Source organism: Carya illinoinensis, chromosome 5 (assembly GCF_018687715.1).
Source record: "Carya illinoinensis cultivar Pawnee chromosome 5, C.illinoinensisPawnee_v1, whole genome shotgun sequence".
NCBI lineage: Eukaryota > Viridiplantae > Streptophyta > Magnoliopsida > Fagales > Juglandaceae > Carya > Carya illinoinensis.
The window spans coordinates 27,649,799-27,721,887 of record NC_056756.1 but is presented as its reverse complement, the minus strand read 5'-3'; the positions used below and the strand labels follow the sequence as shown (position 1 = coordinate 27,721,887).

Below are 72,089 nucleotides of genomic sequence, written 5' to 3'. Positions count from 1 at the left end.
CATGATCTAGTACATGTCAAACCACTTAGGCGGAACCCAAGAACTATTGAGCCACCACCCTTGGTGGCAGGTCATTAAGTCTTTTACAAGCTACATGAACTCATCCTAAAGCTAACTATGTATTGGCCTTCCTTGGAAACATCCATTCAATTGATTTGACGCTGGTGCCAATGATATAAAATAAAAGTTTTTGCCCTTCGCAGATCCAACAATTTCTAATTAGCAACGTTTTCATCTATTTTCTGCTCCTCAACAATCTTTCTTTGTTGTTAATAGCATGAGGGAGCAAAGATTTTGTTTATTTTCACAAGTAGAGTTTATGTTATAACATAATGAATGAAGGCATGGAATCTATAGTCCATCCACACACTTACCTTCTTGGTGGTAAGATAATCAGCTCATTTGTGGCAAAGGACACACCTACAAAATCAAAGACAAGTACTATACGCAAAATGAATGATCGGTGCGTGCTACTTAAGTGAAAATATTACCTCCATTAGCCTCTACTATCTATTAGAAATCCTCTCGGAATAATAAAATGTTTATAATATATTTATATAAGAAGCTAACCCGAAATGGCGAGCGAATGCAATGACAGCTTTCTTATATTTCCACAAATCAGAAATTGGGATCACGTTTCCATTCAAATCGAACACTTTCACCATGTCCAGCACACTTGTGGTATCTTCACCCATCACTGAAGTTTTGGTACCTATTGACATCCGCACATGTCATAATTGATCCGCTCCAAAATACTGTACAAAATATTTATATCATGAGGAAATATAAATATCATGATACTCAAGATTTTCAGCCTAAAATGATGGAAATGAATAAAAGGACACATATTATCCTTTACTTTTTTTTCGCTTTTTTCTGTTTATAGAAACCAAAGATATATGATTAGTGCTAGAAATTTAAACATACCTACTAGGAGAACCTGATATTGTAGAAGTCATGACCCTGTTGTGGTGAGAAACTGATTGTATACTTTAGGAGTTTGGGAATTGTATAAAGTCTGAGAGTGCAATTGGGTGATAGGCCAAGATGCAGATGTGTAGAAGTAGGCTTGGTGATCCTGTTGGTGTAGAGATAATTGGTCGAAAGTGTGGTAGACAGAGAAGTCGCCATGGATGGATGCTCGAAGGATAAGCAAAAACTCTGCCCAAGAACTCTAGTTGGAGTAGAGATCACTGGGCAGCTTCGTGACTATTGGTTGTAATTGTGGGAATTGGAGTTACACATGGCAACACTCTGGTTGGTCAAAATGCTTCAATATTAGAAATTCGCATGGTTATTGTTGCGCCTAAACTTGGACTCAAACTAGTGAACCAAAAATTTAGTGCAGTTTTACTTGTAAGTATACAGGTGTTGTAGTACCTAACAAGGTTGAATCCACAGGGATTGATTTATGTGATGAAGAAAATAAAATCAAACAAAAAAAAATAAATTACTAAAATAAACGTGCAATCAAGTAGACAAGAAAATTACTGAGATGAAGATTTTTAACGTAACAAAATAAATTTAAAATGATAAAATAAATTGATATGGAGAATGACTAAAGTTTCGAAGATCCGTCTAATAATTTAGAATATTTTTTTCGATCGATTTACTTCAATTAAACTAGAATAATAATTCCACCCATGGCTTTAGCCACCACCACTCAGTCAACCCATGACCTCTGCCGCCACCTGACACAGCCTAGATCTACCCACCAAAGCCTAGATCTAGTCAAGAAATCCTAGATTCGACCTTCCAAAGTAGCCTCGTTCCAAGGTCTTGGCAGTGACCACGACAGAGCGGTTACCGCCCAAGGTAGTGACTTTTGACACCATTGGCTATGCCGAACAGCAAGCAATGCATGGGTTATCTCGATGATGGTATAACTCTCTTTCCCTTTCCCTCGTTAGCTTTATTGTGAAGTAGATTGTGGACTTTGCTATTGATAATTGTGGAGTTTGCTGTGTAATGAAGTGATGGGCGTAGTTATGAAGTGTGTTGTGTCATGTTGTAGATTGTGCAGTGAGAAGTGTAGTGTGAAGTGAAAGGAGTACACGTGGAGTGTATTCCATGTGGTGAAGTAAAGGGATGCCATGTGTCGTGACAAAGTCATGGTGTAGCTTGGATGTAGTTTTGAGCTATGTGATGTGATAGGAGGTATAGTTGTGAATAGTGACATATTGTGTTAAGTGTTGAGATGAAGTGTGGGCTAGGATGTGGGAAGGAAGTGACGTGTGTATGGACTAGGATTGGGATGCATGACTTGGTCCGTTCAAGTTATGCATTAGGATATGGTTGATAGGAGGAGTAAGATGAAAGTACTAGTGTCTTAACCTTAAGGTAAATCATGAAGGTTCACTTTAAAGGATAAGACCTCAAAGTAGAATGCTGAGTTTGGAAAATGCGACCCAAGTGGATCCCAGAAAGAGGAAATGTGATAAGGAAGATATAAAAGATCGGGATAGAAGGAGAGTGTGTCTAAGTGAAATGTAGTCTATGTTTTCTAGTTTAGTTGATTATGCACTAGATAGAAAATGACCCTAAGGTTGTGTATGCATGTAGGTTGTCATTTGACACGTACATGAATGGACTGCATAAAATGAGTATAACATGGAGTCCAGGTAAGTATTATGTTTATACTCTTATAGAGTTTTCTAAAATGATATGAAATGAAAATGAAATATTTTTCCTTTACGATGCTTTATGAAATGACATGAACAATGCTTTACAAAAGTATGCTAAGTATAACGTTTAAAGGTATATGTATGTAATGGCATTTCTTGGCAACCCCTATTTATGCACCCTAAGTAATAATTGCATGCATGTGAATGGATGTTATACGTTGTATGTATTGTATGTATTTTCATGAAATGAAATGTGAGGCTTATGCTTTATGCTTTATGCTTTAAATGATGCGAAGAAAGTGTTTTAAATATCCCTATGAACCGATGCTTTAAGGATGCCATGAACTGATGTTTTAAATGATGCCTTGAAAGATGATGTTTAAACCCATGCTTTTAACTAACGTTTATGAATTAATGGACTGAAAGAACAAAAAATAAAGGAATGAAAGAAAGGACTGAATGAATGAATGCTTAATGTATGACATAACGACCATATGAATGAAAGACGGTACCAAATGGATGGGCTGATTGCAATACTAAATAAGTAGTACTGGTAGTACATCCAGTGTTGCCCCTAACTGAAAGGGCTTTCCAACCTGTGGCCACGGGTAGAGTCCAGGTCCAAAAGAAGACCGCAAATCCTCACACACGGGGCATAACAGTGTGTAACGGCCAAAGGAAAATGATAAAAAAATGTATATGTGCTCTAACTCTTTAAGAAATGAAGGTACGAGATATGGGGAAATGTTTTACAAAAGAAAACCCCTTTTAAGAAAAACCCCACCTCGTAATGTTTTAAATGAATTTTGTCTTATGTATAGTATGTATGGAGTGATGAATGCATGAATGAAAACCTGTGTTAGTATATTTTTACTATATAAAGTAATGCTTACTAAGTCATCCACTAATTTTAGTTTTTATGCATGTCCCTCCCCCATCAAGAACAAAACAAGTAGAAGACTTTAGGACAAACATGGCCCAAGGGGAAGAGCATGAAAGCCTGGGCATGCAGTTTAAGGATGAGAGCCCTTTTATTTAACTTTATCTTTTTCCACTGTAACTCTCTTTAATTTAAAAAGCGTGTTTTATTTTAAACTTGAAGTCTTTTGTATCATGAGTAGGAAAGGAAAAAGATTTAAAATGAACGGTAATTCACGTCTCTTTCTTAAAATCATTTTCTAAAAGTCCCACCACAAGGACACGGGCTTTACAAAAATAAATGAAGCATTTCATAATATTTCTTTTATTTTCTCATTCCATTCCTCCCCTCAAAAAAAAAAAAAAAATAAATAAATAAATAAAGCTGTAAAGATATTACCTCTTCTACTTTTAGTATATGGCGTTCAAGGCGAGACAATCAGTGAATGGCCGAAAGCATTTTTTTGAAAAGTTCTTTTGAGAACATTACAAACTTTGCTTCTCTCTCTCTCTCTCTCTCTCTCTCTCTCTCTCTCTAAGCTTCATTGTTGTTAGGTGCAGTTATCACAGATGTAAACCAAGGTAAAATGGTACTGCGAGATGAACTTATCGTAAGCTTATTCTCGGAGGGACTGCTTGTTGGTTAGGGAAGCTAAAGCTGAATCATGATCTATTCTTGATGGTTTTCCTCAAACAATAAATCAAGCTGTGAGCATTAAGTTTTATTCTTGATGGTTTTCCTTGTGCTCGAGAGAGATTGTTATGCCTTGCAATCTATTAAATATTAAGTTTTATTCAATGAAGTAAAAAGGAATGGATTTTTTAAACTGGGAAGATGATGACCCTCATTATCTTCTTGTATTTCAATAGAAAGAGAAGAAAAAGGAGTTGTGGTAGTATGGGATAAAGGACTTTTGCTTGCTACTACGAAGCCTAGATGTTCTCTATTTTTGCTGTAACTCATCTAATACCAATCAAGGAACATCCCCATGTCAGAGATACCCTTCCAAAACCCAAAGGTTAGCGTAGCCCTGGGTCTCAATTATTATTATTATTATTTTCCTTCTAACAATGTTTATTTCTCAATTTTTCTAGATAATAGTACTCTTAATCTAACTTTCCAGTCATTAAATACACCATCACCAACTACTTTTGTTCTCTTTGATTCTATTTTGGACAGGTAGTATCTTTCTATTATGTTTGTCTCCAACCCAAATTAGGTGACCAACCAGTATTACATTAATGTCACTTTCTCTCTCTGTCTAGTAGTAAGAAAATTTCATATTCTCTCTAGTACTCGTGCCCTTTATGATATGTGCTCAGATTTGGCTTGATTGTTTGTGTTCTCAAGAAATATTGGAACGGGCTAGTGGCATTGACTTGGTTGTCAATCTGAAGCTCCAAGAATATGTATTGCCTAATTAGAAATGTCCTCAAAGAAGAATTTCCAGTGAGTGTGGGAAATTTCAATATGGCCTCCACTAACATCAAGGACGTGTAAATGGGAATTCTGGTGTGACTGTCACACACGAGTCCTAATATGCACACAAAGTCTGGACCTTAGCCAGCTTAATGCTTATGTGAGTTTCATAAGAACATTATCAAAGATATTTGTTAAACATGGACTAATAATCGCCAACTAGACGAAGAGCTAGAGGAATACCGCCTCAAAATAAGTCAAAACTTGTGAAGGTGACAAATCCAATTGTCTTGTCAACAAAGTTATCATTTTATAAAATTTTCTGGAAAATTTCATTTTTTTGATAAGTAAAGCGGTCAAACGTCAACATAACAATAACATTTCATGTATCTTTACAATGTGAATTGCTGGCAATGAAACTAAAAATTAGTTCAAAATTACCCCATAAATAGTTGCGCAATGGGCTTGTTTTTAATGTTTTCCATATATAGGCCATTATTTGATAACAAAGATGACCCAAAAGGATCATACGATTTGGAGAATCAAAATACTGATAAATGATCAGCTATTTATGTACTTCATTCTTGAGGTATGATCTTAAAATTTCATACGATTTGCAGCACTCAAATCTCTAGCAGTCCAGAAATGGTATATATGTGCCCCGATTCATTGTGTGCAGTCAACGAGGTTGGTCAGCTACAAAGGAAGCACGGATTTGATATCCAATTAGCCTACACCACACTAATACATACTGGAAACTCATTCTTCGATCACTTCTTACATGATTGACTTGGAAGAAATATAAAAAAGCCCAAGAAAAAACTATGGCAAACGACTTTGAGATAGCAAGACAACCTATAAAAGAAAAAGAATGATCATGAATCACTACATAAAAAATTTATAAAAAAAAAAAAAAAAAAGCAGATTGGGCTATTTTATTTCCGACGACACTAATATTACCGAAAATACTCATATTTTTATTTTAGTCGGAATCTTGTGGTTATATTGAAATGTAGCTTGAATTAAAGACTTTTTCCCTTTAATTTTGGTCGCCCGAAATAGTCTGGCTAAAAATACCTCTGTTTCCTATTTCTAAGTCATTTTAATGATCTATTACAGCTACAAAAGTTTGCTACAATTTCGCTCGTCGTTAAACTTGACTTATTACTGAGACTTCTAATGATCACTTTAATAAGTCTTTTAAATCCCTTCTTCAGCACCTAATTTTTCATCACTTTCCCAACTTTCCCTCCCTCTCTCTCTCTCTCTCTCTCTCTGTCTATTTAACATTCTCACGGGGATTTTCAATCGTAGCCACCGACGCCGTCTTCTCACCACCGTCTTCTCTCTCTCTCTCTCTCTCTCTCTCTGGGATTCAAGAGCAACATTTCTCTGTCATGAAGTCCACCATTTCTCTCCCATTTCTCTTTTATTTTCTTTCTATTGGCTACCAAAAAATCTGAGAGCAACATTTCCTTTGCACGAAACGAAGCCACTCTAAACATTACCCATCGACGCAGCACCACTCAAGCCATCTGGTAAGTATGTGATTTGAGATTTTGTGATTGTACCATGTTTGTGACGATTTTGCCAATGGATTTTCAGAATATGTGACTGATTTGTTTTATTGTGATTGTAATCATTGGATTTTCGATTTTAGGGTTTGTAATCAAGGGATTTTCGAATATAGCTCAAGTCTAACAAAAAATTTTTCATGTTGGTTTTGAAAGGATTTTATTAGCTTTTAGTTTGAATATATAGAGCTAAAAGATTTCTTGAATTGAAGTAAAAACTCTGAATTTCTGTTTCCAACTCTGTTGTTGTTTATTGTGGCTGTTAGTGTTGTTTATTTGAAGTATTGTGGCTGCTGTTGTTGTTTATTTGAAGTATTGTGGCTGCTGCTGTTGTTTATTTGAAGTATATGTACAATTAGAGACACACGAAACAACCTTAAAGATATAATGTGATGGGCTTTAGACAGCAGAAAGCTTTTAAAGGTTCATTTGCCTTTTTATTCAAGAAATCTCAGAACCCACACTCTCATTAGCCTTTTTAAAACTAGATGTGCTGAAATGTGATGGGCTGAAATTTTTGTGATGGTATTGTGATGGGCTGAAATGCATGGCTTTGAGTATAACTTTTCCTTTATCCAAATGACTGCTTCCTTTAAGTTAACCTTGGGGTGAAGAAAAGCCAAGTGTAGTACTTAAACACGCAATTAATTAGCTAGCTAGGCTGTATCATGCATGAAAATGTGCTAAAACTGCATGCTTTACATATATTATTGATATTAGTGCATGCAGGATGTGTAAAACATGCATACAGCCGTAAGTAGTTGACAGAAATTTTATGTTCTGCCTTCTTGGCATACTCCAGAAACTTAACAAAGATGGACTGAAGCTGGACTGCAATTCAGCTAGGATAATTATACTAAATAAACTGCCAACAATCAATTTTACACGGAAATAGAAACAGACTACTTTTGTCTAAAACCTCAGCTGCTGTCCCACTCATTAAGAGCAAAATTATTGGACTGCCCTTTTTATGTTGGGGGTTGTTGAAACCCAAATTCCAAGTCTTTTGGATGAATCCTCCATTTTTAATCTTAATTTCTGTGTTTCTTTTATGGATCTTTTCATATACTTTGTATTTGGTCAAATGTTGTTGCAATTAAAGTGAAACAGCTTCATGACGCGCATTTTTTTTATTAAACTTGATGATATGGTTCGTGAAGATAGCAAAAGTGACTTTCCTTCTGTCCTATTACACAAAGGAATCTATATATATATATAGGTGCTGATCAGGAACACTTGGATCAGATACTGTGCTCTTTTCGAATCTGGAAGTCGAGTCGGAGATAATGTTAATCATGCATCCGAGTCATATCTACCGACCGTTATGGAACAAAATATTACTTCTGGATGATGACCACTAAAAGATGGTTGGATTTATCTTTCATCAAGTGGTATAAGTTAGTGTAAAAAACACCTGGCTAGGTAGCTTTGACCTAATCAACTGAATCATGTGTTTTTTCGTTCATTCGGTTTACATCATGTGCAGGCCGTATATATATACAAACCTAAGATTCGAATACTAATGAATTTGTATTTTATATATATATATGTATTCTCTTTTTAAAACCGTTAATTGTTGCTTTATTTTCTTTTATATTAACCTTCTTTAATTGGTTAATTCCATTCTTCTTTCGGTTTCAGTATGATATAATATATCAAAACAGACCATGATCATACATTTATCCATCTTATATAAATGTTTGCAAACCTGTACATTGAATTCCAGGAAAGTACTGTTCATCTTTTTCCATCTATTTAACTTTTTCACGCAGGTCTCATCATATTTTATAATATTTTTTTCAAGAAAAGTGTACGATGCTTGCAGTATTAATTACAAATATCATTTTTCTTTGCAATTGGTACTCAATTCTCTCTCTCTCTCTCTCTAGGATCTGATGTGTCTCCACTTGACTGCATGATATTGATGGCTTATATTATTGTTTATGTTAAAAAGATCATATATAGCTAGCGCAAGCATGGTACTGATTAATTGATAACCTATTTACTAATACGGAGAGGAGAACCCACTCCATCAGAAAGGTATTCCATAGTAAATGCAAAATGAAGAATCCTAAAGCAAATCGCCACATAGTATGCAAAACATTCATACCTTGACACATGCTAGCGCTGCAGCCTCTGTCAAAGCGTCAGTGCTAACAATGGGAACAGCTTCCACTTCACATTCTAAATCGCTAGCTATCATCATCCTGCAATCCAAATTTAAGGTCAGTGCACTATAATGTGAAAAATATAATGTGTGTATGTATATCTTAAGTACTTCAAGCCAAATTACAAAGCTATAGCTTCCAAGATAGTGTTGGGAAAGTTCTATGATAATCATACATCTATGAATAGTACAAAACATTCCATTATTTCAAGATAGGACTACATGATTACCACTCAAAGATATGGATATGCAAAAGGATAGTAAAATCCAAAGTCAGGTAAGCATCACAAATTGGTTATATCTTTAATGTATTTATGATTAATACATAAAAGAAAATTTTAAAGAGTAAATCTTTTGTAATGCTTTTTCATGGTCAGAGCACTAGATATAATATAGAGAAGCAGAGGAAGTGTTTTTGTAAAACTAACTCAGCCTCTTTTCATTTACAATGCAGGTATATATACAAGTTGAGAGGCTTGAGTTAAGCCCGAAATAAGGTTGTCCTATAAGTGCCTAATAAGTAAACATTAACACCTATGAGCTGTACAGATTACACATCAAGAATTTGAAATTATAGAATCAAATTTCAGGCTTGATCTGCTGTGCTTGATTGCTTTATTTTTAGAGAAGTAACAGCTTTCCTTATATACCCCCACAAGATGGAGGTTCCATCAATAACTCCAATCTTGGAACGTAAATTTTGAAATTTTTGTCGTGACAGAGGCATTGTGAGTAGATCCGCCAGTTGGTCTAATGTGTGAACATGATTAACAGTTATACGTCCCTTCTTCACAAGAGCACGAACAAATAAGAGATCAATTTCAATATGCTTCATTCATTTATGCTGAACTGGATTTAGGTTGAACTGAGTGGATCCAATATTGTCACAAAAGACTTGTGGTGTTTGCATGAGTTTTATTCCAAGTTCATTGAGGAGGGAATGAAGGCAAATTGTTTTAGAGCTTGTTGCAAATAAGGCACAAAATTCAGCTTCTGTGGAGGACCCTAAGACATCTTTTTGTTTGCGAGCAGACCATGAAATTGGGTTTGATCCAAGGAATGTGATGAATGTCGTTGTTGAGACTCTTGTATCAGTATTGGCAACCCAGTCTGCATTGACATAGGTGACTAGTTTTAGTGGACTACTCTTTTGGATGAGTATGTTGTGAAACATTGTGTTCTTGAGATATCTTAAGAGTCTTTTGACTACAGTCCAATGAGAAGATTTCAGTTTGTGGAAGAACTAAGAGAACCTATTAACTGTGAAGGCAATGTCAGGTCTTGTGAGCCATAGATATTGCATGGCTCCAATGACTCTTCAATATTTAGTGTTGTCTATAGGTTCGGATCCATCATTCAGAGTGAGAGGCTTGCTTGTCAACATGGGTGTTTGTATTTCTTTTGCTCCATCCATTGAAGTTTTATTGAGCATGTCCTGAATGTCTTTGTGTTGCGAGATGAAGACACCTTTGGGTGTACGGACAACTTCAATACCCAGGAAAAAAATGTAGATCTCCCATGCATGTCTTTTATAGAGAATTTTTTTACTGATTTGTTTGTGATTCATGTAACAAAACTTGATTTATTCCCTGTTATAATTATGTCATTGACATACACAATACAATAGCATAGGACATTGTTAGATGAATAAATGAAGAGGGATGTATCCATAGCTGAGTGCACAAAACCAAGGCTGAGTAGTGCATCTTGAAGTGCCTTGTACCATTGTTGTGGGGCTTATTTCAACCCATATATGCTTTTCTTCAATTTGCAAACAAAATGTGGCTTGGATTTGTCTTCAAAGCCTGGAGGTTGATGCATAAACACAGTTTCATCCAGGCTACCATGAAGAAAAGTATTATTGATGTCGAGTTGCCTCAGTGACCACCCATTCATGATAGCAATGGAGTTAATTAGCCTTATTGTTGCTGGTTTTACAAACAGACTAAATGTCTGGGAGTAATTGATTTCTGGTCTTTGGTGGCCCTTTAGCAACTAGGTATGCTTTGTGCCTATTGATGGTTCCATCAGGATTTATTTTAATTCTAAAAAAAAAACTTGCAGCCAGCAAGGTTCTATCTGGAAGCAGGTGGAACAAGGTCCCAAGTTTCATGATTAATCAAGGCTGTAATTTCCTTAGACATTGCTTTTCACCACAAGGGATCTGTTAGTGCTTGACTAACATAGGTGGGTTCAACCAATTCAGGTAGAGGGTGTATGGTGGTTATATGAAATTGCTTTGGGCAAAAAATGTTGTTATTGCATCTGGTAGTCATACTATGAGTCCTCTAAGAAACAACTGGAGGTGGAGAGTTTACTTGAGTGGTTGAGGTGAGTGATGTGTTGTCTCGATCTAGTGGATGAAGAGGACTCTCTTCTTGTGCTTGTGTAATGCATGGTGCAGGTGGAAGCTGTTTGTCTACAGGTGGAATTTGCAGTAGAGTTCCAGAGAAGCAGGGAGGTGTCTCAGGTGCTTTAGGCTTTTGAGTTGGTTGTGTATGAGTTTCATGATATATGGTCTCATCAAATGTGACAAGTTGAGACTGAGTAGGTATCTGATAGCAAAGGTAGGCACTTTGTGTTGTTGAGTAGCCTAAAAACACATAGCAGATAGACTTAGGTTGAAGCTTCTTTTTGTTGTAAGGCTTAAGCCAAGGAAAACATAAGCAACCAAAGGATCTAAGTTTAAGGTAAGAGAAAACCTGGGGAGTGGTCCAGCTACTCCCCCTCATTAAGCGCCCTCCAATGGTTGTGCGCCACATAAGCAATTTATAGTGTTTAGTATGCACTTGTATACACTTGATCAGAGACTCATACAGACCCTTCTCTTACTTCTTCGTCTTCCATACCATCCCAATCCAAATGAAATCCCACCCCACACATTCTTTTTCCTTTTGGTGCTTTCTCGTCCTTATTCTACTCCTTGTTTCACGTTGTTTTTGTTTTCTTTCTGCAACCCTCAAACTCCTCCATGTTTCCCTCACCAATTCTTTCTCGCTCTCTCTCTCTCATTCTTTTATCTTATTCGTTATCATGTAGCTATTGAGACTTTCACCTCAGGCCCACGCCATTCTATCACCTAGCTGCGAACCATTAAACACCAAGGTTCACTGTCCAGCTTGACCACAAGGTAGCAACTCAAGTGTTGGATGTTTTTCCCAACGTCCAAGAGATAACAAGTGAACCCAGACCAGCCACTTTGTCCTTGCTCGTTACTACCTTTCTCCACCAACTATAGACCCACACCACCCCAACGATTATTCTTTGTTTTTCTACTCCTAAAACAGAGCAACTCCAGAAAAGCTGGTTATCCACATCTCCTCACAACATGGCCAAAGGAAGCAAACGATAGCATCGTCACCTCACACTGCCGACCCTTTCTCTCAACTTCGCGACCACTGCCCTTAAGCCTCTAGCCCCGTGTTCCTCAGCTGTCCAACTCTATAAAGTTGCCTCACCACCACCGAGAGCCATGTTTATAGCAACTGAAACAAAGCACCACCTCATGGAACTTCTTGGCAAGCTGTTCAGCCATTTGCCACCCGTTCGCCACAACCCAACCATTGACGTTGAAGCCAACCTCCAGCTGTAACACCAAGGTCACATTTCTCAACCATGAAAAACCGTTAATTGCCTACTGGAATGGTACGACAGTGGTTTGAAATATGTGTGGGTAAGATGGTGCTCAATTCGTGTGGGTCAGGTGGTCTGCACAGCCAAGCTAGGCAATGGATGGTCGACGTCAGGCTGGGATGGCGGCAGTGGAACTGAGGTTTGTCTTAGGTGGCGGGCTTGGTGGCGGCGCAAAGAGACGAGCTTGATTATGGAGAACACATTTTCTTTGTTTGCTTTGGAAATAAAACTGATAGAAATTAGAATGGAGAAGATGATTTATGTGATGGAGAAGAAGTGATTCTGTGTGATGAGGTCTAATTGTTTTGTTGTGTTTTTACCTATGTGTTGCCTTGTGAGTGGAGGGTTGCTATTCTAGGTTTAATAGTCAAACCGCTCTGCAGCAGAACTATTAAGGTAATTTGGTGCTTCATTAAATAGGCTTTGAAAAGGGGATCTATGGTCAAGAACTAGTGATGGCATCCTGTTTATTAGATATGTTGCAGTAGCAAATGCATAGGACCATAATTTTGAAGGAAGACCTACTTGAGTAAGGAGTGTTTTTCCTATTTCGACAATGTGTCTATGGCGGAGCTCTGATTGAAGGGCAATGAATTCTCTTCCATTATCAGAGTATAAACTCTTGATTTTGGTATTGAATTGGGTTTCAATCATTTTATGAAATTGTGAGAAAATGATTTTGACATCATGTTTATTTTTTAAGGGGAAAAACCAACCATATTTGGTGAAGTGATCAATGAGGATCACATAGAATTTGTGACCTTGTATGCTTGTTTATGGGGATGCACCCCAAACTTTCATGTATATTAAATCAAAAGGAGATGAGCTTGTGAGTCCATGTTTATGAAAAGGTAATCTATGATATTTATACATTGAACAGGAAATACAAGCATGAGAAGTAGAAGAATTTCTGTCAATAGGAGGTGAAAAAGACTTGATTAGTCTTGTAACTGCGTTGGAGGGATGGCGGAGACATTGGTGCCAACTATTTATTGAGGTACGTTCATGGACCACATCAATTGGTTTGAAAGCACTGGTTTGGGGTAGGGGGTAGACGCCATTTTCACATTTGCCTTGAAGAAGAGTCTCCTTCATCCTCTGGTCCTTGACAAAAAAAAAAAAAAAAAACAGTAGGATGAAACTCAAGAAACACGTTAATGAGTTGAGTAAAATGATGAATTGAGAGTAAATTTTTGTTAATACTCGAAACAGAAAGTGTGTCTTGAACATGAAATTTTCATTTGGGAAAAGGCAAAGTGAGAGAACCTGAATGAATGATTTTCAAACTTGAACCATCTCCGATAAGCACCTCATATGTTCCATCATACTCCAAGTGTAACTGCAAATTGGAGACTTGAGAGATGATGTTATGAGAGGTTATGGAGTCGATTAGCCACCTCTGTTATGAGGTTGCAATTGTGGACAATATTTTGCAACATGGCCTAGTTGCTCACAATATTGGCACTTTGGTGTGTATCTCTCTTGTTTAGAGTTGCAGGTCTTTGACTTGGGATCATTTTTCTGGTTTGAAGAGGAGGATAACTACTTTTTTTTAGGACCTAAAATCCTTTCGTTGAGTGTTGCTAGCAGTAATCACCATGGATTGATTGTTGCTATCAAGCCTCTTGATATAGGACTCATGTTCTATGAGAAGATCGTGGAATTCTTCAAAGGATAACAATGATTCTCGGGCACGTATTGGTGCTACAATTTCTTTGTACTCGTGGCCTAGACCATTGAGAATGTATAATGTGAAATCATCGATATAGAGAGGGGCATCAATGAGAGCCAACAGAATGTAGAAATTCTGTAATATTGCATGAACCACGCTGAATGAGGATGAGATCCTCCTTGAGTTGCATGTCTCACATTTTGGATAGGCTGGCATATAGCTTGGTCAGTTTGCTCCAGGCTTGAGAGGATGTTTTTGAGGCTGCTATGAAGGGTATCACAGCATCTGTCAACGAAGTGAGAATATCATTCAGTATAGGTTTATACTGTCTAAACCACCGATTATACGCGACAATGATTGCTGCATCATGGGTCATGATTGAGGGTTGTGGTGGGCATGGGATTGTTCCATCAACATAGCCATATAGATTATAGCTAAGAAGAAGGGACTCAAATTGCGCATGCCAAGAGGGATAATTTGTTAGGGTGAGTCTAGTTGTAATCTTCTGAGTGGCGTTGATGGGCACGAGAAAGGGAGTAGAGTTTTTCATGTGTGGAAGGTGGAGGAAAAAGGATTAGAATTTTACTCGTTGGAGAGAGGGCAGTCTGATACCATATAGAGAAGCAAAGGAAGTGTTCTTGTAAAAATAGCTCACCCTCATTCCATTTACAATGCAGGTATATATACAAGTTAAAAGGCTTGAGTTAAGCTCGAAATAAGGTTGTCCTATAATTGCCTAATAAGTAAACATTAACACCTATGAGCTGTACAAATTACACATCAAGAATTTGAAATTATAGAATCAGATTTCAGGCTTGATTTGTTGTGCTTGATTGCTTTATTTTTGGAGAAGTAACAGCTTTCCTTATCTATATTACCTCCAAAATGTCCAAAATCTTCAACATCAAACCAAAATATAAGTTGGAAGTTAGAATAAAGCACAAACTCAGGACAGGATAGTTTTTGTTAACACCTCCCCCATATGCATGCACATGCTGCAAGGAATTAAACATATATATTAAAGCAAATATTAATTGGCTAGGCATGAGTTTAATTAATTTAATTACTCATATACGATCAGGAGTAATTAATTAATTCAATGCTTTGTCCAATGAGCAGGCTCAAAGGAGATTTTTTTCTAATAGGATAAATTTTGCAGTCTATGTAACTGATTGTTTGTTGGAATAGGGTAATCATGTGGGTCAAGCGCTTGGGATTGTTGAGAGATGCTTGTAGTATTCACTACAACAAATAAGTTTATTTCCCATGAAAAGAAGTCGCTAGAAATAGTCATGTTTTCTAAAAATAGTTTACCGAAACTCACCACAAATTTTGAGCCAAAAAAGTCTTTCACGGCTATCCTAAGAAGTGACAGAAATATTTACTATTTCCAGCGACTAAATGTCGTCGAAAAAAGTATATAAATTCACCACAAATACATCTGGCCACCGCTATTCATAATTTTGTTTTTGCATTTTTTTTAGTTATATTGGTTTTTATTCACTCATATCAAATGAGTTTCTTTTCCTTCTTAATATCAAATAAAATGTGTCTTTTTTCTCATAAGCATTCAAGAATTAATTGAAATTTTATGTATTTCATTTCTATCAAGTAAATCCAGTAGCTCCACGACCATGACCATGACCAAAAACTATAAATAAGAAACATCAATCAAATAAAAGCTAGTAGAGATCCCTTTAAAATATTGCTAGACCATGCAATAATCAAATCATGCTTAAAATATTTTTAAAAATATCTAAATAAAACCAGAACAGTATCAACCTAGAAGAAACAAGTATACAATAGAACACTGCAGCAACAAATTATTGTTTACATCTCAAGTAGCAACATTGAATTTACTCACACCTAAAGAAGCCCTTCACTTCATTCGGAACATTCAGGGATAAAAAATGAGTGCTGAAAATATTTCTCCTAGATGATCATACACCAACGAGGGATTGAATATCCCAAACCTAAAGAATGAACATTGAAAAAATGAAATGCCCTGGGAATTTAATTGCATTTATGTAAATCAAAAACAAAAGCATGGTGATATATGTAGCTCAAAAGAAAAGAAAACTACAAGGCATGTTAATAGAGAGAATAATGAGTTCATTATAGTATAAGTAAACCTATACTTCAGTGAGTTCTAGAAAATGATACCAAGCTTTATAGAAGTCGCAAACCCACCTTTGCAGTACTCAAACTTGTTGTACTTGGCTTGTTTCTCCCTGAGTCTACCTCTTTGATTCATATCTTTCTATAAACTTGTCGTACTTGGCTTGTAGTAACTTGACATTCTCTCGTAAGTTATCAAGTTGTCCCTTATAACCTGCAGCCTCTTTCTCATGCCTTTCTACACGTTCAGTTAATTCTGCTATTCGGGCATCAGTTGCTTTTCTAGAAGACTTGAGAATAACCATCTCATCGAGCTCCCTTACATAACCTGACCTTTGATCCAAAACTTCCTTGAAAATTGTCATTACAACCTCTTTAGTCCACTTTTCAGGCTCCAACTTTGACATATTTGTAGCCATCTTATCCTGTCAACCATTAGAAAATCACACATGTTAGTGCTCATAATATGTACTTATAAAATTAAAAATTATTTGACGATTTTTTTTCTAAAAAACACTGGATTTTATTTAATACTCACATATTGCTCTTCCGTCATGGGAGTTACAAATTTGTCCTTTTTTTACCACCTCACTTCTCACTTTTTTAAAGAAATCAACCACAGTCTCATCATTCTCAGACTTCTAATACAAGCAAATTACATTCAACTTAGACTGAATATATATAGGAAATCTTAAGGTATCTTTCAATCAAAATCTTAAGGTATCTTTCAACCAAAATGGAGACATACCCTCACCTCCATTAGCCACACAAATGACCTTCGTCTAGCTATATGATTGTTTTGTTGCTTTTCCCTATTAAATTTATTTTGTTTAGACATTCGCTGCACTCACACGAGACATGATATAAATGAGAAAAGTAGAGGTGTCAAAAGGATTATATGACTATTTTAATAATAAAAAATGCCACATAATGTTAATTAAGTATTCAACGATAAATTACCTTAAAGTTCTTGCTTGAATATCGAGCGCATAACTTCACCCAAGTGGCTGGTATCACCCACAATGGCACATTCGCAAGTGCTTCTTCATTACTATCATATTGCTTATAGGTTCTATGTAATCATAGTGAATATGATTAAACCGCTTGCGTATTGTCTTCGTAATCACATCACGATGATTCTTCTTGGTCCAATCAAGGATGAAGTCATTCTAAAGACAAACAACAAACAAACTAATTCGATACTCTATTTGAATATGTATGAAATTCGATACTTTTACTTGAACTCTTGAAATCAATTCCATTTTATTAAATGGGTTGAAACCGTTGCTAGCTAAACCAAGTCTGACATTTCTTGGATCTTCTGCAAACTAAGCATGCTCTTAATCAAATGTTGTCCACACCTCAGAGTCAACAAGATGGCTTAGAATCCCCTGCTGAATGATGCGCTGATCTCTGTGCCACTACATATCGGCTACTGTTTTCTGTGACATAAATAATCTCTACAACCTTGGTTTTAACAGGAAATGTCATAGAACTTTTTGAAGAATTCGTCTCTTCTTACTTTCGTTGAATTTCCACCTAGAGAGTTTGCGTTTAGGACACTTATCTTTATCAACGTTTTCCCTCCAATAAAGTATGCAATCATTCAGACAAACATGTATCTTGTTGTAAGTAAAGCCCAAGCCTTTTTTCAAGTTACGTGACTCTTGATATGAGTTTGGCAAAAGAGCATTAGGAAAAGCTGACTTTAGCAAGTGCAAAAGCATGTCGAAAGATTTTACACTTCAACCGCCAAGTGTTTTAATGTGCAGCAACTTGACAGTGAATGATAGTTTAGAATACTCTGTACAACCTTCATAAAGACGACACTGAGAATCAGCCAACAATTGATTGAAAAAGCGAGATGAATTAATATCGACCGATGACCCTCAGCTTGAAATGACTCGGCTATGGGAACATCAGGAAATCCCCTAGCCCAAATATCTCGTAATATAACATCAACGTCATCAATGAAGTCATCCTCTTGTTCGGGATCATGTAGATCATCATCATCATCACTTATGATTAAATCTTCTTGCTTGCCATAAAAAATTCACATTGTGTAATTCTTGTCAATACCTTTAATGAACAAGTGTCTCTCTACTTGACTTATTGGTCGAAAGTGATTATATGAACATCGAACACATGGGAAACCGATTGCCTCACTTGTAGCATGAGACCAAGCCAAGGTAAGAAACTCCTTTAACTCCTTCAGCATATTCCCTAGATCCAAATCTATCAGTGATTTGCATCCAACTCTTGTTCATCTAGAAACAAGCATGAATAGGCCATTAGAAGAATTATTTCAGATTGACTCCAAACACAACCAGAACAAGACTTTTTTCAAATAACTAAAATAAAAACAAAACATAACACAACTCTAGCCAATTAGGCACTATTAGTAATAGTAGTACTGATGCAACTGGTGCATGCAAGTCCTAGCTAGGAAACAAGTGGATTCCTATAACAAATTATAATACAACTCTAGTCAAAATTATAAAGTAATTAAGAATTATGCCATATTCAGATTAAGCCAAGAATGCAAAAGTTATAACCAATATATAAACTAGAATACCTTGGAAAAAAAAGAAAAAAAAAGGTTACTATAATCAAAGATTGAGAATCCAAACCTCAAAGCTTTGGTTATCTAAAAACTGATGATGAAATCCTTTACTCTGGTGTTCTATGTTTCAAAAGTTCTAAACAAAATCTTAAGTACAAGGTACCTAGGAATGACACGGTTGTAAATCTTCCTATGCAGATGAATTGACTCAGACTGGTCCCTATTGCAATGGTGCAAGATAGTATTATGAATGACTGCAGACAAACAAAAAACAGAGGCCAAATCATTTATAGTACTTACAAATAGCTACAACCAAAGATGCATATTTGTGAATTCAAGAATCAAGCTCACGTGGTTGTTCTAAAAAATATGTAGATTCATTAGGCATGATCGATTGCAAGCCACCAAAATCTTTTTTTCGACTATTTTGTTGATTCACCAATCTATCCTCATAAATAATTTCAAATGAGGTTTCAAATGAGTCGTTCTCTTTTTCTTCGTATCCAATAAATGGTAAGAGCAAATGAATCTTATTTTTTCTAGAGACGAGATGGTCCTAGAAGGCTTGGTTTCTTTCCTTCAAAAGATTACAGTTGCTCTTAAAATGTTTACATATGGTGTCAGCTAATTTTATGGATGAATACTTGAAGATTGGGGAGACTATCGCAGTGAAAAATAAAAAATAAATAATAAAAAAACTAAAATTTTTTGTTAAAGCAGTTGTTTCATTTTTTCCTGAAAAGTATTTAAGGAAACCCAACAATTATGACATTGCTTGATTGCTCGCAATTGGTGAGAAACATGGATTTCCAAGCATGTTAGGGAGCATCAATTGTATGCACTGGAAGTGAAAAAACGGTCCAACTACTTGGCATGGTATGTACTGTGGTCATATCCTTAAACCAACAACTATTTTAGAAGCCATGGTATCTTACGATCTATGAATTTGGCATGCTTTTTTTAGATTACCTGGATCTCGTAATGATATAAATGTACTTAATATAAAATTATTTATATGTTCTGACTTTGCTCAAGGGCATACTCCGACTATCAATTATACACTTAATGGTCATAACTATATAATGGAGTATTATCTTTCTGATGGCATATATCTGCAATGGGCAACATTTATTAAAACCATCTCAACTCTCAAAGGAAACAAGTAAAGGTACTTTGCTACAACCCAAGAGTTAGCAAGGAAGGATGTGAAGCATGCTTTTAGTGTGCTTCAAGCACGATTTGCTATAGTTTTGCACGATTCTTTCACATTGAAATGCTCAACAATATTATGATGGCATGTGTAATTTTACATAATATAATCATTGGAGATGAATAGGCTAACAATGGATCTGAAGAGTTTGAATATGAACAATTTGCAAAAAGCACATAGGCATTAGAGATAAGAAAATCCATTGTCAACTTTAAGTAGATCTCGTCGAGCACGTATGGCAATAATATAGTGAAGCATGATATTTTAACATGTATGATTATATTAATATTTTATGGCACTATCCCCTCCTTTTTTAAGAAGAATGTGTAGCCATTTCTCTAATACAAAAGAATGTAGTGTCTTTTATTATTTACTCAAATCATGCAATGGCATTTTTAATGATTATCCAAAATTGTAATTTTTTTAAGTTCTATCACTAAAACATCAAGTAAATTGTATGGTTCAAAATATCAAATAAAAGTTACTCCACAAACAACTAACACCTAAAATACAATACTATTAACCCAAAATACATTCCAAAATATACTAGTTTCTCCTAGCACAACTTGCAAGGATTTCTATTTGTCGTTGAAGATAGTATTATTCTAGCATTGGAGACATGGCACTTGTATTAATTGACATAATTCTTTCTTCTTCTTTCTTTTCTTCATTCCATACTTTCTCCTATGCAACTAGCACATTCTCTTTCTGGATAAGCAATTCCTCTTGCCTAAGACAAATCATTTGGTTGTCATGATCACGTGCTTCTTGCTTAAGTAAGATTTTATTCTTTCTTTCTTCCTTCATCTCATTTAGTATCATGAGAGAATCCAAATCCGTTCTTTCTTTTCTCTTTCATTTCTCTTTCTCAACTTTATGGCCTATTGGTCAATCCAAATTTGAAGATGCTGCACAAAAATCCTCATCTTCGCCTAAATTTACTGAATTTGGAGTTGAAGTATTTGAACTTTGCTATGATTTTTTCTTTGGCTTTACTATTTCCATATGTTCCACCCACTTTGAATGGTATGTCAACACACACCAACAATGATCGAAGTTGAAAGCTTTCGTCTCTAATTCTAGGTACATGACCTTTGTCTTGCCAATCTATATGAAGTTAAGCACCATGAAGTTAAGAAAATGTGAAAAACATAGTTTATATTGAAACATCATTTAAAAAGCACACATTTACGAATTCAGTTAAATCCTACTTGAGTTATTAAGATTTTACCATCATCATTGACGATCATCATTGCAATCTAAGTGAACACCACAAATTAATTAGTACCATCCTCATTTATAAATTAAAAACAAAAAAAAAAAAACAAAAAAGGAGCGGGAAGTCACATGTCCAATAGTGACCCCCTCCCAAATTTATTAATAAAGCCCTCATTTATGGTGGAAGAATACTGAGGTAACAATCAAAGCCTATGGGAGAAAAATCCCAACAAGACCACCACCAAGAAAACAACTAAACAAACCTATGAATCAAAATAGAAACCAAAACCTCAAAAACCAGAATACTAACACCTTAAAGATGGGAGCCCTAAGAAATCCAAACAGAGCAATCCTCTAAGAGTCCGAGGCATGTCACAGTTATTAGAGTAAACCAAGTCAGTGCCTGAGGCCCCTTCCTGGGCTAACCAATCTGCCACCATATTACCTTCACGAAACACATGCTAAAAACGTCAATTCATAGTGAGAGACAAACCAACAAATTCTTCCCAAAAATCCTCTAAATACCATACACCACATTGCCCTCTAAGCCACCAAGAAATAACCACCATCGAATCAATCTCTACTATCAAATTAGAAATATTTAATGATTTGCAAATCCTCAAACCTTTAAGGAGCGCCAAAAGTTCCGCTCGATTATTAGATCCGAACCCAATATGAGAGGCATAAGCCTGTACAAGCCGTCTTGAATCATTACAAATAACACCACCAATGCCACAAGAGCTCGGGTTAAATTAATATTATCTTCATGATCCTATCAACATTAATCTCAATGAACACCATAAATCATTACACGTATCACACATACACATACACAACACTACAAAAATGAACAAGCAAATTTGATGCATAATAACAACCATGTTTGCAAGATAAAGACTTGCATGCCTCCTTCACGATCTCAAGGTGCACATCTTTGCTTATACATATGCATTTATATAGAGAGGTGAGAGTTAAAAAAATAAAAGATCATTTATAATTGTGCATGCAATTAATGAACCATAAATGAAAAGGTGAAAAACATACCTTGTCTTGCTCATTAAAACCACTTTGATACATTCCTTCAACTTGTGCCAAGTAACCACAAAACTTATTTACCGCTTATCGGATCATTGACCACCGATTCATTAGAGATATGTAGTTACATATAGAATCAAATTTCCTGTTTTTTTCAAAGCATTTATAAATTCTTTTCTATAACATCGTGTGCTTTCAATCTTTTCCTTTCACTACATATAAGGAAACTTCAAGTCATCCCTCAGCAAGCATCAAATCTTTTCATTACTAAAATTTGTACCTCGTTACGATTTTCATCCAAATGTTCAACCTCAATAACCTCAACTTGAGTTGGGGAGAGTTGTTGTTCATTTATCTCATTTGTGGATTCCATGAAAAAAGTCATTGTTATTTAGAAGATTTGTGAAGTAGGCATCTTGGTGAGTTCTTGAATCCATTCCCATTAGAGATGTATAGTAGGCGAGCTGAGAATATAGAAAAATCTATACACAGCATTTCTTAGTCATATACACGAACATACACTTGGCAGGCAGCAATAACAAAGGGGAACGAGAGAATATTAGAGCACTTGTGATTCTATGTACTCAAAAATTTTAACATCCACATATTTTAAGTCCAAGTAAATTAACGACATCTAAAAACTACACAAATATGCAACCAAAAGCAGTCTCGTATTGTGTTCATAGGCAATAATAAAACTGGGCAATAATAAAATTCAAAAATTCAATGGCTGGAGTGAGGCTTGACCTGTGATATTTATGTATTCTACATAACAAATGACTATGTGTCTAACTAATTTTTTTTTAATGTTAACTTGAATAATTAAGTTTTGCATGAAAATGTGTATACTCAACTCCAATAATACTTGTAAACAATATAGGTATGTTGAGGATACGGAGTGGCATGCAAACATGTAAACTCAACCCCAACAGAACTCTATTGCATAACGTGTAAACAAAATACCCAAAATTGCTGGATTTAAGGGGGAAAAAAAAAGGTAAATGACAATGATAATTTAATAGTCATGAAGGAGATAAACCAAACATAGGGCAACAGTTAAAAAATGTCCTCCAACAATACTTAAGACTCGCACTTGTAGAATGTGATACATTCTTCAAGGCTCTCCAACAATACTTATCTTCAAAACATGTCAATGTAAAATTATGGTGTTGGAAAATTCCTAATGTCAATTGATAAGTTTTTTTCATTTGAACCAAAACTGAGAAATGTACAATTGAAGATACAATTGTGTGACAAAGACTCACCTAGAGAAAGAAATAGTCGACAGATTTGAGGTGGTCAAAGACTCGGAGTTGTCAGCTTCTCCTAAACGTGGTGGTGGAGTACTGAGAGAGAGAAAAATTGTTAGGTGTTGTTAGATCTAGAGAAATCACATAGCAAAGGGGAAAGGAAAGATATCTCGACGTGGGCTTACTAGAGCAACACAGGTTTGATCGAAGGCATTCAGCGGCAGTTTCTATGGCTATTCGAGTGCTTCCAACTCCCTATGTCTGTTGACGGTGGCTTCCGATAAAATACCCAGTTCTGTTAAAGATGAAGCTCATGCGAGATGAGAGAGGAAAAAGGGAAATGAGAGTGCCAAAATGAGAGAGCGGGAAAATGAAATAATGATAAAAAATGAATGGGCAGTCATTTTCATTGGCTACATTTGGCTAGCCAAAAATCCCAAAACTAAATTTACTATAGCTTTACCAAGTTTGTTATGGTGTGTATTTTGGGCTGGCTAACCAAACTTTAGCTAGATTTTATCTATTGCTAGCTCAGTACAAGTGCTCTTATGGTGATGTCCTTATGTGGGATGGGCATTACTTGCCTCTAAGGAGGCCTTTGGTGGCATCATTCTGATTTGAGATAAGAGAATTGTGGAACTTATAAAGTAGTGTATTGGGGAATACTTTTTGGCTTGTTTTTTCAAGAATATGGAGGATGCTTTTTAGTAGGTTTTCGCTGGCGTTTATGTGCCTAATATGGATAGTAGTATAAGGCTTATGTGGGATCAGATGGCAGGGGTTTATAGTGTGTGGGATGTGTCTTGGTGTTTTGGAGGGGACGTCAACGTTACTCAGTTTCCAAGTTAGAGGTCGGGGGAGACTCGATTAGGTTCAACTATGGCTGATTTTTCTGATTTTATTTTTAATATGGAGTTATTGGACTTGCCTCTTGTGGGGGTTTGTGACGTCCCCAGATTCTGCTTGGTATAGGATGGATTCTAAAGTTTCAATACATGCAACACAAGGTTACTTGCCTCCATCTAGGTAAGTAACGATGCAATGCACTTAGTATGCATCTAGCAATATGCAATACTTGCAATGGATAATCTTTTTTTTTTTTTTTTTTTTGTGCAATACTATGTACCATAAGTAATATATCCCAAAGCATAAACATGCTTCATAAAATTCACATGATAACTAGTATCCAAAGGTTACAGCACTTGTCCAATAGGTTTGTAACATAAAGAGTATTGGAGATAGATCCCCCTAAGCACATGTAAAACTAAGGTAACTACTAGACTAATCTATAGAGTAGCTCACGCAACTCGGTCAAGGATGCCATAATATTGTCGATGAAAATGAGCATCGAAGCAATGGGCTCCACGTCATGCTATCACTATCTAGTCAACTGCCTTTAGACAATCTTCTGCCACATCCCTTGATCCGGGCACATGATCTACAATTCTAGGGGAAATGGTAATTGAGACCGGTGTTATTTGATTACAAATCTCAACAAATTAACAAATAACTTAATATATAATTTACAAATGAAGGCAGGTTAGTAAAGCCATGAATGCATAATCATAATCATAAATAAGATGACGTGACTTGACATAAAATATGGCATGAACTGACATGACTTAAACTAACATGAAAAGAATTGAACTTATGTGAACTAAATATGACATAAAATTAAATGTGAACTAAACATGAATTGAACTTGAACTAAATGTAACGTGCAACTGAACATGAAACTTAACATGAACTAAATTAAGACTTTACTTGAAATGACATGAACTAATGTGAACTGACTTGGACATGAACTTAACGTGAAATAACATGAATTTTGAAATGTATTCTTGTCTCATGGAGTTACTACGATATTCTTGTCTCATGGGGTTACCATAATGATATTATTGTCTCGTGAGGCTACCATAATGATAGAGTAATCTTGTTTCATGGGATTACCACAATGTTTCAGAATAACAATAAACTAAACAATAACTTAACTGTATGTGGACATAACATGACTAAACTTAGAAAATATTGTTTTCGAGACATACTCCGAACTTGAGACATGACATGACATGACATGAAATGAAAGGACAGATAAACTAACATAACATAACATGACATGTACATGAGATGAATGACTTGGTGCAACTTGAAACAGACAAACAGTAAGTAACATAGCATAATATATAATGTTGTGCCTAAACTTTGATTCAAACTAATGAACCAAAAATTTAGTACAGTTTTACCTGCAAGTATACAGGTGTTGTAGTACCTCACAGGATCGAATCCACAGAGATTGACTTATGTGATAAATAAAATAAACTCAAACAACGAAAAGAAATTACTAAAAGAAACGTGCGCTCGAATATAAAATAAAATTACTGAGATGAAAATTTTTAACATAACAGAATAAAAATAAAATGATAAAATGAATTGATATAGAGAAAGACTAAGGTTTCGAGGATCCGTCTAATAATTTATAATATTGTTTCCGATCGATTTATTTCAATTAAACTAGAATAATGATTCCGTTTAGTTGGAAGATTTAACATTTAAGGTCAAGAAAAAAAAATCGCTAATGATTGAGCATGAACGATTGATGATTGAAATATTCACAAATCTATTTGAATATCACAAGAATTCCTCAAGCATTCATTGTATTTGGAAATTACAATGAATCAAGATAAGTATATAGATGATCAAAGTATCCAAGAATAAAATCCTTCAATCAATCAAGCTCACAAAATAAATTTTACCTTGATCCGAAAACAATGTTTAAATTATTAAACTTCACCTCTAACCTTAGTACAAAAGTTTAGCCAACCATACTCATGAAATGAGCCACGGAAACAACTAATTTGGAAACAACTAAGAAAATGCTGAGAAAATAAAATTTACCGAATGAATAAATCACAAGATCTAAAACGAAAGTGAAAACTGCAAAATAAAAATCAAATCCAAAAAGTAATAGTCTACCAATGGTTAAAACTCTAAAACTGGAAACTAAAAAAGAGAGAAATCTAAAACCGAGAGAGAAAAAAAAAAATGCTTCACGCCGACTCCCTCCTTTCCTCATCAAAACAAAAAGCATCCACCTAAAAGTAAAAGCCAGGGAAAAACCAGCTAGCCCCTCTAGGTCTCGGACCTCCAACCACCAGATGTCCTCACTCCACTAAGAAAAATAATCCAATCAAACTGACCGACTCCCTCCTTTCTTTAGTGTAGACTCCACTCAGAAAAAAAATCAATTCCCACCGACCGACTCCCTAGTTTTTCTTTTCTCCCATCTAAATTCCTTTTCTCCCCCTACTGTGTTTTGTCTGTTCTCTCTCCAGGCCTCACATCTCTCTCCGTAACTCCCAAAAACCAGAGCTTCTCTGCGGTTTTGGTCTCCCAGTCATTCGGTCCTTCAAAACTCAAGAGCTCCCCGGTGCCCAGTTTTCTGCTTCCCTCTTTTTCATAAAACTCCCTCTCTGTTTTACATCCCACTCTGTTTTTGTCCACCTCTTTTTTTTCCTTTCCATATACGTCGAGACCAGCATGCCTTTTTTCTCCGATTTTTGTAAAACCAGTCTTCCTCTCCTTACGTAAAAAAACAATCCCCCTCTCCTTAAGTAAAAAACAACCCCCCTCTCCGTTTCAAGCCTTTTCTTTTATGCCCCAGTGTGCGTTTTTCTTCTCCTCCCGTAAGTCCCGTAAGTCCTTGCTTTTACATCCAAAGTCAGAACAGGAGAATGTCTTTTCATTTTTTTTTTTTTTTGTTCCAAGTGCACTTTCCTCTTTTTCTTCCGTCAATCCCTCTACGTTCTTTTTTTCTTTTTCAACGTGCGTGCTTCCACTTGGTTTCAGCCCCCTTCTACGACTTTGACGTTGCATGTGATGTCCACCGAAAATCATTTTTCTTCTTTACGTAAAACCCACTTTCAACTTGCCTCTGTGATTCATTCTTGCCAAAAATTGTTTTACGTTCAAAGTCATCTTTGTGTTTATTTTTTCAGCTGCCCATGTACACCGCCTCCTTCCTTATCTTTGTCTTATCTTCTGTATGCTTCTTTGTATTTCCTCTCAATTAGCATGTGCTTTTGGTCAAATGTTTCAATCAGATCCCATGTGAATTTTATTTAAGCTAAAAATAAGGAGAGAAAAATAACACTCAAAAATAAATTAAAAGAAAAATAGATTATCACAAATATGTTATATATGTGAGGAAATATTGTCCAATTAAATCATAATTATAAAATTAAGTATAAACATGATATCAATCAATTAAAAATCACAACTCGTATTTATACTTATTAACCATTTTTCCATCTAAAACTAATAATAATGTCACGAAGCATTTAAAATACATTGGTTTTAAATATATAAAATATGTAATATTTCAGCTCAATCATATAACAGACAACATTATGTAAAATGGCTTAACGTCTAACAGACAACATTATGTAACATGACATAACGTTTAACAAATACCTACCTCATCACAAAATATAATGTGTAACAAATAAATATTTCGTAATAGAATGTAATGTGTAACAGATAAAGATGTAGTGACATGATATGGCATGTCATATATGCTAACATAAATACATAACCAATAGTCTCCTTACCAACATACACACACAATAATCTGACAGTACTTATAGTGATCGTCGCATTTTACGAGGCAAATCACAAAACACAAGAAACTATAAGTATGAGTTCTAAAAGTTAAAAACTTTATCACAAACAATTAGAAACATGAAAAATACTAACTTAGAGTAAAATAGTAAAATTACTATTTTACCCTCTACATATGAAAAATGACTATTTTACCCCTAACTTAAGAATTTTACATTCTGACTCCAAAAATACCAAAATTTACATTCCTCATATAAAGTTTTTCTTAAACTCAAACATCAACTTAGAAAAAATTAAAACCAAACACAACTATGAAAAACATCATATGGTTGAAACTTCCGAAGGCCATATCTCTTATTTTTGTTGCAATTTCTTCCAACTTTAAAACTCATGATCAAACCGAAATTTTACAACAAAGATTCTCTTATCCTAAGTTTAAAAGTATTTTTAAAACATCCAATAAAAATATACTTCTTCTAAACACAAAACCTTTTAGTAAAAAGATCCAAACTTTTAACCATAACACAAACTCTTGAATCTCAAGGTTTTGACCTTTTTTAAAACATCTCTAAGAACTTTCAAAAATCCAAAAATTTCTTCTAACATGTTCATAACACAATCATAAGAACTAACATGCTTTGAATCAATACATAAAATTTATCAAAAATCACAAAATCTCACTTGAAGTACTCGGCTCCAACACTTAGTCAAAAACATAATTTTTTTTCTAAAATTTGCTTTGATCAAACACTTGATCTGAGACATATAATGATGAGATCTTCAAAAAAAATCCAAATCGTTTAAAAAATTTTCATAAAGTATATCAAAGCATTAAAATTAAAATCACATGGCTAAAAATAAATCAAAATATGGGTCTAGCCGAAAACATCAAACTTTTGACCTAACCGAGTATTATTTTGTATAAAAATTCACATCTTTAAAAATAACACCAAAATTTTTCAAAATAATATCCTAGCATATAGATAAAAGGCTTAAAATTATCAAATAAATTTATCAGTCATTGGAGTAAGAATAGACTACAAAAGACCCAAACTTTCTTAAAATAGAAACTAGTTTTCCTTTCCCAGTTTCTAGCCTTTTAGATCTAAGAGAATCTTCCATCACAAGCTTTAATCATGCAAAAACTCATTAACAAACATTCATATAAACATGTTAAAAACACTCCATAAAATGTTTGGACCAAAATTCGTCCATTAGCTTGATCAAAAACTCCAAAATACAACACACTATCCAGATTATCGACTAGATTGACCTTTCCATAATTAAAATAACTTTCGACTAAACAAATGAACATGAAATCAAACAAAAGAGGTACTCATGGAAACTAAACTCAAAGAAGAATAACTTTCATGAAGAAATAATTGTGAGAAAACACATACGAGGGTTCCCAAAATGGAATGTAAAAGGGCTTAGAAAACTGCCTGAGAGAGCTTGTAAGTGTTCTCTCTAAGAACGGAAATGAAAATGAGTGAAGTGAGTGAAATGATGACTTGGATGCCTAATAAACTTCTAAAAAGTGAAGTATGGGCTTGAGTGACACCTTGATGGGTTGTGATTAGGTCACAAAAGGTGCAAATAGTGAGTGGTTTGCAGCCAAGGAAACTTTCAAGAGAACGGTGGTGGTGAGGTGTCCTTTGGCCTTCACATCATGCATGAATTTGTGGTTGTCATGAGCAGTGGATGGTTATCCTTGAGTGGGTTGAAACTTCCTCATGAATCTTTGCCAAGGTGGCCAAAATTCATGGGCCTTAAATAGGTGGGCATCATTTGGGGTTTAAAGATGGTTTGGTTAAGGTTTGAGATGCTATCAAAGCCAAATTTAATTTCTCTTGGCCCAATCAAATTTTCAAGGCTTAAAAGGTTGGATAATGATTTCATAACATGAATTTGGGAGAGTAATAGTATGTGTAAGTGATTTAATCAAGCGGTTAAATACAATGCTAAAAATCTGATCAAGTAGGGTTTGGAGGCCAACTTTAGGGTTTGGGGAAACCATTTAGAGTTTTGGTTTCAACTAATTTTTTGGGGTTTCAATTGGATTCCAACCATTTAGGGTTTCACTAGAGTTGAAACTCTCTTTGGTTTGGCACAATTTGGATGGTTGGATGGAATAGGATTTTACTTAGGTGGCATGATCTCACAACTTGATTTCCTTCACATTTTCAACTCATGGTTTCTCTTGGTGACAAGTTTCCAATACCATTCATCAAGTATGGATAAGATCTTGACATGTGTTCAAATAAAACTTCTCTAACCTAATTTGGATATTCTACACTATGATTTTGAAAACACTGTACTTTATGTTATCATTGAGGTTACTATTCACTCAAGGAAAATGAAAAATAAACTTTACACTATAAGATTATAAACATACACACTAAACTAATTGTGTAATTTATTTATCGAAATTCAACCCGAAGTGCCTCGAAATAAACAAAATGGGTTTTCGAACAAGCGTTTCGTGCGAAAACTAAAAATGGGATTATTGCTTCATAAGATCTTAAATAATAAATTGAGTCTAATGGGGTAGACCATATCACATTTTGACACTTTTAACTATCTCAAATAAATAAAATTACATTTTTGGCACCATAGTGAGTGGTAACACTAACTATGCTGATAGACTTAAACCTATGCGATTGGTTAATTTGTAAAAACTTATAAAACTTTCACAAGGTTTCTAAAGCCTATAGAAATTCCACCATTTAATTTCTAATGGGTTGTTACAAAGTGCTTCCACATGGCTTAACAACCGAGCTTGGTCAAAGTTGGACATATTTCTTGTTTCTCCTTCTTGGGGCTCATTTTCCAAAGTGTTGCAAAAAAAAAAAAAAATGTCTAGGATATCATCGGATAATTTTCCTATCATATTAGATTGTGGGGGTATTCATGGGGTCACAAGTATTTTAAGTTTAAAAATATGTGGTTACCGAGTTGATTATTTTGTAGATATGGTGAGACAATGGTGGTCGTCTTACCAGTTTATTGGTACATCGAATTTTATATTGGGAAGTAAGCTTAAAGATTTAAAGAATGATTTGAAAAAGTGGAATGTGGAAGTTTTTTGTAATTTTAGTTGTCGAAGGAAGTTCCACTTTGAGGAGTTGCATAGGTTAGAGGAAATGGTTGAGGTAAGAGCTTTGTTAGAAGAGGAGTTAAGTAGAAAAGGTTCATTGACTACTGAACTTGAAAAGCTGGATTTGATGGAGGAGATTTCATGGAGACGGAAATCTTGGGCTCTTTGTTTGAAAGAAGCACATCATTGCACAAATTTTTTCATCGGATAACCAATTCTGATCATATGAACAATGCTATTGAGTGCTCTATGATGAAGGCTGTGTTATTGATGATTAAGAATCTTTTGGTTCATTATTCTGATACACTTCTCTTGTAATAACATTCATCGAGGCCAAAAGGTTGGTTTTTGAGACTATTGACATACCAAGTGCAAATTGGTTGGAGTTACTGTTTGAGGAGAGTGAGTGAGGTGACCATGTGGTTAAAGGGATGTCTAGAAACAAAGCCCTTAGGTAATTTTTTAGGAGTGTTGGGATAGTATGAAGTGAGATATTATGAGTGTTTTTCATGAATTCTTTTCTTAGAAAGTATGTTGGGCTGCAAGGTAGCTTCTTTGCTAATAAAATACTTGGATCTTCCACTTGGGGCCTCCTTCAAGGCTAAAGCTATTTGGAATGGGGTTGTGAAGAAAATTGATAGGAAATTGGCTAGATGGAAAATGTTGTACTTGTCAAAAGGGGGAAGAACCACTCTTATTAAGAGTGCACTCTCTAATCTTCACACTTATTTTTAATCCATTTCTTCATTATCGATAAGTGTGCAAAATTGAATTGAGCAGATTTCTCGGGGGCTTTTTGTGCAGAGGAATTGGAGAGGAGACTATTTCACCTAGTTAAATGGAATAAGGTATGTACACCAATTTCTAATGGCGAGTTGGGAATTTGGGATATAAGAATCTATAATAAAGCATTCCTTGGGAAATGATTGTGAAGGTACCATAAGAAATTGGAGTCTGAAATATGGGACTTTACTGGGGGGGGGGGGGGGGTTTGTATTCCAATGAAGTGAGAAGTGTGTATGGTGTAGGTTTATGTAAGAACATTAGAAATGGATGGGAGACTTTCATTCGTTTTATTAGTTTTTCAATTGGCGATGGATCCAAGATCAGATTTTGGCATGAATTTTGGTGTGGTGATTGTTTCCTTATCTTTTTCAGTTGGTTCTTGATCAGGAGGCTTTGAGGTCTGAGTTGTTGAATTATTCTAGTGGTTCCCTATTGTAAAATGTTTGTTTTATTATAGCTGCTCATGATTGGAAAATTGGAGCTATTTCTAGTTTTCTTTTTTTTTTTTAGTTTATTGTATACTGCGCATATTGATAATAATGTGGTGAACATGATGCTTTGGATGAAGACACATAGTAGGAAGTATATTGTGCGATCATTGCACAAGGCTTTACCAAGTCAAGACAGTGTATTTAGAAAAGTAAGGTGCCCATCTAGGATTGCTTTCTTTGGATGGACCTACATCTCTATGGAAAATTTTGACCATGGATAATTTGAGAAAGAGGAGTCTCGTCGTAATGGATTAGTGTTATATGTTTAAGAAGAGTAGGGAGTTGGTGAATCACATTTTACTTCACTGAGAGGTGACAATAATGTTATGGATGGAGATCGTTAATAGAATAGGTATTGCTTGGATGATGCCCAAGAGGTTGGTTAATTTGTTTGCTCGTTGACAAAGGTGTAAGGCCAACTCACGTATTGCAGATGCATGGAATATGATTTGTCAATGCATCATGTGGTGCCTTTGGGTCGAAAGGAAGGGTCAAAGTTTTAAAGATTATGAGTGTTCTTCGAATGAGCTTAGAAGTTTCTTCTTCCAAACCCTATTTCGTTGGGTCTCATCTTGTCTTTTTAATGAAGCTTGCTTTAATGATTTTCTTGTATCATTTTCTAGCTCCTAATTTTGTAATTAGGTGTATGTTATTTGTATATCTCGTGTATTTAGGCTATGCCTGTTTACTTCAATAAATTAGCATTTTACTTCTATAGAAGAATAAGAGGAATCATACTAGGAAGAAAATCCAACGGTAGCTTTTCTTTACACATGGATAGGCTCCAGAAAGCCCCTATCTCTAAATCCAAGCTATAAAAAACACATATATAAGTGAGCTCTTATTTAGTTAGACGGATGAGATTATATGGAATGAGAAATATGTGAATAGTAGTGAGATGTTTGTGAATAGTAATGAAATGGTTTGAGTTAAGATGTTTTATGAGATTTTGAAAAAAGAGAGAAAAAAAAAATTGAATAAAAATATAAAATAATATAATTTTTTGATATTATTTTTGTTTTGAGATTTAAAAAGGTTGAATTGTTTTTTGTATTTTGTTTGAAATTTTGGGATAATTGTAACGATTAGATAATAATTAGATTAAAAAAATTTGAAATTGAAAAATATTTATATTTGAATAGTATTTGGATGTTGAAATGAGATGAAATAAAATGAGTTGAGAACATCTGTAAAACCAAACGGTACTCGAAAGTTATGTTTGGTTAGTGAAGTAATTTGAGATCACCTCAGACTACCTCACTACTATTTACAAATTATTTATTATTTTTTCATTATTATTCACAGCTAATCCAAGATCACCTCAACATCTAAACGTAACTCACGAATCATATATGACAAAAGTTTACTAGTATGATGGTGAACAATATGGAGAGGAAACACGAGTAGAAAAAATATAATGTAAGGGAAATAAATGATAATGATTACTTATAAAAAGAGCTATGAAGCATAGAAGAGAGGCCTGTGGAGGGAGAGACGGGGAGGAAACCATATAGAGGGTGAAAAGAAGCCAATTGCATGATTAATTGTTTTTGTTTCTTCTGTTTTGTTCTCTCCAAAATAAAAAATAAAAAAATAACGCCACCCTTTGGTTATAAAGCTAAGGCAATTCATGACCTTTTCTCATTAGAACTTCATTCACAGACGTATTGTTCAATCCATAATAAAAATTAAAAGAATAAAAAATAAATCCAAATTTAATGCCATTAGAAATAAACTCAGCTTCCTCTGATAAAAAAATAATAATAAAAAAAAAATTTGAAAAAAAAACACACTTTTATACAAGATATCGTCTATATGATTTTAGAAATTCCAATCACAATGATCTATAGGAGCAACAATGACCCCTGAATAAATGTTTTATACATGATATCAAGCCTGACTTCATATAATATAGAACATTTCTTTTCTGGAAATCATATGATGGGGCCAACCTCCCATGGTACTACCTTCTAATGCTAGAACTAATTACTAATTTTCCCCCACTTTTTGGGTCAGCATAAAATCCCTCCAATTCCAGAACTTGAAATCTAAAAATGAGTACCATTCCCTATTGTTATAACCTTTCATATGAACAATGAATAGAGAGGTACAAGGTCATTTACACTTGTTATAGATCAAGAAAAAGAGGCCAAAAACCTTCATGCCGCCAACAGAATATTGCTCTGCCAGTACCTACGAATTTACAATGTAATATAAGCCAATGGAAAATGAATCATTAGCTGAGTCCATTGCGAGTGTGAAGGGTTTGTTTATGCACAGCCTGCAATCATAAAAGGCATTTTGTTGAGAAATCGACTATTTTAGCAAAAAAATGCTAAACTAAAGTAAGAAAGAATAGATTTAGATAATAAACCACGAAGGCTCTTTTCAACAGGAACAACATTTTATCTGCACACATTTTCTCTTCTTGTTTTATTAATTAAATTATGTCTATAATTTTGAAATATGTCCAATCCAACCATTGGTTTAGTTATTATACCAAAGCCCCTTGACAGGATTGATGTCTGGCTTGCGTTAAATGATTATTTATGCTTCTTGGTAATCTTCAAATGGCAATAATATCGCCATTCTTCAAACAGATCAATTGGAAGTACCCAAGTCTATAAAACAACAACAATAGCTAGTGAGCCCAATGGGTTACCATGCCCATTCCCTGTTCCTAGTCTTCGAAAAATACTCTCACCCATTCTACCTCCTTCCAACCTCAGGATTTTCATCCCAGAGCCACTTATATTTTGAAAAACCCATATTCCATCCAACCCTGCATCTTCTACTTCCCGACAATAAGTTCTACTGCTTCGCCAACGCAAGTGCGGCAAGTCCTCCCAGAACAATATCAATATAGAAAATCAAGAAATCATCGCAATCAAAACAATTATCATTAGCATTAACCCAATAATCCTAAATCCTCGAAACAAGAACATTAGAACCATGAGTAGACATTCCCTTCAGAAATCCATACTAAAACCAGATCTAAGATATAAAACGAAAAATTCCAAATATATCTATGTTGTTACAATCTAAGATTTTGGTTGGCAAACAAGAAGAGAGGAAAAACAGGAAAGAAACTAATAATACACGGTAGACAACATTTATGTGTTCTGCACAAAGACCTACACTTGCAGACACAAACGATCAAGAGAAATTACATTTAACACAAGGTGGAATAAAAAGATAATGAGAAACCCTCGAACCCTAAAACACAATACACCCTGTTACATTGGTAACCAAGATTAAGAGGATGGCTGGAGTAAAAGCTTGGTCACCCTCAAAAGAGTGCTCTTTATCCATTGAAATACCAAGAGGGGGAAAAATTCACAAGATAAACTTGTCCAACCACAATATACATACTAGCCATACACCCAGGCGATGCACGACAAATTATTAAGTTTTAATTCTATGATATTCCCCTACCTCTCTCATAGTCATGAAAAGCTTGACATACTTGTCAATTTATACACACGCACGCGCACGCACACACACACAAAGAGAGAGGTGTAAGTACAAAAGATAAATGAAACATCAAGTTGCCTATCTATATTAGTCATTGGACTTAGACCACCATAGAAGAACCTGTATGTCAAAGCTGTAAGAGATGCAAAGAAAATGAGCACGGAGACGACAACTGCAGACGTTGGGCTTGGCACTGGTGTCAGTTGCCACAACTTTTTGTACAAATAGATGGCCACCAACACCACCAACATTGCCACAAAGAGTTTCATCTCTAAGAGGGCAACTGGTTTTGGAACCTTCTAAGACCACCCAATGATCATATGGGGGTATTCAAGAAGCTATTGCGAAGTTTGGAGTAACATCAATGACTTCAAAGATGACAATCGGCAATCCTTCTCCAAGATGACAACGGAACAAAAAATGACGCCTTAAATATAAGACCAAGATTTGTTGAGAAATATGTGGAAGTATAACAAACTTTCAATTAAGCCTAGAAATGTGCAGCCTGGAAACCGAATGGTGTTTAAGGAAATAAATTAAAGCTGAGAAGGTTATCCAATTGTTTTAATAACATTTAATAACCTGAAAACCAAATAGTTTTGATAACCTTGAAACCCAACGGTTTTAAGCTAAAATTGAACTTATGAAAATTTAAAATTGTAACTAACAGGAAGTGTAAAATACAGCTAATGAAGTGGAAATAAATGGTGGAAGTTGACAGGAAGTGCAATAGATGGGTAATAAAAGGTGGAAGTGAAAATATATGTATTATAATTAGGGGAATAATAAAATAATTAAAAATTAAAATTAAAAGACAAATGCTGAGGTTGTGCAATATTTTACAAAGAGAACACTTCAGCTTTTATATATTGTCTTTTTTTTTTTTTTATCGGTAAAAAATAATATGTATGTTCAGCTTTTATATATTGTAATGGATGTGCCTGGCTGTGTATCCAAAGTCAGCAAGAACAAATCATACTGAAAGAAAAGAAAACTTAGCATATAACAGCAGATGACCTCACAAACATAAGCTAAGAAGAAAAGTGTGAAGCTAATAACAGGAGGCTACTGACATCGTGGGAATTTGATACAATGCCTGACAGACAACACAAAATCTTTTCATAGCATCTCCTCAAAACAAAACTCACATCAAGCTCAACTTTGACACGAAAAGAGCTATGGCATCTCAACTTGCTCAACCATAAGTAACGCACAACCCACCACATCTTCATAACCATATCTCCGTGGTGGTTTTAATCTGCCTCCTTTGTTTTCCATTAGAAATACTATATCTATGCTTCTACACTATATCGTTTAAAAATCTTCATAGACAAGCTGTTTGACAGTGGCTGTTTGCAGCTTTCTAAGAGCTTCCACATCTAGCACCACCTTCTTGCTACCACTAGTATTTACTTATATATCATCATATTCTTTTCTCGTGTGAATCATATAGTTGACTCATTGATGTAACATCCCAACGGAAGATAACTTTAAAAGATGTAGGACCAAGACACCATAGCCTATATCATTTCACCAAAGATGCATAACCAAGAAATATGAACTTTTTTAGCCCTAAGTTCAAGTTTACCATCATTTTCATGAGCATATGCTCAACAATCAAATATTTTCGTGTTAATATAAACAGCAGGGTTACCTGAAAACTTCATCAAGAGTACATTTAATCGCCACTGATGGAAACCTATTCGCTAACAACAGGCATATTGATTACTCATGACCAAAACTCCCTATATAGTCCAGCATTAGACAGCAAATACAATGCTCCCTCCAAGAGAGCCACGTTCATGTGTTTCGGAACCCCATTCTATAGTGGCATCCTCTAACTGTTCAGTATCTCGCAATCCCCTCATTCTTGCAGAACTTGCTAAATTCAACTTCACAAAACTCCAGACCATTAGAACACCAAGGCCTTTGATCTTGTTTTCAGCTTGCCTCTCAACCAACGAATTTCATTGCTTCAAGGTGTCCAAAAGAATAATTTTATGCTTCAAAAAATAAATCTAAATCGTCCTAAAAAATACTCAAAGGTCAACAAATTATGAACACAACACTTGAAGCAACATGAAAAGGACCACATTAGTCCAAATGAATGTAATTCATTGTCTCTTTGATCCTGTGAAAGCAACACTGAGCTGGAGTCAACATTGGTTCTCATTCACACAATATTCACCTTCCTGAATTTTGTTTACAACATAATAGGCCCCTCTTGCTTAATTCCAGTATATCCCTCTTCCACTCATATGCCAAAGCAATCTGTAGAAAACATAAAAGCAGCTGTTGTAACTGTTGCTTTCTTGTCATGTAGCAAACAAAGGTTCCCAATCTTCTTACTCTTCATCACAACCATTACAACAATAGGAATCTTCAAGACACCTTCAGCAGAAAACCCAGCCCACAGGGTTAAAAGGGTACAAACAAATATGAAACACACAGAACATCAGTCAACGTACTAACGGCACTGGCACGCGCATCTTGACTCGAACAAAACCGATGTTAACTGTCTTGTAGTTGTAAGGTTGCTACTTCCCATTACACACGATCATTGCTCACTAGTCGGTATGTGACAAGCTAGTGTTTGTTATAATACCTGTGATGTAAGCCTTCCAAATCAAGAACCTAATCCTTCCCAGACTGAAAATTCTCAGTGACCGTTGACAAGATGTCTCCAGCATCACTCAGATGCTCCTATATGACACTGGCAATTGCAAAATATTTGTTATTTTGTTCTCTTTATTTTTAGACTTAGACAATCTTTTTTGACATGCCCTAGTTTGTAAGAATAATGTTTCTCTTTATTTTTAGACTTAGACAATCTTTTTTGACATGCCCTAGTTTGTGAGAATAATGGCATTCAATTTTATTGCTCAATCTAGATTTTCCATTGCCAATAGAAACTTTCTCCTTTTTCTACCTTGATCAACCAGAGCATCATTCAGATCATTTGTATCAATCCTAGACACATTTTTCTCAACTCTCGAGAGGTTAGAGCAGCAGACCTGACATCATCCATAGAGCAATGTAGTGAACAAATGCTCTTAGGAGGATTTATCAAGAACAATATTATATCAAGAATAATTGTACTGAATCTTGAACGAATTTCATTGGTTATGCCTTCCTTCTTATGTCCACAAATAATTGTAGTGAATCCAAATCTTGAACGGATATGCCTTCCTTCTTAAGAATGGTATAACCATATTGTTTCAAATACAGCCTTATAGCAAGAGATATGGACATTAGAGTTTCTCCAATAGTACTTGCACAGAATTCTCTTCACTGACTTCAAGCAAGACTACATCAATACACAGTAGAATGGTACTGTGCGCCTTAATCAATGAACCTCCATATCTTCTTCCAACCTTGTTGCAGGCAACATTGCCTTACCCTCCAAAGCTATAATCCTGTTGTGAAAGTAAAGCATGTATCTTCAGACGTCAAATTTGTCTACATCAAATTTCGCAGATGAATTGTAGGTGCCATTCTAATATACCAACAGAAGCAACACCTTGCTTCAATACCAGTTTCATGTGAAATGTTAAAGTTTCATATATCTTGGTGCCGAACCACATAGATATTGTGTCCCTTTTGTATGTGTCTAGCTGCTTGAGCTGAACAAGAAGATGGGTGATGGAGTAGAGTAACAATGAGAAGGGTCATGCTCACTCTTGATGATAGAGCGGGGTGCTCAGGCACACTCCTCCCCTTGAAAACCCTACTGCCATCAGATTCAACCCATCCCTTTTGCCATCACCAACGCTGCAACGTGGTGATTTGCCAGAGAGAAGAGACAATAAAGACAAAGGGCAGTGTGGACTTAGGATCTCTTTATAGCATATGATCCTATCATAAATTTATGAAATTTTAAAAATAACCAAGGCAAAGCAAAGTGGGGCAACCAAAATCAGGGTTTTGATACAAAACCCCATTCCTTCACGGGATGGAAAAGCCCACCCACCCAACAACTCCCCAGTCAGACAGACATAATTGCCATCCCTAACGACAACAATTGACAAAAAAGATACAGTTCAACAAATCACAACTCATTTTGGAGAAACTTCAAAACTCAAAGTTCCATTTAACAAAGTGCAACAAAAGTGAAATCACGTGAATTTTATACAGCATAGGTACACTAGGATTGAGAAAACAATTACTTGAAAGGGAAAACAGTACCGCATGCAACCACAAAGACAATCAAAGGCAAAATGACGAAGATATGGAGAGATCTCTAGAATTACTTACTATAAAGTACTTAAACCCGCTTCTTTGCTAGCTCTGTTGCATATCAAGGATTGAAAAAACTTGAACCACCAATATTGGTAGCAATTAACACTGATATACATGTGATCACTGCAAGCCAAAATAAGGCAGATCCTGCAATGCACAAGTTTTTGACAATCATCAGGGCAAGCCATAAAAACCAATCAGAAATCGTGAACTGTAAATATTAACCGCCCAGGATAGTTTGTATTAACACACCTCCTCTAGAACCTTCAGAGTCACCAGTGGAATTCGAGGGGATGGATTCAGCTTTAAGACCACGTGGTCGTGGTATTGTTGACCCTACCGTTGAGACATCATCAAAAAGTTTGGTATTTCCTGTTTCAGATGCCACTATTCCTTGAAATTCTTCACTCACAATCAATGCGGCTAGAACATCCATAAATGATTCTTTATCCGTTTCATTTGAAGAATCTCTTTCACCCTTCTCGTAAGTAACATTTGACTGATCAGAATCTGACAATTCATCATCTGACGCATCCACATCAACAGAATCTGCCTCAGTCTTCTCAGTCTTGTCATCTTCTTCATCCTCTACATAAGCCTTATATGTCAGTCGAAGTAGTATCTCTCCAGAAGACCTCTTGCTAAATAGTCCCCAACCTCCTCGCAAGACAACAATCCTGTCTGTTGGTACAGTATCTTGAAGAGAACCCAGATCAACCTGGAAATTATACACTATTGATAAGCTACGCAAATAGGAAAGTTAAAGAACTGACAAGATAATAAATACTTCCTGATTAGAAAAGTCTGTCCTATATTAACTTCCCGGCAAATCCAGTCAATTATGTGTATAAACTCATTACTGTAGGTCTATAGCTATTAAATACATTTAAACCCTCCAATGCAATGTCAATTCCAATAGAACCACTCAATTTTCATGGAATGACTAGGTTGCTCAAAAAGCAATTTATAGCATACTGGTTATAGAGTTTATATGTTAGTATATTTTAGACTACACATGCTGTCATCATATATGTCAATTTTAGACTACACGTGCTGTCATCATATATGTCAATAATACCAACAATCATGAGACCCAAGCACGCACACAAGCACATGGCATATGTTACGCAAAAGTATAGCCAACTGACATTTTTTCTTGAAGTGGAACCATGTTGTCAGCAAAACTTCAATCTTATGGAAAAAAGTAAATATAAATAAAACTCCTAATTACCAAAAATGTCAGTCAATGAGTTATGCAACATCTACTATATTCAATACTACAAAGGGATACATACTGATGTAGCCCTGACACGTCAATGCCACCTCAATAAATACGCAGTTCTCAAATTTTCTTTTCAAAATTGATTGAAATGCCACTACCACATGGAAGTGTCATGTCAGTTTGTAGGCCCATGTAGTAGTGAATGTAATAGTCTAAGCATTTTCTGTCAATTAATTAAGTTAGGAAACTATAGAAATACTTGTTAGAGAAACAAAATAATTTACCTCCCCTGCTCCTATGGTCAAATCCTTGAATCCTAGAGAATCCTTTACTTGGATGCACAATTTCTGTTTCTTAGGGTTCACAACGAGCATATGAAAATCCTGCCAAATATCACATAGACATGATTACTTGTGGTTCTACAACTTCAGATCAATATCACTGATGTGTAGTGAGCCCTTTCTTACAAGAACATGAAACACAACAGATGAAGCAAAATTACAAAGATATTTTTATGGGGATATGTAAAAAATGGCTAAGAAGCATCACCTGATTCCATATTGGCTCACCAGGTGGGCCAATGACTGTGGTTTGACTATTCTTTTTACTGCGTATAATTTGATCTCCCAAGCTTAGAATAACATATGGATCTGTTTTGCCTGACAAAAAAACAGAGATGATAGGGCATATTAAGAGGTCCAAGGACACATATATGGATCAAAGTATCACATTCACGGGCAATATCATATTGACTGTTTCCCTAAAGGAAAACTGAAACTGGCAGCTTAAAATCAATCCTGATATGACCACTGAGCAAAGAACAAATTCATAGGATGTGCACTTAAAATAGTTGATAGTTTAAGCAAATTAAATATCGCCAATTTATGAGCCAACCAGAATCCTCTTTGCAAAGATGTATAGGAGGAAATAATCTTTACCGTAAAAAACGTAAGAAAGATTCCGAGCATCTACAAGAGTCACCGATAGCTCTCCAGTAAAATCCTTGTTTCCTTCTTGCATTTCTCCAGACTTAAAGACATTAGCAACAGGACCAACTGCTTTTCCTTTTTGCAAATCTAAAACAATCTTCTTTGGGCGGACAAATAGTCGAGGCAAATCCTCGGTGAGAAGTTTTGTCAAAAACCTAGAATAATTCAGTCAAGAATTTAATTCAGAGTGGACAACACAAATAATAGGCATTCAAACACAAAAGTTATGGGTGAATGCACCTTAGATGATGTATGAATATATCAGAACATTGGTACATTTGGGAAGAGATTATGCCATGAAATTCCTTGGGAAAATCTTTTCATATACATCAAAAAGAATAATACTAATCTTTATTGGTATCCAAAATAATAATACTATTGAGAGAGAGAGAGAGTGAGAGAGAGAGAGATTATGTGATTCACTGATATATTTCAAGTATATGATTTAGCCAAGTTGACAAACATGATCAGTTGCCTAGAAACTAGTAAGAAAACAGTGGATTTAAATGCAACTTCAATCTTCTAATGAGATAAAGATCCATGTGGAGAAACAAAATATGAAACACAAACATTGGATATCTATTGGTAACTTGGCATAGTTTTTCAGTTGAGAGACGGTAGTTTCTACAGACACTATTTTTTTATATGTATAATTTACGGGTGGATTCTACCAATTTCATATCACACACAAACATATATCCCCCACTGCTTATGCGGCCACTCCTCCTGAGGAGATTTCTAATTGATGAACAAGAAGGAAAATTTAAGATTTAGAAGCCAAACTTTAAATAAAACATCCAGTAATGAAAAATAAACAAATAATAAAAAATGATAATAGTTGACAAAGAATTGTAGAAATAAGCTTATGTCCTCGGGTCAGCTTCAAGTATCATCTAAATTATTCCCATTTAGTTTTTGAAAGAAATTCCATAATAAAATCTAAAACGTATCTATGAGAATTATATCTGAAACCAGACACAAGCAGAGCTCTCAAAATGCCTCACTCTTAGATAAATCAAATCAGTATGGATAGCATATTTAGCTTGTTAAAAAAATATAAATAAATTATAAAGAAATGAAAAGATAATATAATTGCCTTTACAAGTAGCATATGCAACAGTTATCATGACTAAGAGAGACAAAAGTCCACTTACATTGAGAGAACAGGTATTGCTGAATTTGTCCATTGCACGAGCAAAAGAAGAAAAGAAAAAGAAGTAAAAATGCGTCAGTATCTTTGATATCAGGACATATTTAATCATTCATAGAAAATGTCCAGCAAGCTGTCTCCATGGTGAAGAGAACTTGGAAAATTCTACTGATAGGACATATTTTGGAACAAAAGATACACTGTGACTTTACCAGGTTTTATGCTAACTTTTATTTGGGTAGATACTAAAGTTTGAACATGTACCAAGACAAACTTTATACAAATACCACTTCAGCTGGATACAAATATATCAAAAAACCCACAGAGGCCATGAAATTATGGCACGCCCATAAAATTGAACAAGCAGACATACCCATTAAATTGAATAAGCGGAATGGAGACAGCTCAAATTTGATCTTTGGAAGTGAAACAAAAGCCCATGAAGCAGCTCCCACCCAAGGCTCCGTAGGTATCAATCGTAACTTGACCCAAAGTTCCCCATCAATGTCAAAATCCCGAACGCCAACTGGCACAGCAATGGGAATAATACCAAATTTTAGTGAGAGCATTAACAGCATACGAGCACCACCAGTATATCGAAGGCCTATTTGGTACCTAGATGACATCAAAAGATAAATCAGTCTAATGCAATATAGATTTTGTACAGAGACATTCAAGTTTGGAATTTTGTAGCAAATCACATGCTAGATATCTTTTAACAATACCATATGTCATGCCAGAAAACCCTAGACATGTCACACCCCAAACTTCGTTTTTTTTATCAGTAAAAATTTTATTGATCATAGGAATAAGCAAGAGCCCAAGTATACAGGACATATACAAGAGCAATGCCTAAGCATGCTAGATTAGTGATACAAGGAATTCATGTAAAGCCATGACATGAAAATCAATTAGAATCGACCAATACCAATAAAGTAATGAAAAAAAAAAAAAAAAAAACTTCTATGATCATCTATTGACCGCTCTTGATCTTCAAAACTTCTTTAATTCCTCTCCCTCCAAATACACCACCATAAACATGTTGGAACCATCTTCCATATCCTTGCAAGTCATACCCCAAACTTCATTAAAGGGGTAAAAATGGGAACTTTGTAATAGTGTTCATTACTATTATTATTTATCTAAGCTCAACCATTGACCACTCTTGATCTTCGAAACTTCTTTCATTCCTCTCCCTCCAAATACACCACCATAAACATGTTGGAACCATCTTCCACATTCTTGCAAGTCACACCCCAAACTTCATTAAAGGGGTAAAAATGGAAAATTTGTAATAGGGGTGAAAACTGATTGCTATGGTTCGGTTTCGGTCCAAAACCAAAACCAAACCGACAACTACTATAAATGGATAAAACTGGCCAAAATTGGCCGGTAAAGGGCGAGAAACCGGCAACATTGGTTTCAGTGTGATCCCGGTCGGTCATCGGTGTCCCTTCAGCATAGCAAATGGTTCGAAACTCAGAAATGGAAGGTGCAAGTCGCAACCATGCGATGTGTGTGTGTGTGTGTGTGTGTGTGTGTGAGAGAGAGAGAGAGAGAGAGAGAGAGAGAGAGAGAAGGGGGGAAGGGGAAGGGGGGCATTAAACCCTAAATTGAAAAGATGCTGTTTGGCGTCATTTCATTCTAATTTTTTTTTTTCTAAACGATACGTGTAAAACGATGCCGTTTACCTATGATATAATATATATATATATATAATCGGTCGGTTCAGAGATTTGAACCATGTTCAAACCGAAACCAAACTGGCCAATGTCGGTTTCAACTTAATTCTACCGCCAGCCGACAATTCTCTACCAGTTTCGGCCGGTTCCGTACTCCGGCGACCGGTCCACTTCAGTCCCAGCCGGTTTGAACAGTTTTTGTACACCTATACTTTGTAATAGTGTTTGTTACCATTATTATTGGTATTAATTTCATAGGTCTATTTTATGAGCTTCAAAAAAGTATTAGAAAAGTAGTTTAGTGCCTAGAAGTAAGGTATCACAAAGCCCCAATCCATGTCCTAATAGAAATAGTCAATATAATCCAATAAAAACTACGAATCCTAGTTGTATACTGATTACTCTTGACCAACCATCCCCTGATTTTAGGGATATAGCCTAAATTTAGGGATTATTTTCCTCAAATTATGCTGCAAGCGTTTTCCTAGAAGAGTAAAAAGTTATTATAGGGAAAACCAATTTCGACTAGAAGCAGGAATGCACATTTTGCTGCCAGCACTATTTTTTAGGGATAAATCCAAGATTTTAGGACTCCTTTTTCTTTTAAAACTAGCTTCCAAATTCTAAGAGTTTGTCCAAAATATTTTTCTAAGAAAATTTTCTATTAAGGAGTTAAAAACATTGTTTTCATTAGCTTTGATGTAGCCCAACAAAACATTAACATTTTCTAATAAAAGGATCCTGCACACTATTATTTCACCCCAGCCGCAATTCCCCTACTGTTGCCCCTTTTCAGCCCCAAAACTTAAAAAGTCTCCTAAAATTGCAGCCCTTCTCCTCTCCTAACAGAAATCCTGAGTATGGGCCTCCCTTCGGTCATTTGGATAAGTTTTCTTCAAGCTTTCCCAATTCTTTTCATCAAGGTTTGAAGATATCTAATAATCTTCTAATTGATTTCTACATCTTCCTAGAATGGTTTTTGTCCTGAAAATTAGAGCAAGATCTATTATTTCAAGAACTAAATAGCCAACCACTCTTTAGTGTTTTTCCTAGGGTCTTGATCCAAACCCTATTAGGTAAAGTGAAGTTGATTGAGCTCTTGAAGCTAAGGAGATAATGTACGTAACTATGATCACCTTTTCATTATTTTATGCAAACAAATATTCCTTTCTAATATATAAGATATGTACATGTATATTAAATGATTATACAATGTATGGCTGGTTCTTTGGTAGCCCATGTCCATGTACCCTTGTATTTATGAAAGTTATGAATATAAATAAATTGTAAATATGCTTCCACATGTGATGATTATGTCTGTTTATGCTGTATATTATGACAAGAACGAATGAAATTCAAGACATGCTAAGATAAGATAAGACAAGACAAAGAATGAATGAATGTTTAAGCGAGGGCCACATGAATGATCGAGTATGAGGGTACTACAAGTCAGAGCAGATTGCAACGTCGAAAGAGGCCCACTAGTCGTGCACCCTGTGATACTAATCGAAAATCATGGATTCCTACCCGAGGCCCCAGATGGAATCAAGATCAATAGGACCGCTAACCTAAAATACAGGGGTTAATAGTATGTAACAGCTAGCATCAAAGTGGAACCGAGTTTGTATGAATGAAAGAAGAGTTATGCGTGAATGAGTGATAAAGTTTTAATTGAGCTTGTTCTTCATAAAAAGAAATCTTATGCTACTATACTGCTTACTGTTTGATGTGGTTATATAGTGAGTATTCGACTCACATTTGTTTTTTCGAGTTAGGTGTCCACATGATGATGAGTCTACATGTCCAGGCATAGCTCGTGGAGATGAGACCGAGTCTTTAAAATTTATGACTCTATGGGAATTTTTATGATTAAATACAAGACTATGGTTTTTCAGTAAGTGCAACTCTATGATTTTTATTAATAAAGTTATATTTGTTTTTAATGGATATGGAAGCTTTTATACCTGGCTATATGATGTGTATACTAGTGACATTTCTAACCCTGCAAGGAAGACCATGTGACAAGACATGTCAATTAGACATACTTCTTTTCATATCTAATAACACCAATTCAATTAGCTAATGTCTGATTTGTTAGCCCAAAGACAGAATTGAGTGATTAACAAGATCAAGCATAGATATATCGCAATCTGAAACAATGAAAAATTAACTTTTTTTTCTAGGTAACAATGAAAACTTAACTGATCAAACATAGTCATACCACAATCTGAAACAATGAAAATTGATACTACATGATCATTTAGTAAATCCAACAATAGATTTTGGGACATCGTTCAGTGGAAACATCATGTATCACCTATAAATGTGCATACTTTTTAAGCAAAGTATTAAATTGTAATATCTGACATTCATTGCTGAATAATTTAGATTGAATGATTTAATAACTGTTTTTATACGTAAAATAAATAATATCAATTAAAAGGTGGAAACTCAAGGATACCCAGAAGTCTAAAAATTTAAAAATAAAAATAAAAACTCAAGACAAATCACAATTTGATTTTGTGAAATCAATAAACTCTACAAGAGATGGCCCTGGTGCCATCTGTGTTCAGCCACTTGAAGATGTGAATAAATAAAGACTTAAGCTTTTAATAGGAGTGTGATTATCCCACTTGTATCTAAACAATCAACACTAGACATGAAGAAGCCTGACACAGCATTTCAAATGGAACTATCTCTTCATTGTTCTAACAAACCTTTCCAACAAAAGTGAATGCCAACCACCATCTTCAGAATCACCAAATGAACCTATAATACATTGAAGACAAACGACCACAACTATCTCACCAAAGGATAGTGAAGCAAAGGTTGATAAACACTTTCTCTGCTGCAGTTATGCATAACTCCAATTCACTAACAAGATACCCCTTTTCTATGAGTTCATCTGCTGTTTAAAAAAAAAAAAAAGCCTCAAACCTTGAAATGCCAAATAGCTCTCCGAGGAAATTGCAATTTCCCATGATTGTTTTGACTTCCACAATAATTGCCCAGTCCTATCCGCCGTAGGGAAGTAGAATACAAAAGAGTCTACATGGAACCAATTGGTTCAAACTCCTAATAGTTAAATTAAGCCTTAGGTTTCAAGATTATGTTCCTCCATCATTCTTGGAGCCCAAATATGAGAACACAGAAGCGTCTTCATCCTCCACTATTGTGAATAAATCTGTAAACATCTTTTACTCAAGGCATCATCCCACACTCCAAGTATTATGCCAAAAGTAGAATATTCTACCATACCACCCCTCAAAACAAATCTGACCTGATAGCCTCTCCCAGCCCATAGTACACCTTCTCCAAAGACAACACCCAGGTCTCCTTTTAAAATCCCACTGCAGCTGCACGAGCCCTTTCTGCTAGAACAAAATGATGAGGTAGCTAAATAACTTCTCTATTTTAATCAGTAAACAAAATTTTATTGATCATAGGAATGGGCAAGAGCCCAAGTATACGGGGCATATAGAAGAGCAATGCCTAAGCGTGCTAGTTTAGTGATACAAGGAATTCATGAATAGCTATATAACTTCTTACCAATTCCTAAGTCCACCAATCATAACTCTACACCTAATTTACCACAATCACCCATCTCCAAATATGATCGATCCCCCTCCTGATCAGAATTTCCCAGCCATTTCCCAAACAGAGTTCAGTTAAACATGTCGAACCTTCTTAGTCCCAACCCCACACTGTTCAAAGGCGAGTAAACCACACTAAAGTCAAGTCTGAATTCCTAACCTGCCCCCAACTTTTAGTATATCCCACTGCACTTTCTGTAGTCCATTAATCACATGGGTGGGTACAGTGAACTCAGACGAAAAAAAAAAAAAGTAGTGAAGTGCACAATTATATCCGTCCTGATAACCGCCACTCTATTATCTGAGAGGCTAATATCCACCCTCAAACGAAGGCCAAAATGGCATACCAAACTAAGTCATAGATGAGGAACCAATTTAATAACATAACACGCCTGCCAACTCCTTGAGGCCTATAACATCCCCCAATGGAACCGATTCACTCTTGCCTATATTCACGCTCAAGCCTGGAACTGCTTTCAGAAGAAAAAACCAACCTTATGTAAGTGAGGTGTTCTATGTGTGCATCATAAAACCGAATATTATTGTTAGCGAACTTCATATGAGAAATCTTCAAAGCACTTTACTTAGAACCTCCTTCACAAGAAGAAACAGTAAGGACGCATAGAGAAACACTCTTCTTTGACGCCATTCGAACCAAACAAAAACAAGCATTAATACTATATTTGAACAAATGAACAAAATATACGACTAAATAACTGCTCAATAGAAGTAAGCACAAGAACGTCCAGTCCAGCAGATAATTCAAAACAACAACTTACTGCAAATCATTAACGCGACGCGAAGTCCGGCGCTCAACGTTTCTCACCGATAACGGTTCATCTCCCAAGGAGAACTGCCTAATCTCAACTCTGTCCACATAATCAGGCTTCTTCAAGTTATCAATAACCGGCTGTAGCAACCCAATGATCCAGTTCTCGATACCACCTCTATAAACTTTCCACAACTTCCCCAACACCATGTTCACCCACTCAACCGACTCTTTCCTCTGCAAATCCTTCTCCAAAAACAAGGAAAAGCTCGTTGGAACTTGTGGCCAGGCTCCAGCGCCGCCGCGCTTACCATCCGCACCATCCACCTTGTTTTTCTTCCTCGAAGCCCATACCTTATCGAAAGCAACACCAACAAAGAAAAAGAAGGCAAACAACCCGACTATGTTTCGACTAATGGGAGGCGATGGGATTGGATGAATCACTCCCAGTTGGGTTCTAAGCTTATCTACGATTGGGTCCTCCTGGTAATTGGTAAAACTGGTGCCCATTTGGAGTGGCGATTCTTGGGACAAATCTTCGCCTTCCAATTCATGGGAAAGCCGCTTGACTACGAAAATATTGGCGCCTCGTCTGGCGGAATTGGCTAATTCTACATTAAGACAGTTTAAATCGCGGTTGGGACGGTCGGAGGGAATGGCACAGGATAAGAAGCTCCAATTTCTTGGGGAATTTCTTCTGTTTCGTTTGGAGAAAGGGATTGAAGGATTGGTGATGGGATTAAACAACTGCTGCTGCTGTGACTGTGAGCAATCCAAGCTCGCGGAAGGGGATTGCGAAATCATTTAGTAGTAGAATGGCAAACATTAATTCAGAGGCAGAATTAGCTTAACCCCAAAAAAACACATCATGAATTCAGCGTCAGGTAAGCGTAGTTCGAGCGAGAAATGGACCCATGCAGTTGCAGTTGCAGAGGAGGTTTTTCAATTCCTCCTGTACAATAGAAGGCAATCCGTACTGTTTGCCTTACCGTGCAATTTTCATGGGTAGGAAACGTGGGTCGGTCCAAGTCGACGCGGATTTTAGGCATGGCGCCGCCTAACCATAATAGTATTAGCTCATGGCTGAGCTCATGGGGTCGGGTCTTTCTGTGGTTTGGATTTTACGTCCAGATCGCGTTTCGAGATCTCTATCGTCTTGGTTTGGATTTTTTTTACCCAAAATTTATCATTATTTCAAACCTTTGAAATCCCACGCAATTTGTAATTTCTCTTCAACTGTTCACTCTTAAACTATCAAAAATAATTATAATGTATCATTTTTATTTTTTAAATTCAAGTTCTAAATAAAAACCAATTTTAAAAAAATTGAATAATAAATAGCACAACAACTCTCAACAAAATGATGGTAAAAATATAATTATGGTCTTCTTGTTAAGATGTTCTCTCAAGTTATCAAAACTCCTCAAGTTTTAGTTCAACGTGGTAGATTTCAGGTCTAATCAATTTCAATAACAAGCAAAAAACGTAAAGAAATTAACAGAAGCTCTATCACAAGTTTATGATAGTGATGATGAAGAAATTCCATCATCAAGCCATTCTCAACATAAGCAAGTACTTCCAACTCAATAGGCCTCTCCAGCCCAGCAGTTCTCCCCTTCACAAGCTTATCCTCTATGACAAACACAATTACTCCAAGATGTTCAAGATCCGTTTAATTCGTAACTCTATTTAGATTATTATCCACATATTGCACCGTAAACAAAAATAAAGATGTAGGGTCTTCAATCACGAAAGTACCATTATTTAACACAGCAAGTCAAGAATAATTATTATTGTTGTTTCTATCGATGCATCAAGATAAAACAACTTTCGGTGACCATTATCATGTTACTGTATATCTTTTACTATTTTCGTCTGGTGCAATTTCAAATGTACTGACACATCAAAACAAAGCAGCTTCGGTAACTATTATCATGTTACTATATACCTTTTACTACTTTTGTGCAGTTTTGAATGTATTGACGCATCAAGACAAAGTAACTTTCAGTGGCCATTATCATGTTAATGTATACCTTCTACTATGTTTGTCCGTGCAATTTTGAATACACTTACGCATCAAGACAAAAGCAACTTTCAGTGACCATTAGTATGTTATTGTACACCTTTTATTATTTTTTCAAATGTGATTATCAAATGTAATATTAAGATGTCTAGAAAAGGAAGGCTTATAAAGAAATTAGAGACATTCAAAAAACCATCTCTCTTGCATCATTTTTTCCAAAATCATTTCCTTCCTATCCATTTTTGTAATATCTTCCTCCTCATGTCTTCAATTGCTAATTAATCTCATTGTAAGTATATTCAGTTTTAAGTTGTTCAGAATAGATTATCTTATTTGATATGCACATTTCCTTTTTATCATTATTTATCTTTATATCTCTATACTAATTATTCTATATCTTATTATATGTCCTGGTTTACCTATTTGGTATCAAAGCCAAGTTTATTCAGTGTATTATATTATCATTATATATCTTCATATTCATTAACATCTTGTTGTTATCATAGATTATCATGACTGTATAGGTTTAAATGAGATTACTTTTTAAATATTGGAGAACTAATAATTCATATTAATACTAGAATTGATAACCTTAAAAAGAGAGTGGCTCTTCAGCCACCAACTTAGAATCCAAATTTGAGTCCCGACAAGCGTAAAAAGTTTTTTTTTTTTTTTCTCTTTTGTTTTTTTTTCATGTATTATTAAAATACTATTAAATATTTTAAAAAAAATGAAATTCATAACATTAATAAAAAAAAAACACTTACTTAATCACTAAGTAAAACAAAAAATATGAAAAAAAAAAAGTCGGGAGAAATGCTTTGGACCCATTATCAGGATCCCAAGCATTTTTCTTCAAAAAAAAGAAGGAATGAGATCAATATTTGAGTTTTATAAATATCAATTTCATAAATATCATGTGTATTTACGTATAGGAGCAACCATTATAGAACTTCTTAATTATCTTAAAGGACTTCTTGTTTCATATATCATAATCATCTCAGCCTTCTATGCTTAGGATTAAAATAAAAATAAATAAATAAAAGAGATAAAAAATAAAAAAAAGGGTAAGAAATAGACAGATTTTAACAAAATAATATGTTGAAAGGAAAGAATAGAAAATATCAAGAGTCTTGTATGGGTAAGTCAAGAAAATTAATTAGTCAGCTCATCAATGTTGGAAAGCTTTAGGGTGGTCTCAATTTTAGTCTCGGTGGTGTTCCCTCGATATCTTATCTATATGTTTCTTTTAAATACATATTTTTGGTATATTTATGTTCTTACGAATTCTTTATTTTGATCTAATTCAAATAAATCTTCAATGTCCATTCCAATAGGGCCAGATTGGGGGATTATAACATATTAGATATTGAAAGAAATTTGCAAGATTGAATTTTCCTCATGTCCCCAAAAATCAAATTTATAAGTAGTCTACTTTCTCCTATAAATTATCATTTCTTATTAATTACTCAATAAAAAATGTTGAAAAAAACTATTAGATTGAGTAATTAGTATGAATCATTATAATTATTAACTAAAGAAGCTATTAAGCAACATATTGACTAAAAATATTATTTTATTCGTATTGGGTTACTATAAGTTGCTATAAAATTACTAACAAGAAGTGGGTTAAATGTTTTGGTATTAGTATGTTTAAGAGATGAACGTCATCATAAATTTCATGATACATTACTCGGTATGGTAGAATCCGGCCTATACCAAAGTTTCATTTATTTTAATTGTTATCCTAATTATTTCTTATCATTATTTAATGTTAATATTATGCATGAATAACTATTAAGACTAGTGGTTATCATATGATTAAGGGATCACACCCTTTAACTATTATTTATCATTTCATTAAATGCTTTGGTATTATTATGTTTAAGAAATGGACATGATTATAAATTTCATGATTTATTATTTGGTATGGTAGAATCCAGCCTATATCATGGTCCCATTTATTTTAAGGCCTTATTTGGTTACACAAATAAGATGAGATGAGAAATCTACAAATAGTAGTGAGATAGTTTGTGAATAATAGTATGATTTGAGTTAAGATGTTTTATAAGATTTTAGGAAATGAAAGAGAAAAACGTTAAATAAAAATATTATAAAAATTTGTTTGAATATAACTTTTTAATATATTTTGAGATTTAAAAAAATTGAATTATTTTTTGTCTTTTGTTTGGAAGTTTGAAAAAATTATAATGATTAGATGAAAATGTTAAAAATTTAAAATTGAAAAATATTTGTGTTTGAATAATGTTTAGATGTTGAGATGAGATAAGATGAGATGAGTTAAAACCATTTGTGAAACTAAATAAGACCTGTTATCCTAGTTATTCCTTATCATTATTTGATGTTAATATTCTACATGCATTACTATTAAATATTAGGACTAGTAGTTATCATATGATGAAAGGACCATACCCTTTAACTATTATCTATCATATTCATTATAAACTAATGAAAACAACTTTAGAACCATAGGCTCTAATTACTAACCATAAAGGTTATACATTATTATTACAATCTAGCACACCAAACTCTAGCATACAACTTCCTCGACAAATTAATTGAAATCAAATTACTCTTCCTAACAAATGGAGATTAGACAACATAACTCCATTACCCAAGGTATAAAATAATGCTATATATGATATTGATTATTATCAGGACTTAATTTTTATTATTTTATTTCATTTGTTTATTGTATCTCGCGTGATAGTCACATGTATAGGGTTTTATTCATGTACTATAAATAGCTACTGTACAGATGAGCAATTAATTCAATTGGATTCTTTTCTCCCAGAAGACTCTTCTTTTTCATCTTTTGCTCTGCTAGGGCTTCTGCTTCCCAAGCACCTCTTTTACATTTCTTTACATTTTATATGGTATAAGACCTTTTTCTTCTTCTTGAATCGCTTTCATGGCCCATCTCATAAATCCATATATGAGGATACTACTTCTCCTGACTTTCTTCATCCTAGTGATAGTCCTGGTGTCCTTTTGGTCACTCAGCCTCTTCTCGAAAAAAACTACCATGCGTGGTCATAATCGATGTCCATGGCTCTCTCTACGAAAAACAAGCTTGGATTTTTTATGGATCTCTTCCAAAACCTTCGGATCCGACAGATTCTCTCTTTTCTCCATGGCTCTGATGTAATAATGTGGTGATATCTTGGATTTTAAACTCTGTTTCTACTGAAATCTCTTCTAGTATCTTGTAGATTGCGATTGCATATGAGATCTGATCCGATCTTAAGGAACTATTTTCTCATAAAAATGGACTTCTCATTTTTCACTTGCAGAAATCGATTTCCTTTCTTACTCAGAGTTCTCTTTTGGTGAGTAATTATTTTACTTGTTTTAAGGGCCTTTGAGATGAACTTTCTAATTACAAGCCTATTCCTACTTGTTCTTGTGGTACTGTATGAACATTGAACTCCTATGTTCAACAGGAATGTATTTTACAATTTTTTTTTATGGGATTGAATGAATCGTTTGCACATGCTCATGCACAAATTTTACTTATGGGGCCTCTATCTCCTATTAATAAAGTTTTTTCTCTTGTTTTACAAGAGGAATAGCAATCCGAAATATCTTCTATCTCTTTGACCTATGTTGATTCTCATGTTGATGGCACCAAATATGTTAAATCCTTTTCTAAGAAGGATAGACCAATATGTAAACATTGTAGAATTATTGGTCATGTGATTGGCAAGTGTTTTAAGTTGCATGGTTTTCCCCCGGACAACAAACCAAAATAGAGGCAACAGTCCATGGCTAATTTTACTGTCTTTAGTGATAGTAAATCCTTGTCTGTTTCTCCTTTTTCATTGACTAAAGCTCAATAACAACAGCTTTTGTCCATGCTTCCTTCTCCTAAATTTGTTGATCCAGTTCCTTTTGCTATCAATACAATTGTTTCTGCTATCAATACAATTGTTTCGAATAATTTTTTCAGTATTATTTTTCCTCATAATAATACTCATTCTATATTTTCTGTTACTCAGTCTACTACATTTGATTCCAAGTTTTGGATTCTTAATACTGAGGCTACTGACCATTTGGTTCCTTCTATTGATTGTTTTACTTATATTGCCCATTATATTAATGCTTTTGTGAAGCTTCCTAATGGTCAATCTTTGTCTGTTACGCATATTGGCTCTATTTCCATTGCTGAACATCTTATTTTACATGATGTTCTATGTGTTCCAACATTTCATTTCAAACTGGTTTCTATTAGCAAGTTAACACAGTCACTAACTTGTTCTTTTTTGTTTTTCTCTTACATTTGTCTCATATAGGACCTGATTCGTTAGAGGCTGATTAGAGTGGGTAGATTGCATGGAGGTCTTTATGTATTGCAACAGTCAGGCCTTTCTAATGCTACTTTTACTTCATATATTACTTGTTTACCTAAAACAATATCTACATCTATTTGTTTCATTACCTCCAAATGCTCTAATTATGAGCTTTGGCATGATAGACTTGGTCATCCTTCTAATTTTAGGATATTGTTTGTGAATAATTTTATTTCTAAATTGACTATTCCATGAATCTTTGCATGATTTGTCCTTTAGCTACAAAAAAAAATTGTCTTTTCCTAATAATGCTCATTTGTCTATTGCTTCATTTGATCTAGTTCATTATGATGTTTGGGGTCCATATTACGTACTTACTGTTGAAAGTTACAAATATTTTTTTACTATTGTTGATAATTCAATTTGTGCTATATGGCTTTATCTTTTTAAACATAAATCTAAAATTTCACATACTTTTAGAGTTTTTTATAAAATAGTTAAAACACAATTTCATTTAAAAATAAAATCACTTCACACTAATCATGACACAATTTTCTTTTGCTTCTTTTTTGCCTTCTAAAGGCATACTATATCAGCATAGTTGTGTAGAGACTCCTCAACAGAATTCTGTTGTGGAGAGAAAGCATCAGCATATCTTTAATGTGGCTAGAACAACAATGATTTAGTCTCATCTACCTATTAAATTTTAAAGGTGATGCCGTTTTAACAACAACTTACCTCATTAGTAGGCTTCATACTCATCTTTTAAACCAAAAATCTCCTTTTGAGCTTTTGTTCAAAACTGCTCCTTCTTATGATCATCTCAGAACCTTTGGTTGCCTTTGTTTTGCTTCCACTTTACAAAGATCCCAAACCAAATTTGACCCTAAGGCTCGAACTTGTGTTTTTCTTAGTTATCCTTTTGGAATAAAAGGTTACAAACTTCTTGATTTAAAAACTAATTAATCTTTTATATAAAAAAAAAATGTTTTTTTTTATGAACATATTTTTCCTTTTGCATCTCAAAATAGAATTGAATTTTTCTCTTTTTTTCTTGTTGAACATTCAACTCTAGATTGTTTAATTGTGCCTTCAATAGCACTTTTCCCTTCACCATCTACTGATTTTCCTCTAAACTCCTCTTCACCTTCCCCTTCAAGTGATTCATCTGTTCAGTTTTCTTTCTCTCCAATTTCTATCACTGTACCATTACCTTCTGACCTTCCTAGAAAATTCTCTAGAATCAGAAAGGTACTTGGTTATTTGTAGAACTTTCATTGCAACTCCTCTTCTACACACTCCACATCAGATCCTTCAACAATTTCTTCTTCATCAGGTTCTTCTTCCCTTTTATCTTCTCCTCCTAAATATGATATCTTCAATTTTTTGTCTTATTCTAATCTTTCTTCCTCACACAAATCCTTTGTTATGTCCATTTATGCTAATACTGAACCTGAGTTCTATCATCAAGCTGTCAAGCACTCTCATTGGAGAGATGCCATGTCAGCTGAGATTGCAACCTTGGAACTTAATAATACTTGGACTGTTACTTCTTTACCTCTTGGTAAGAAACCCATCGACTATAAATGGGTTTATTAGATTAATTTATAAGATTAAATATCATGCTAATGGTTCCATTGAAAGATATTGGCAAAACTAGTTGTCGAGGGTTACACCCAAACTGAAGGATTGGATTATTCTGAAACATTTTCACTTGTTGCTAAAATGGCAACTGTTAGAACTCTTTTGGTCATTACTGCTGTGAAAGGCTGGCATCTTACACAGTTTGATGTTAATAATGCTTTTCTGCATAGGGATTTATTTGAAGAAGTATACATGGTTCTACCTCCTGGTTTTCATGTTAAAGGGGGTCCCAAGTTTGCAAGTTAAACAAATCACTCTATAGTTTGAAACAGGCCTCACAGTAGTGGTTCTTTAAGTTTTCAACTTCTATACTCAATATGGGTTTTCAACAATCCAAAGCTGATTATTCTCTTTTCACTAAGACTGGGGGTTCATCTTTCATTGCCCTTCGTGTCTATATTGATGATATTCTTATAACTAGTAATGATATGAAATTTGTTGAGCTTTTAAAGTCCTTGCTTGATGAGAAGTTTAAACTCGAGGACCTTGGTTTGGAAGTGGCAAGGTCTCCTACTGGTATTTCTTTATGTCAGAGAAAATATTAGTTGAAGATTCTTCAAGATGCTGGTTTACTTGCTTCTAAACCTGTTGCATTTCCTATGGAACATAATATTAAATTAAGGATGTGGGGGACTTGTTACCTGATCCTACAGTTTATAGAAGACTTGTAGGTCGACTTCTTTACCTCACATTAACTCGACCAGATTTGTGTTATTATGTCAATAGGCTTAGCCAATACATGGCTCAGCCTAGACAACCCCATTTACAAACAACCTATAGAATTTTACAATATATCAAAGGCACTCCTAGTCATGGTCTTTTCTTTCCAGCTACCAATACATCATCTCTCAAAACATTTGCTGATTCTGATTGGACTTATTGTCCTTGTAATAGGAGATTTACAAGTGGTTATTGTATTTTTCTTGAGTATTCTTTGGTTTTCTGGAAGACCAAGAAATAGACCACTGTTTCTAGATCTTCTACAGAGGCTAAGTATAGATCAATGACTTCTACCACTTGTGATATCATTTGGTTTCTCACTCTATTATCTGATTTTTGTGTTTTATATACTCATAATGCTCAATTTTTTTGTGATAGTCAGGCTGTCTTACACATTGTTGCCAATCCAGTCTTCCATGAAAGAACAAAGCATATTAAGCTGGATTGTCACTTTATTCGAGAAAAAATACAAGCTGGAGTTATCAAAACTTTTCACTGGGCCTCTGGCCATCAACTTGCTGATGTGTTAACCAAACCTCTTAGTTATCACCAGTTTCATTACTTAGTTTCCAAGATGAGAGTACACTCTATATACTCTCCATCTTGAAGGGGGTATTAGGACTTAATTTTTATTCTTTCATTTCATTTGTTTATTGTATCTCACATCATAGTCACATGTATAGGGTTTTATTCATATACTATAAATAACTACTGTATAGATGGACAATTAATTCAATTGGATTCTTTTCTTCCAGAAGACTCTTCTTTTTCTTTTTTTGCTTTGCTAGGGTTTTTGATTCCCGAGCACCTCTTTTACATTTCTTTACATTTTACAATTATATAGATCGAAAATTAGATGGATCAGTTCAAATATCTTTCCTAACGTCATTCTCTCACTATACAACACCTTCATTTTCAAATTATAAAACATCTAGATCCATGTTTACTTCGATTTTTCAAAATAAATTCTAGAATTCAGATACCCAAATTCAAGGAGTTATTCTAAGAAATATCCATACATATTTTTATACTGTTAATACTAATATACCTTCTACATCACACACTCAAAAACAACATAGAGAATCATCTTCTCGAACATGCTCAAAAATAATTGGGGATGATGCCCAGATCTATATTATTACAAAAGGAAATCTTGATATTGATAAAAATTATCTTAAATAATATTTTATGTCATAAGAAAATGAACAAAAATATTTTAACATCCTTCTCAATTTTTTCTAAAATTGAAAGAGATTTTATTTAAAATAAATATTGAGTTTTTAAATGAAATACAAGAAAATGTATTTTTTTAAAATGGTTTGACATTTATAATCAAACCAATTATCAACTATTAATAGAACAAAAAACCAATGGGTTAAACAAATTAATGATCAAATAATTTTGGATGAATATCTGCCTTTTGAAACTAATAAATATTACAAAACGGGTGGTCAAGTTTTGGCTTCTCCAATAAAGAAACATAATTTAATTATAGATAGTAAAAGTATATATAATATTATTCAACAAAACTATACTAATCCATACCTACAAACTATGAGTAAACAATTAGAGAGAATTGAAATACAAATCTCTCCTATTAATCCTACAATTAAATAAACAAAAGAAAATCATTTTTCTATACCACATGAGATTCCATCTCATTTAAAAACCTTCTTCTGCAAAGATAAAAATGATTTATTAGAACAACGACACATTAATGTCTTGAGGAAGACAAGTTCGCCTATTTTATTGTATGATTATGAAATTAGTAAGATTAAAAGTCAGTTCATTGATTCCAAGTTAATAAAATTAGAGGAGATTATGTTAATGACTTTTTTGTCAGAGACTCTAAACATCATGTTTCTATCACTCGAAGTTGGTATCCAAGACCTACACTGCCAAATATGCAATTTAAGGAAAGTGAACATATAGTATGATATGTTTTTTCTCCAGATGTATTATATGAATGAAATATTGAGAGTTAACTGAATTTAAAATATTAAATTATTTTTAAAAAAGAATTAAGGTAGCTATTGTCTATAAAAAGTAATAGAAAAATAGACAATCAAGTAGCTCATATTATTGACACGTGATTTATTGGTCATCTAGATGGATGGTGGATCACTACTTCTCAACAGAAGATCAAAAGCGAGTATTAAATCAATACAAACAAAAAGAAATATTGTAAATTATTAAAACATAAGATAGTCAACCATTAGAAGATGTAATTAACACTTGGATTTTGTATTAACTAAACATTTTGTTGGTGACCCTATTCAATTCAAAGTAAGAACTAGTGACTTTTTAATTAATTTTTGATGTCCTCAATTCTATGATTCTCATTAATATAAATATTTATTCTTGGTTAAAGTTATGATCATAAATGATTATTAGTCATCATACTGAAAAGAAAAATTCATAGCAAGATTTCTACATTACTTTACCTAGAAGGTACAACAATCATTAATAAAATTGATGGTACAATAGATTTTATTAATCTCACTTATGGTGATATTATAACTACTATAAATAGAACAAGTTTAATCATGCATATGATTTATAATGAGAAAACGAATCAATAAAGAAAAGAAATTTGTTAAAAAGAATTAGGTATTTTTTGCGAATAATTTTGTTATATCCCATTATTAGGCCATTCTAGAAGACATAAAAAGGGAAAGAGTATTGTAAGAATTATGCTCGAACAAAATGAAAATATAGACCTTATAAAAAAATTTAAAAAAAAAAATTCTAATAACAAAAAACCAACAAATATGCTAAGAAATATAATTAAAAAAAAACATATTGTTTGTTACAAATGTAGAAGAGCAGGCCATTATAAATCCAATTTTAAAGTCAAATAACAAATTCATGAACTAGAAATATCAAAGGAACTAAAAGAAGTTATTGAACTTATTTATAATACCATTAAGCAATGATGAAACCACTTCTTTGGTGAGGAAATTCATCAATTAAAAGATTTTTGTACTTCAAAACAACCATCTAATACAAATCTAGACAAAGATTAAGAAACAGTTCATGTATGCTATTGCCTAAATATAGAAAATTGTATATGTAATAAAATTATTAATAATCTATCACAACATGAAGGTATTATTCTAGAATTAATAGACAAGATTAATGATCTAGAAGAAATAAAATTGTAAGGGGATTTTTCCCTAGGGCCTAAGGCCCAGATATGAAGAGCCTGGGCTGGCCAAGCAACTCCTTGACCCACAAAGGGCTCATGACCCTAAGGGAAAGGAAGTAAGAAACACGCCACCCTGGTTTCCCCTACGCTACCTAGCCACAGAGGACTTGTACAGGCGATCAGCTGACACACACAGGGAGCCCTTGATCCCCTACCAACAAGTAAGGGGTGGAATTGACGGAGCGCGCTTGCTACCGGGCAGAGAGGACAAAATGTCACATTGCATTTATAACACCTGACTAAGAAGATAGCTGAGGTGACATGTACATCTAACATAGGGAATGGGTGGTTGAACCATAGAATCCAGGTATATAAGTAGATCCCTAAGTATTATGAACTTTCACTGAACTCTCTACATACTTGCACAACGATACTGACTTTGGCATCAAAAAATCCCTGACCACTACAAGGCCCCTCATCACGCGATGTTTTCTTTATGTTCGCTGGCCTGATATTGAATAACCAAGTTACTGAGAGCCTATCTCGAAGGCGTGCAAAATAAGACATTAATAGTGGAGCCATCTATGGGATCTTCATAGACTTCATGTGTCCTTTGTATGCCTGCAAGAATCCATTCTTAGGCGACTCGGGAGTATGAGGAAACAACATCTATAAACATGGAAGTAGCAGTCACAAAATTAGAACCACAAGGAGGAAGGGAGAAGGAGATGCTTGATGGAACCACCAACAAGCTGAGAGATAAAGCGGCGCCAAGCGAGTGTGCAAAATCCAGTAATATTAAAGGTGGAGCTAGCCCCGTGAAGGAAGGGACAAATGCACAAGGCATCCTCCCGCCCCCACATGAGTGCGCCTCGACAAATGTTGAGATTCGAGACAAGTACGCACTTAGGAAGGTGGAGCTAAACGAGCTGCTAGAACTAGTCTTGTTGGATCTGAACCACCCGAAAGCCACCACAAGGATCGGCATCGGACTAACCCTCGAGATGAGGGCTGCCGTGCAGCAACTCCTCATGGAATACCAAGATGTCTTCACCTAGAGTCATGAGGACATGCCAAGAATCTCCAAGAAATCATGCAACACCACCTGAATATGGACTCTAAGGCTAAAGGGGTAAGGCAAAAATGAAGGAGCTTGAGTGCATAAAAGAATGCTACCATCGCCATAAAGGTCGACCAATTACTTACTACAAGATTCATACAAGAGGCTCACTACTCGGACTGGCTATCCAACATGGTGCTAGTAAAGAAGCCAAGCGGCAAGTAAAGGATGTGCGTGGACTTCACCGACTTAACTAAGGCCTGCCCGAAGGATAGCTTCCTGTGTCCTCGCATCGACATGAGCATCAACTGCACAACGAGTCATCGCATGCTGAGCTTCATGGATGCCTACTCTAGGTACAACCAAATCCACATGAACCTAGATGATGAGGAGAAGACGTTGTTCATCATCAACTGGGGGCTATACTGCTACTCAGCCATACCTTTCGAATTGAAGAATGTAGGGGCCACCCACTGCGGTTGGTCAATCAGATGTTCAAGGATCAGATCGGAAGGAATATGGAGGTCTACGTGGATGACCTGTTGGTCAAAAGTGGAACTCTTGACCAGCACTTGGATGACCTCCGAGAAGTCTTCACAGTGTTGAGACGGTACCAGATGAAGGTAAACCTGGCGAAGTCCTCACCGAGACCCCTTGAAGAAGATCCTACAATAGCCTGACACCTCAAGCCGCCTCACAAATTGGGCCATGGAATTGAGCGAATTTAACATTGAGTACATGCCACATACCTCGATCAAGGGACAGGTGTTAGCAAATTTCGTGGCGAAGTTCACCAGCTTCCCCGAAGAGGTTGAATATGCACAACCCGTGAAGCCCTGGTAAGTCTTTGTCAATGAATCATCTTGTCGGGCTGGAGGGGGAGGGGAAGTGTATATAATTACAAACAAGGGCGAGGAGCACAACTACGCCATCAAGCTAGCATTCAGGACTACAAACAACAAAGCAGAATACGAGGCGATGTTCTTCAGCCTAACAATTGCCAAGTCTTCAGGCACCAAGGAAGTGGAATTATGACCCGACTCCTAGGTGGTGGTTAGCTAAGTGTGAGAGGAGTTCACAGCAAAGAGCGAGAAGTTGAGAAAGTACCTAATGCTGATAGAGGTCGAGCGTGCCTACTTCAAATACTTCCAGATCCAGCAAATCCCAAAAGCCAAAAACCACAAGGCAAACAAGCTGACAAGAACAACATCCAGATAAGAGAGTACCCATCTCCCAAAACTAACAGTGTTCAGGACCGTCGAGGTGCCTGCTATGGGGATCAAGGTGATGAAGATCGAGTTGGGAGCACCAAAATGAGTGTTGGACATCATTAAATATTTGGACTCCGATGAAGCATCCGACAACAGGTGGGAAGCCAAGAAGATCAGAAACAGAACAACGCGATACACCATGGTTGACAACATCCTATATCGGAGGTGCATCTCGTTCGAGGAAACTAGATACATGTTAGCAGAAATACACGACGGAATCTACAGCAACCATTTTGAGGAAAATGTGCTAGCAGGAAAAGTAATGCAGGAGGGATACTACAGACTGCACACCTTAAAGGATGCCAAGGAATACATGCGGAAGTGCCAAAAGTGCCAAGAATACTCCAGAGTACCCCCACAGCCCACCGAAAGAATTCACATCAATCACCTCGCCCTGGCCCTTCGCCCAGTAGGGGGTCGACTTGGTAAGACCCCTCATTTCAGGCAAAGAGGGAGTAAAGTTCATGGTAGTTGCAGTAGACTAATTCACGAAGTGGGTGGAAGCCGATGTATTGGCAACGATCACGGCAAGCAACATCTCAAGTCTTCTGTGGAAGAACGTCGTCTTTAGGTTTGGCATCCTCTGCAGTATTATCTCAGACAATCAAATGCAGTTCTACTCTAACCACTACTAGGACTAGTGTCAAGATTTTAAGAATCAGGTTCCGATACTCGTTCCTAGGACATCCCCAGTCCAAAGGGTAGGTGGAGGCAACCAACAAGACCCTAATGGGAATACTCAAGAAGAAACTCAACGATAGGAAGGGCGCTTGGGCAGAGGAGCATCCCACAATTCTGTAGGCATATCGGGTCATGGGTACCAATGAGAGAAACCCCATTCACCCTCTCCTAAGACCACGAAGCAATGCCACCGGTCGGAGTTGAGATCCCCACCTATAGGGTATATCACTTCAAACAAGACTCCAACAACGAACGACTCGAGGAATAGCTTGATCTATTGGAGGAAGCCACGCTCGAAGCAGAAGAATCGACGACCATCTACAAAATGAGGGCGAAGCAATGCTTCAACAAAAGGGTATACTCAAGATAATTCAAGATCGGGGACCTTGTGCTGAAGCAAATAGGGACCACCACTCGAAACGAGGGAAAGCTGGGCCCTTGATAGGAAGGCCACTACATGGTTGTCACCAACAACCACTCGGGTGCCTATTGGCTCCGAGACTCCTAGGGGAACAAGTTGCCACATCCAAGGAACACCGAGCATCTGCAAATGGTTTATCGTTAAAAAATTTATAATTTGTAATTTGCATTTCTATGTTGTTAGCACAAATTCATTCAAGGGCAATATGTCTTTTCAGGAATAAAGTATATAGGCTCCTTGCCTACATCAACTGAAATCTCCATCAACAAAATCCCAATAATTACTTACCTCTCTGTGGGGTAGCAAAAGGATTGTTGTAATGCCCCACACTGCCTTGTCCCTCTCGCGGAGGAGTGGGGGCCAACCCTTGGCCACTCAACTATTTAGACCCCGTGAGGGTTAACAAGCGGGACCAGCCTAACCTCCACCACGACGAAGAGTGGATATAGCACTAGCTTGTCCCTCACTTACCTTCCTTGTGACATCAATAGGGGAGAGCGGGTCTAGTCCCAAACTGATTAAATAGACTATCTCCCTGTGAGGGTCAACGGGCAGGACTAGCCCTTGTGGCAGCCCGACCTCTTGCATGGAGGAGAGCGGATCTAGCCCCTCGGCTGCCTAAACAACTTACCACATCCCTGTCATAGCGAAGAACGGATAATTTCCCGGCCCTCCAACATTTACCTTCTTAATGGTATACCAAAGTGATGTGTGTAATGCCTATGGTTGCTTGATCCCTCCAGCAGTGAAACGCAAGCACGTCCTCAACTGCCCGATAATTTACCTTCCTTGTAGGCATCAATAAGAGAGAGTGGGTCCTATCTCGGACAACCTAAACATCCTACCTCCTCGTGAGGGTCAACAGGCAGGACCAGCCCACACGGTGACTTGACCTTCCCCACAAAGGAGGGCAGTGGGTACAGCACCAGCCTGACCCTCACTTACCTTCCTTGTGGCATTAACAAACATGAGTGAGTTTAGTCCCAAGTTACCCGAACAAACTACCTCCCCATGAGGGTCAACAGGCAGGACTAGCCCCAGCATCTCTCATGAAGGAGAGCAAGTCCAGCCTTGTGGCTGCTCGAACTACTTGCCCAGTCCCCATCACGGCAAAGTGTGGACTAGCTTCTCAGCCGGTCGACCGGTTACCTTCCAGAAAGGGTCCAAAAAGGAGGGCATGGTCTGAGGCAACCCTACCCCTCCCTCGGTGGAGTGTAGGTTCAGTCCTTTGACTGCCCGACACAACTCTAGGTAGCCATCTCCAATGTCAAAGCACTTCAAAGCTACACTATGCTCCTCAGACTGATCAAGTTAGCAAGTAGCATAAATCATTTACTCTAACAATATAGCTTTCGTAGTATGGAACCACTCAACAAGTCGGTTTGGTCTTAAGGTGGCCCGACCTGCCTCATGGCAAAGTGCAGGACTAGTCTCTCAACTACCCGACGTTGCTTAAGAAGGTTCAGCCTAAGTGCATGGCTTGGTCCCCTCTAGAGATCCATGTCGAGTCCCACTCCATGACGAGGCTAGCAGGCAAGAAAGGTCAGGGACCGATCTTCCAAAGCACCCGAAGGGCTGGCCTAGACACATCCTCACACAATCAATGCTACTGCCTTTATGCACTCCCTGCACGGGGGAAACCACCTCTGGCCTAACTATAGGTTAGTGATAAATTAGTGAATGGTGGGGTAACTCACCAACTAGGGGACTAGGAATGAGGGATTGGACTAGGGCATCCCAATCTGTCTCCCCGTAAGGTGAGGGCCCGATCACCCATCAGGGTGACCTAACTCCCTAAGGTTAGGGTTAATCGACATCTCTTACCTAACGCCCCCCCCTCTGAGTGGATAGGGTGCATATACACAAAGTGCAAGAAAAGGAAAATGAATGAGACAAGCTTATAAAAAGGCCAGCAAGAAAGGGCAAGGGTCGTTTCCCTACTGGCTCGCTTCAACCCATGTCCCATCAGGTTGACCAGTGAAGAAGCAAAAGAAAACAACAAAAGCAACAGTGAAGTAAAACACATGATAAAGCAGTAAAGAAGAATATTTAATCATTAATGTTTAAGGTCTTTACAAAAGAAAGAGAATTTCTATAAACTTTATACAAGAATTTACAAAGGGAAAAAAAATCATTCGGCGGAGTCATCCAAGAGTGCACTCAGAATCAAGTCCTTCCCTATAAGGGTAACTTTCTTCAAGGCCGTCGAGTCCGAAAGTACGTGATCCTTAATCCTCTCTAGGCCCTCCAAATAGCTGCTGCACCACATGTTGTCACAAACTTGACGGACATGTGACAATTCCAGGTGCAATTGGAGGAGGGCCGCATTGGAGTTGTTAAGGCAGGAGCGCAAAGACTGGAGCGCATAGTCAAATGCGCCAAAGACTGGAGTGCCAAGTTCTCACCCTCAAACTCCTCCTGGCTGTCCATGATAAAGGCCGCTAGCCGCTCCAAGCCCTGCCATGGGAAACCCTACTTAGATCGACGAGAAACTTGCTAAGAAAGCTCAAAGGAGAAAAAAAAAAACCGACGACAAAATATAGCAGATAGCTGATCCCCAAGAAGAGTTCCCACAACCTTTGAGCCATTGCATGGACGAGACTAAAGCAAGCCCATCAGCCTCTAGCCGAGGGGTGGCGTCACACTCATCTCAACCTTAGTGTCCATCGGCACCAAGGCTGGGATGGAGGAAGTACAGGAGGTTGGGGGAGCGTCGGTGCACACCAAAATGATTGGAACCTCGCTAACCCCAATGTCGGCTTCCGCCAAGGACAAAGTCGGGACCACATCAACAGAGGGCGAAGGGACCCTAATACCAGGTACAACAACTAGAGTTTTGCCGATTCCCACTCTAGCGATCACAGCTTCGGTATCGGTTGCATCGACCACAACCTTCTCGGCCCATATAATCTCCATCCCAATCTCCATGTCGCCACCCAGAACAGGCGTAGTAGACGTAGTCTCGACCTCCGAAGAGTAGGGAATAGGGGAGTTTGGGATGGTGACCCAGTCAAGAAGACCCTCACCATGGAAGGATGTTCCTCGGGCACAAAGGAGGGCACCCCCTTGGGTTCGACATCAATAGAAGGAGGCATGGCCCACAACCAGCAAAGAGGGCGATCCTGGAAGGTGCTGCTTGCTAGGTGAAAGCCCCGCAAACCCGCGGTCACCCGGTGGGGATGGACAAGAAGCATCCAAAGCCCTTCTAGCTGATTCAAGCTAGTCGTATGTGGGCTATCACGGACTTACTGTAGAGGGGTCGTGCTGCCCTAGTCTCGAGAAAGGATGGGAGGCTGCGTAGCACAAAGAGGTGGTACTGATACCACCACTTTCCTTGGTGAAGGCAGCTTGGGCCCCCAAATGAGCACCTCGGCCAAAGATTGCCCTAGAGGGCAAATGGACGCCTTGTGAAATTAGACTTAGTCGGGGAACTCTTCCTAGGTTTCTTCTCCTTCCTCTCAACTGACTGGCTCGGCGAACGCTTATGACCTTGGTGTGGTCTGTGTAACCCAACTGGGTGTGGGGAGGTAAGTACTGCCATAAGTTGTCGTCGGACAATAGAGCATCTAGAAAGACTTCATTATGGTGGGTGCTCACCCAAGCACGTGACCTCGATGCGTTGGACCTCCTGGGGAGTTGTTAGGGTCTTGATGACCTTGTCATCCTTCACGACCCCCCAGATGGCCCAAATAAGGTATTCCCATTAGTCGGCCTACCCAACAGGGAATTCCTATCTTTTACACAACATAAAGAAGAAACACATGTACCACCCAGACAACTTGTTGTAGTGCGGCTCCAGGCGAGCTAACGCCTAGATAGAACAAAAGCTGCAAGTGCTCCTAGTCTTCTTCAGTAGATTGTGGGTAAGGAAGAACTCTCGAGCGGTAAGGTCAAACTAGTTTGACCCTGCCTCTTCCTTGGCGCACTGCCAAAATGAAGCAACAACACATCGAGATCCTCCACTTGTTTGGGTGGAGTTGAGCCGGAGCCACACCCATGAAGTCCAGTATATCATGCACTAGGCAGCAAAACGACAATCTTAGACTGCTAGAGAACATGGCAGGGTACAACCCGACCTTTACGCAAACCCTTAGAATCCATAGGCACCCTTATCCGGAGGTGGCATCTCAAAGTCAACGATACCAAGCACTTTGTACTCCGTCTTCAATGATTCCAACTCACCATGGGTCACCATCAACCACAATGAGAAGTTGTCATACCTCTAGGCCTTCGTAGGGACATCTACCAGTTCTACTTTCTCGGAGCCTTGGGGAGGGGGGGGACCCGCGGGCTTGGCAGGCTTAGGATTTTTGGAACTTTTCAGGAAAACATGAGAAGAGCTCTTTAATGCCATGAGTGTACAAGGAAAAAAGGTGGAACGAGCACGAAAGGATTTAAGTAAGAAGGACAAGAGCAAAGGGTACTCGGGGAACGGAAAAAGAAGTAAAGAGACTGTCTACAGCCAAGTGAGGGAGTTTATATAAGCCTAGGGCAACGGCTCATATCCCAAAGTCAGAGGAACCACATGCTGCACAAAGATTGCAAACTCGGCACAAATCCCATAGCACGAACCATGCGAAGAAATGTGGTAGGAGCCGTCTAACGCCATCAATGTGGAGGGGACTTAATACATGTAATCAAGTACTTAAAACCAATTGCCCAAGACATGCCAATAAAGTGGGAATGAGAACCGTTGCACCATGCGTTGGAAGGATAAAAGGACCGAGTAAGGGCAACCCATAGCTTGACACGTGGAGGTGCCAGGAAGCAAGCATAACCGCCCATTCTAGAGAATAGAATAGTTAATAGCTAACCACGTGGGAAGACGTATAGGCAAGGGCAAGAAGAAATTGCCACCGACGTAACCAGTTTGGTAGGAATTGGCAGAATACCTCTAATGAAAATTTTCTCCTAGGCCTAAGGCCTATATATGAGGAGCCTAGGCTAGCCAAGAAACTCATTGGCCCACATAGGGCCCTCGATCCCAAGGGAAGGGGAGCAAGAGGCACACCACCTTGGTTTGCCCCTACGTCGCCTAGCCCTAAAGGGCTTGTACAAGCCGGTAGGCGATAAATGCGGGGAGCCGTTGATCTCCTGACAACAAGTAAGGGGGAACTGATGGAGCACATCCGCTATCAAGTAGAAGGGACAGAAGGCCACGTCGTGTTTATGACACCTGACTAAGGAGACAGTTGAGGTGACATATACCTCTGACACATGGAATGAGTAGTTGACCCCCAGAAACCAGGTATATAAGACGATACCCATGTACTATGAACTCTCTACATATTTGCACTCAATTCTAAGACGATATTGACTTTGGCATGGAATCAGAGATTTCTCGGCCACCACCATGCCCTTTGTCTTGAGGTGTTTTCTCTATATTTGTAGGCCCAAGATTGAAGACCAGAGTTGTTGAGAGACTCGTTCAAAGGCATGTGAAACACGACATTAACAAAAATAATACTTGATAAAATTAATAGATAATTTTTATATTAAAAATAATAATAATAATAATAATAAAACCTATATTTACGACTTCTGCCACAAATCTTAGAGTTTCTTAGGAATAATTAATAGAATCAAAACAGAAAAAATCAAAGATTACACTACAGGAGTTACAACAATAAATTAATCAAATAAAATAAGAATTTAAACATCTAAAAAGTTTAACCTTAGATTAGAAGTGTCTGAATAACAATTATTACAAAAAATCATATTATTAAAAATAGATAAACAAATTATAATACCTAATTAATAAAAAAAAAAAAGTGAATCCCCATCACCAATTACTCTTAATGATGATCCGGACAACTTTCTTAATATTCTAGATAAAATAAATTTCCAAAAATGGTATACATAAGTTATAGTTTATATTAATCAAGAGTATTCTTTTACAACAATTGTATCATTAAATATTGGAGTAAATTAAATTGTATCCAAGAGGGATTGATACCTTCCAAATTTTTTGAAAAAACAAAAAAGACTTTCTCACAAGATAATTATGGCAAAAAATTAAATCTAAATTATAAATTATCAAATGCACATATTTAAAATTGTGAAATCTGTTTTAAAACTACGTTAGTTCTAGTTAAAATTAGTAAGACAAAAGTTATACTAGGAAATCTATTTCTCGCTTTGTTATATCATTTCTATATAACAGATGAAAGAATCACTACTAGCATATTCGGGCAAGAAATTCAACTTAATTTTTTATTTCCGCATTTTTCAAAAGAAATAAATCATTTAAAATACACTTTATTGATTAAAGAAATCAATTATCTAACAAAACTTATAATTAACATGAAAGAAAAACAAATAAATTTTCTTAAGCGAGAGTTAAAATATAAAAAAACCAATAAACAATTAATAGACTCGTTATTAATTCAAAATATTAATAATTTCAAGACAATAATAGAAAAAAAAATCTCTAATTTACCAAATACTTTTTGGAATAAGAAGAAACATATATTTGAATTATCTTGCGATCGATAAAGAGTTTTCATATAAAATATTTCTACGAAAGCTAGCATTTTCGAATAAATAATGAATGATTACAATACTACCAAAAAAAAAAAAAAAAGAAATTAATGACTTACTAACAAAGGAATTAATTAGAAATAAGTCACCAAAGAGTTATGCTGCCTTCTATGTCTAAAAACAAATATAATTAAAATGAGGATTCACTGATTAGTAATTAATTGTATGCTATTAAATAAAGTATTAAAGTGGATTCATTATCCAATTTTTAACGAAAAAGATTTATTATCTCAATTATATGACGTCACTATGTTCTTCAAATTCAACATAAAAAAATGGAATTTGGCAAATAAAAGTTAATGAAAAAGATCGTTTTAAAACAGATTTTACAGTCTCATTCAGACATTATAAATGGAATGTTATGCATTTGGATTGACAAATGCCCTGAGTTAATTTCAGAACATTATAAATGAAATATTCACCCCCTCTACTCATTTTTCAATCGTCCATATAAATGATGCGTTAATTTTTTCTTTATCTATAGAGCAAAACTAGAAACATTCATATACTTTTGTTCAAATAATTAAGAAAAATAGATTAGTTGTCTTGGCACCCAAGATAATATTATCTCAGACTAAGATTAGATTTCTTGAGAATAATATTTACCAATGAACCATTACACCCATAGATTAGTAGAGCTATAGAATTTACTAATAAATATCTTGAAGAAATTAAAGATAAACAAAAACTATAAGTTTGTAAAAATTTTAATGATTAATTAATAATTAGATAAAAAAAGTTTAACATTTAAAATTGAAAA

At 36.0% G+C, this 72,089-nt stretch overlaps 2 protein-coding genes and 1 long non-coding RNA gene across 4 annotated transcripts; 2 read left to right on the top strand and 1 right to left on the bottom strand.

Annotated features, from left to right (window-relative positions):
* The first annotated feature begins 6,099 nt into the window (after positions 1-6,099).
* On the top strand, positions 6,100-10,390 carry LOC122311444. The gene is made up of 2 exons (XR_006242789.1): positions 6,100-8,761; positions 9,158-10,390. It is a non-coding gene; the product is annotated as an uncharacterized LOC122311444 (long non-coding RNA).
* A 23,778-nt stretch (positions 10,391-34,168) lies between these two features.
* Positions 34,169-50,638, bottom strand: LOC122310482 (tricalbin-3-like). Of its 2 annotated transcripts, XR_006242623.1 has the most exons (10): positions 49,522-50,638; positions 43,841-44,082; positions 43,472-43,490; positions 42,267-42,472; positions 41,878-41,987; positions 41,613-41,711; positions 40,359-40,824; positions 40,122-40,253; positions 37,522-39,283; positions 34,169-34,674 (listed from the first exon to the last, which is right to left on the bottom strand). XR_006242623.1 is itself a non-coding variant. In XM_043124363.1 (9 exons), exons 1-8 carry the CDS (start codon positions 50,313-50,315, stop codon positions 40,165-40,167), a joined length of 2,025 nt encoding a protein of 674 aa, XP_042980297.1. In that variant the 5' UTR covers positions 50,316-50,636; the 3' UTR covers positions 34,169-34,674; positions 40,122-40,164. The 2 variants fall into 2 exon arrangements, 1 of the variants encoding a protein (XP_042980297.1); XM_043124363.1 differs by lacking the exon at positions 37,522-39,283 and having other exon boundaries at positions 49,522-50,636.
* A 12,006-nt stretch (positions 50,639-62,644) lies between these two features.
* LOC122310235 lies at positions 62,645-63,096 on the top strand. The gene is made up of 2 exons (XM_043124116.1): positions 62,645-62,772; positions 62,880-63,096. Exons 1-2 carry the CDS (start codon positions 62,645-62,647, stop codon positions 63,094-63,096), a joined length of 345 nt encoding a protein of 114 aa, XP_042980050.1.
* Positions 63,097-72,089: the final 8,993 nt, after the last annotated feature.

Bases quoted from the DNA above. Each gene is read 5' to 3' on its own strand.
- LOC122310235 (XM_043124116.1), top strand. From the start codon at position 62,645: ATGTGCGTGGACTTCACCGACTTAACTAAGGCCTGCCCGAAGGATAGC. The intron at 62,773-62,879 runs GTACAACCAAAT...TGAAGAATGTAG, and splicing joins TTCATGGATGCCTACTCTAG to GGGCCACCCACTGCGGTTGG.
- LOC122310482 (XM_043124363.1), bottom strand. From the start codon at position 50,315: ATGATTTCGCAATCCCCTTCCGCGAGCTTGGATTGCTCACAGTCACAG. The intron at 40,825-41,612 runs GTAAATTATTTT...TATAATTTCCAG, and splicing joins TGACCATAGGAGCAGGGGAG to GTTGATCTGGGTTCTCTTCA. The intron at 40,254-40,358 runs GTGTGTTAATAC...TGTGCATTGCAG, and splicing joins CTCTGAAGGTTCTAGAGGAG to GATCTGCCTTATTTTGGCTT.